The sequence below is a fragment of the Amphiprion ocellaris genome, chromosome 22 (assembly GCF_022539595.1).
Source record: "Amphiprion ocellaris isolate individual 3 ecotype Okinawa chromosome 22, ASM2253959v1, whole genome shotgun sequence".
NCBI lineage: Eukaryota > Metazoa > Chordata > Actinopteri > Pomacentridae > Amphiprion > Amphiprion ocellaris.
The window spans coordinates 28,044,882-28,112,229 of record NC_072787.1 but is presented as its reverse complement, the minus strand read 5'-3'; the positions used below and the strand labels follow the sequence as shown (position 1 = coordinate 28,112,229).

At 39.3% G+C, this 67,348-nt stretch overlaps 3 protein-coding genes and 2 long non-coding RNA genes across 7 annotated transcripts in view; 3 read left to right on the top strand and 2 right to left on the bottom strand.

Annotated features, from left to right (window-relative positions):
• Positions 1–1,262, bottom strand: part of cavin4b (caveolae associated protein 4b) — a 10,862-nt gene extending 9,600 nt beyond the window's left edge. The window contains exon 1 of the mRNA XM_023290300.3: positions 900–1,262. Coding sequence (XP_023146068.2) covers positions 900–1,262 — 363 coding nt within the window. The remainder of the gene's footprint in view (positions 1–899) is intronic.
• Positions 1,263–8,878: 7,616 nt separating this feature from the next.
• LOC129347946 (uncharacterized) lies at positions 8,879–14,908 on the top strand. The gene is made up of 3 exons (XR_008600298.1): positions 8,879–9,661; positions 11,182–11,243; positions 12,564–14,908. It is a non-coding gene; the product is annotated as an uncharacterized LOC129347946 (long non-coding RNA).
• On the bottom strand, positions 13,468–28,951 carry LOC111586948 (tomoregulin-1). The gene is made up of 10 exons (XM_055006893.1): positions 28,388–28,951; positions 23,846–23,955; positions 23,545–23,674; positions 22,352–22,378; positions 22,184–22,274; positions 20,564–20,712; positions 18,325–18,372; positions 18,122–18,242; positions 17,452–17,613; positions 13,468–16,408 (listed from the first exon to the last, which is right to left on the bottom strand). Exons 1-10 carry the CDS (start codon positions 28,497–28,499, stop codon positions 16,324–16,326), a joined length of 1,035 nt encoding a protein of 344 aa, XP_054862868.1. The 5' UTR covers positions 28,500–28,951; the 3' UTR covers positions 13,468–16,323.
• LOC118469420 (uncharacterized) lies at positions 18,143–40,640 on the top strand. Of its 2 annotated transcripts, none has more exons than XR_008600296.1 (6): positions 18,143–18,293; positions 18,431–27,276; positions 27,396–27,518; positions 35,123–35,372; positions 37,962–38,110; positions 39,000–40,640. It is a non-coding gene; the product is annotated as an uncharacterized LOC118469420 (long non-coding RNA). The 2 variants fall into 2 exon arrangements; XR_008600297.1 differs by having other exon boundaries at positions 18,145–18,293; positions 18,431–26,427.
• Positions 40,641–48,444: 7,804 nt separating this feature from the next.
• The window catches only part of LOC111586710 (melanoma receptor tyrosine-protein kinase), a 70,422-nt gene continuing 51,518 nt past the window's right edge, over positions 48,445–67,348 (top strand). Inside the window, exons 1-2 of one of the 2 annotated variants that reach the window (XM_055006890.1) lie at positions 48,445–48,709; positions 66,840–66,991. In XM_055006890.1, the coding sequence (XP_054862865.1) occupies positions 48,625–48,709; positions 66,840–66,991 (237 nt within the window). In that variant the 5' untranslated portion in view covers positions 48,445–48,624. The remainder of the gene's footprint in view (positions 48,710–66,839; positions 66,992–67,348) is intronic. The other variant, XM_055006891.1, reaches the window with a different exon arrangement.

Here is a 67,348-nt window from a genome sequence, read left to right as displayed (position 1 = left end):
TTCAGTGGAACAGATCCAGAGCAGAACTTCAGGTTTAACTTGGGTTTGTTCTCAGAAACACTCAGAGACTCAGCAGCCTCCCATCAGAACAACACGTAGCAGAACATCAGCTGTATCTGATAAAATACATCAGTGCAACACGCAGCAGAACATCAGCTGGATCTGATAAAATACATCAGAACAACACACAGCAGAACATCAGCTGGATCTGATAAAATACATCAGAACAACACGCAGCAGAACATCAGCTGGATCTGATAAAATGCATCAGAACAACACGCAGCAGAACATCAGCTGGATCTGATAAAATATATCAGAACAAACTGAGACCATGTTGTTAAAACTAGTCACTCAGAAAACAATAAAACACGTTCAGTCCTTCGTTCTGTCATTTCAGAGCACGTTAACCACTGACAATATTAAATAAAAATGGAAGTAAAGGGACTCGATCTTCGGAGTTTGGGACAGAGAAGTCAAGTCAAGTCTCCACGAGTTCTGACTTTGATTTCCGGTTCTGCCAGTAGCTTCCAAATGGCACTGAAGGGAAAAAGCTTTTTTTGGTTTAAACCTTAAAATTGGTTTTAATGCAGTGTTTTTTTTTCTCTACTTTTCGTTTTCCAAATTCAATTTTTAAATGAAAAAGCAAAAAAACAAAAGATTATTTGTTTTTTATCAATTTATTTTGAAACGGAGAAACCAAAGAATGAACCATACACGGATTTTAGACTAATCCGTGTAAATAATCCGTGCATGCTTCACTCTTTGGTTTTTCCATTTTTTTCTGCAGACGGTTAAACTCTGATTCATTGAACGTCTCCAACATGAAACATCTAAGACCCATCAAACAGCTGATGGTTGACATCACAACGTTCCACCAGCTCCGTAGCAGAACATCTCACCTGATAGATGACCACCCTGAACTTGTTCTTGGCCAGGAGGTCACCCTGCGTGGCCTCTACTTTCTTCACCCGGACATTCTGGTTCTCCACCCGCACCCTGACGTCCTTGATGTGGCGGCTGACCTTGCGGGTCTTCTCCAGCAGCCGGTCCACGGTGGAGCTGGTGTTGGCGTGGTCGCTGGTCAGCTTCACCACGTCGGCCTGGATGGTCTTCACCGTGCTCTCCAGCTCCAGCTGTCGCTCCTCCATGCGCTGCTGCGTGGCCTGGACGCCGTCCATGAGGCCCGCCACGCGCTCCAGCAGCGCCATGATGCCGCCCGCATCGTCGCCGCTGCCCGGCGCCATGCCCGGCTTATCAGCCATCCTCGGATCCAAGAACCAAAGCTGCTGCAGTCGACTGCAAAAAACGGCGGAATCCGGAAGCTCAGACACAGGAGGACGACCAGACGAAGGCTTTGGAAGCCTCCTCTGGAAGGAGAAGCAGGATCAGCCCCGAACGCTGGAGGTCGACCCTGAAAGCGAGCAGATCAGCTGCTAAACTCCACCCTGCTGGGAGGAGGAGGAGGAGGAGGCTAAAAAGAGACCCAGTAAAACCTTCAACATGTCTAATCAACATCTGAGCACTTAAAGAAACACACCCAGGAGGAGACCTCAGTCCAGAGAGTCACACTGGAGACGGCAGTGGTCCATAAAGCTCCATCGATGAGGGGATTTAAATGGAACTGATCCAGCAGGAATGCAGCGAGGTGGACCAACAGCTTCTCTGGGTTCTAATAATACCGCCGGCGTAAAGTGACTCCCTGAGCTTCTTTGGGAGATGAGGGTATAAAAAGCAGTGGAAACCCCCTCCATCACCTTCCCACTGCCTCCGTCCTAATCCCTGCTCCACGTTTAGACTCTGCTGGCCTCCACATCAACGCCAGCTTCCCAAAAAGCTTCCTTAATCCTCACACTCTGCTGCAACCCCCGGTTCCAAATTTAGGCCAACAGGAGTGAGCCTGAGGTGGACACGGCTCGCTGTGATTGGTGGAAAACCTCAGGATCAATTCATTCAAAACCCTGATGTGTGATCAGAGGTAGCAGAAGATTTCCTTTATGAAGACGATTCAGGTTCCAAAGTAGAAACTCAAAGAACCAAACAAGTAATCAGGAGGTCTAGAAGGAGTCATAGTACCACCTTCAGTCTGAGCTGTTGCATTGAGAACGTTCTACAACGTGTTCCTCAGCAATGTCCCCAAAATTAGAATTAGAATGGTTTTATTGTCATCATACATGGCATGACGAAAATATAAATAGCTTCCGCTGGACGGTGCACAACAACAAGCAATAAGAGATAAAATGTCAACATTAAATAATAGAATCAAATGTACATTTATAACAAAACAATATTAAAAATGCCAACACGTGCAAAGGAGGCCAGATCTACACAATCTGGGAGGTAGATGAAATGGAATAAGGACCAGTAGCCTAGGATAAATATGAGGGGGCCGAAGCACCTGCCCCTTTGCTCCTTGATGCCCAAAGTGCCCTGTTGTCAAAGTTGTGTTTTAAATTCTATTTAATTTTGTTTTTATTTGTAAGTGTGTGTGTGTGTTTGTGTGTGTGTGTGTGTGTGTGTGTGTGTGTGTGTGTGTGTGTGTGTGTGTGTGTGTGTGTGTGTAAAAGTCTCTGAGGACCAAAATAATAAATAAAACAAAACTAAAAATAATTCAGATCTACCGTCGGTCGGTCATGTGATCTACGTAGACGTCCCCCACTGCTCTGAGGGGTCCAGATGTTCCCTGTAGCTCTGCGCTAGCGCCGCTAGTCTAGAAACCGGAGACCCGAGGGAGGACATCAACAACTGATGGTCCTGATGGAGAGGAGGTTCTGCAGCGGAATTCGTTTATGTACGGTGTATTTTTGCAAGATGACTGATGAAGTGAGCATCCTGTGTGTGTGTGTCTGACTCTGCACACACACCTGTCATCAGTTCTAGCCGCTAGTTAACCACACAGCTGCTGAGAGGATAAAGTCTGCCAGGCTTCTTTTTGTTTCTGTACGTTTCTGTTGTCATGGGCAAAGTGCATCAGAGAGATGTATTATTTTACTGTCAGTGAGTTGCAGTGTGTTTCCTGTTTCTAGAGGCAATGAGACAGAGGTTATGTTATTTCACTGAAACTACGTACATGCATTTTCACATAATTTTGGACTATTGCAGTATAAATACAATAATAATTAGAAGAATTTGAATTGTGATTTTCTCAACCTCTCATTTAAAGATATCAGTACTTGTTTATAACATTTGTATATATAGACAAATTAAATATAATATGCCTAAATATAAAATATAAAACTTTTAGAACCTTGCTGTCTTGTGCAAAGTGGATAGTCAAACTGAATAAAAGTACAAATACATTTAAATACATGATTCCTATATCATTTAATTGTTTTTAAACTTATTATTAGCACTACGAATAATAAAGGGCAGATTATGAATCAGCACCATGGAGCAAATCCGTGGCTCTACAGTACATGTCTGGAAAAGGTATGAAATTTAAAAGCAAGGACTCCAGGAAGAGTAGCCACAGTTGAACAGTCCAGTGTCTAATGGTGATGTAAATTCAGCTTCAAAATAATAATTTTTCTCACATACACTACATCACAGGTCAGAGTTTGAACCAATGACCTTCTGATCAGCAGTCCTGAGACTTAGCCACTGCTGCACCTTGTATTATGAGGTATGTTTCTGTATGATGTTTCAAATTCTTGCTCCATGTGCCCCCTTTTAACTTTGAGCACCTGCCCCTCCAAAGGTCTCTGCACGGCCCTGTGAGGGACCATGAATAGAAACTGTTCCTGAGCCTGTTTGTCCTTTATTTTGAGGATCTCAGTCTCTCCCTGATGGCAGCAGACTGAACAGCTTCTGGCCAGGGTGTGTTCTGTCTGCCCAGATCTTTTTCCTTCTGCTGATGCAGCAGGAGGTCGTGATGTTCTCCAGAGGACAGCCGATGATTCTCTCTGCTGTCCTGATAACCTTCTGCAGAACCAGACAGTCACACAGTAGGTCAGCACAGACTCTATGGTGGCCTGATAGAAGGACACCTGCAGTCTCTCCTCCAGGTGGTTCCTCCTCAGCACTTGGAGGAAGTGGAGTCTCTGCTGTGTCTTTTTAACCAGTGCTGCTGTGTTGACTGTCCAGGTGAGGTCCTCAGATAAATGAGTCCCCAGGAACTTGAAGGAGGCCACTCTTTCCACACAAACCCCGTTGATGGATAGTGGAACATGGACACCCTTATGCCTACTGAAATCAATGACCATCTCTTTGGTCTTCTTGGTGTTCAGCTCCAGGTTGTTCCTGAAACACCACCCTGCCAGCTCCTGTATTTCCTCCCTGTATGCCGTTTCATCACCTCCCGAGATGAGGCCAACCACAGTGGTGTCATCGGCAAACTTAATGATGGTGTTGGAGGGTGGATGGGTGAACAGTCGTACGTGTACAGGGCTACAGGAGGGGGCTCAGCACACAGCCCTGGGGGGAACCAGTGCTGAGTGTCAGGGTGGATGAATAGAGCTGACCCCACCTTCATAACCTGTGGTCGGTTGGTCGAGAAGCTCTTGATCCAGGAGCACATCAGGGGGTCCAAGACCAGGTCCACCAGCTTCTCTACCAGGATGTCAGGGCTGATGGTGTTGGATGCTGAGCTGTAGTCGACGAACAGCATCCTGACGTAGGTTCCTGGGAGCTCTAGGTGGGTCAGGGCTGTGTGAAGAGCTGTGCTGATGGTGTCCTCCATGGACCGGTTTGCCCTGTAGGCAAACTGGTGTAGGTCGAAGTTCCAGGGAAGACGGGCTTGAAGGTGCTGGAGAACAAGCCTTTCAAAGCGCTTCATCACCACAGACGTCAGTGCCGCTGGTCTGTAGTCATTAAGGTCTCTGATGGCTGGGGTCTTGGGCACTGGAACCATAGTAGCTGCCTATAGACAGGGTGGTAAAATAAATAATCAAAGGGATGGTTATTTCTTTTCTGGTTTCCATCATTCTAACTGAGTCCTCCTAACAGAAGACAGTTCTGGATTCTCTCTCCTTCATTCTGGTTCCTCAGAGCTGCAGGACTTTAAAACGAACCACAGTGAAGAAAAATGAGGACAAATTCTTTAGCCCACTTAGAAAAGATTCAAGTACTTTTAGCCAAGTTTGGCATATTGGATGTATTTTGCATGAATTTTGAAAAGATTCAAGTCATTCTGGACACATTTTGAGGCAATTTTTAATAATTTTGGAGAACTTTCATGTATTTCTGGACGAGTTCTAAATCATTTTGGACAAACTGAGTCACTTTTGATGTATTTTATGTGGTTCTAGATGAGTTTGAGTCATTTTAAATGATCCAAGTGATTTTGGAGACATTTTAAGTCTTGAGTTTTGTAGAAGAAATAATCAAAGAAATGTCTCTTTTTCTGTCATTCTAACATCTCTGAGTTCTCTCCTTCCTCATTCTGGTTCCTCAGAGCTGCAGGACTTTAAAACAACCAGAAGCTGCTGCTGGAGAAGAAAGAATCCTCTGAGACACCAGGTCCGTTTCACGAAGCAGGTTCAACAAACTCTGAGTTTAACCCTGAACTCTGAGTTGATCTACTCTGAGATAGAAAACTCTGAGTTTTTGGTTTCACAACGGCTGATTTGAGTTGGTTTAATCAACTCGGAGTAGTTTCACCCGGAGTTAAGCGCGTGCACCACAACTCTGAAAAGCCAGCATCAATTGAGCGCTGATTCGACAAGTCACCATGGCAACGGGGAAGCGGAGGACTACACCGTTTGAAATGGAAATCTTAATGCGCTTATATAGCGAGTTTGAACACATTTTTAGAAAGAAGTGCAACACCTGCAGCTGTAAAAGAGAGGGAGACGGTGTGGGAGAACATTGCTGCCCTGTCAATGCGTAAGTTTAAATCACAATAATATTACAGGGGAAAACTGTTTGAATAGTAGCCTATTAAGTTATTTCATTTAGGTGCAATCCTGCAGGGGAGAAGCTTAAGATGAAATATAAGAACATTGTTCAAACAGGTAAGAAGTCAGCATAATCTCATGGAGCTACCTCATTTTGATCATGTTTTACATTGTAAAGTAGCCTAAATATTAAGTGGCTGTTTGACTGTGCAGTGGTTTTATCCCACACATAGTCTAAATGTCTGTATCCATATCATGTTCTGTTAAATAATTAAGCCTATTTAAACTGACAGACTTCTACTCAGCCAACTATATATATATATATATATATATATATATATATATATATATATATATATATATATATATATATATATATATATATATATATATATGTATATATATATATTTTTTTGTTTTGTTTTTAAAGCATGTTCATACAAATATTTATTTCTCTTTTGTTTCGTTGTTCTTCTTTTGGCCCAACAGATTGTGATGGTACTATCTGCCTGGTGGAGCCCCTTCACACCACAACAGACCTTGTAACTGTAAGTAGGCAATACTCCAAAGATTTAGCCAAATGGTAGTTTAAGTCCACTGAAACATATCAGTCATCTAGGATGAAGAGGATGAAACTGTGTCTGCTGCCTTTACAGAGAGGGATCCAGAAAGGCATACAGAGGTATGTTACTGATAGTTCTCTTCCCATTCACATTTCTGAACATTCTGGTGGAATATAGAGTGTGACATTTAGCCTACACTGAAGTATTGCACATTCTCCTCCTTTTTAACAGAGCATGGCTGGACAGCAGCAGGATGCTTCCTCAACTTCCACTGCACAGATTGACACAGTGAGATGGATGTTCAGTAAACACCAGAGGTTCAGTCCATGGAATTCATGTGCAACTGTATAATTTAATGTCCTTTATGTATTCCCAGTTATCAGTAAAACAAATATACAAAATCCACTTGCTGAGAAAAATACAAAAAACAGATAAAGAAATGCAGTACTTGGACCACCAGATTAGGAGGGCAGATCTGGAAATTGAAATACTGGAGCACAAGTTAGAGGTGGATGCAGGTCACAGGTGAATTATGTGAACTACTGGAACATGAACTAAACTAGCTCTTTTATTTGTAGGAAATAAAGAAGACCAAATGAAATGTATGTCATGTGTTTATTTGACTGCTGTGGTGGTGATGATGGAGACTTAATCTCTGCAGTGATTATTGCATATGGTGTCTCTGACTGCTCTGCTGTCCTGGATACCTGGCAGGTGGATGAGGTCATCATCTGGGTCTTCAGTTTTTAGGGCAGAGTGTTGCTCTCCTCTAATAGTGGTAATATTATGAAGAACAACACATGCCACAATAATATCACAGGCCTCTCAGGAGTCACCCTGAGGTGATGTAGACACTGGAAACAGGCTTTCAGCAGGTCTGTGGTCATCTCCACCCAGGCTCTCATCCTGCAGTGAACCTGGTTGAAGTTCTGTTGGGGGCCTGGTTCAGGGTCAGGGTATGAGGTCATCAGCCTGGGTTGGCATGGTAACCCCTGTCACCCAGCAGAAGGCCATCAAACTCTCCTGTAATGTATAGTGGATACATTAGAGTATATTTAAGGAGGGAGACAAGTGAATTATATTGTGAAAATCTTTAGGATGTTTACCACGTTGCAGTCTGTTGCTCACATTAAACTCATGATAAATCCTCCAGTCATGAACAGATCCAGACCACTTGGCCTCCACATTGGAAATGATGTGTGCAGCATCACATATGATCTTGACAGTGCAGAGAATGACTGATGTTGAACTATGATGCAGTCTTTAACATTGTGAAACCGTAGTCAATCTACCTCTAACCTACCTGCACATTTATACTGTGAATGGACTTCCTGTTCACATAATCAGCTTCATTATATTTGGGAGCTGTGATGGGGATGTGTGTGCCATCAATGCAGCCAATCACACTGGGAAATCCTAAAAGAAATTAAATTTACTAATCACAGTCTGAGATTGCAGCACAATGTCATTAACTGGATATGATTTAAAATGAATTCAACAGATCTCTACATCATTCACCTGCAATCCTGTGGAACTCCTCCTTGATGGCTCTGACAGGTTTATGTCCAGGGAAAACCACAAAGATGGTAAAAGTCGTTTCAGATCCAGACACACTTTTCTGACCGTCCTGCATACAGTTGTCTTACTGAAGTGTTCTGCATCTCTGACATTATATAAAAAACTTCCATTTGCAAAGAACCGCAGCACAACACACAATATCTGATGGGATGTGAGAGCATGACTGAGGTTGGTCATGTTGTAAATGTAAGGATGGATGAGGTTGGATGTAGATTATGGACTGTGATGTGAAACTGTACCGCTCAAAAAGATAACTGTCCAGAAATGTGAGAACATCTATGCACGGTCTGATAACAATCTCCTGACGAATATTTAATTCTCTGTGCAGTAATTCTGCTCCTTCATCTACTGGATCGTTAATTAAAGGAGTTTGGTAAAGTTGGCAAGATATTCACAGATTCGGACTTCCGGCATCAATAACTCATGAGATATACGTTGTAAAAACATAAACAATGCCTCTTTCAAATCGCTGTAAGCTAGACAATGTGCTACGAGGCCAGTTTTATCAAAAGTCGCTGTCTTTCAAGTTGCAGAAATAACATTGATGTCTATGAGCAGCCGGCTGTGCAACGAGTGAACAGGGACCGTCTGCAAATAGCAAAACCGCTGCAACAGCGAAGAGAGACAAATATTCAATTACTTAACTTTTATACACTGTAGTGTCACCAAATTTACTGCAGCCATCAATTGTCTCCTGCTGGTCATACTACAACTCTTGGTTTGATACTAAATAAAAAAATCTGAATTTTAAGGAATTTTTTATAATTTTATTATTATTTTATTAGTAATAAAATTCAATAACTTGACTCTTATACATTGTAGTGTTACCAAAATCACTGGAGCCATCAGTTGACTTCTGCTGGTCATACTACAACACTTGGTTTGATATTAAATAAAAAAATCTGAATTTTAAGGATTTTTTTTCTTATTTTCTTATTATTTTATTAGTAATAAAATTCAATAACTTCCCTCTTATGTACTGCAAAAAGATTACACTCTGTCTAACTCAGTTGGCTCCTGTTGATCATACTACAACTCTTGGTTTGATATTTAACTATTTTTCATGATTTTAAGGACTTTTTTATTAGTAATGAAACTGTTGTTATATATAGCAGATATTTTTTGTTGTAACAGTTAAAAGTGGTCATCCATTTTTTTTTTTTTTTTTTTTGGTAGATTGTGTAACATTAATAACCAAAAGTAACTGAATTTTAATGATTTGGGTTGTTTATTGCCATGTGAAGATGTGCACACTATTTAGTGTGCATGCTTGTGTGTGAAGTTTAAGGATTATGAGTAAATTAGCTTTGATGGCTCTTCTCTTGATGTATGTGGGGCTATATTTTTAGATCCACAGTGCACCTGTTTGTCCAAATACATGATACTGAATAGTAATGGAACTTGGACTCCTCATCAAAGAGAGGATCAGATAACATCAATATACCAAACTAAACTGTTTAGACTGTCTCCTCAAGTACTGACGATTGGGAAGAAAGACAGTCAGACGCTTTCTTACGAGGCTGCAGCCTTAACTGATTCATTTAAACCCTAATGTTAAACAGCTAATAATATTTTCCAAGTTAAGGACTGCACGGACAATACTTGGAAGAAAAAACCTGAAGGTATGATCAGTAGGACCCTTTTGATGGTTGGATGGCGTTTATTTTTTCTGCAGTGTTTAAGAGTAAAGTAAGTGAATTTTATTTACTACAAAAATTCCTTAAAATTTTGTATTTAATATCAAACCTAGGGTTGTAGTATGACAGTCAGGAGACAATTGATGGCTCCAGTGAATTTGGTAACACTACAATGTATAAGAGTGAAGTTATTGAATTTTATTACCAATAACAATTCCTTAAAATTCAGATTTTCTATTTAATATCAATCCAAGGGTTGTACTGTGACAGTCAGGAGACAACTGATGGCAGCAGCGAGTTTGGTGACACTACAGTACATAAGAGTGAAGTTAATGAATTTTATTACAAATAAAAATTATTTAAAATTCAAATTTTGTACTTAATATCAAACCAAGTGTTGTAGTATGACCAGCAGAAGCCAATTGAAGGCTCCAGTGATTTTGGTGACACTAAAGTAAACAAGAGTGAAGTTATTGAATTTATTACTAATAAAACAATACTAAAATAATGAAAATTTCTTAAAATTCAGATTTTGTATTTAGTGTCAAACCAAGAGTTGTAGTATGAGCAGCAGGAGACAATTGAAGGCTCAAATGATTTTGGTGACGCTACAGTAAACAAGAGGGAAGTTATTGTATTTTATTACTAATAAAATGATAAAAAATTCCTTAAAATTCAGATTTTTTTATTTAGTATCAAACCAAGAGTTGTAGTATGACCAGCAGGAGACAATTGATGGCTGCAGTAAATTTGGTGACACTACAGTGTATAAAAGTTAAGTAATTGAATATTTGTGTCTCTTCGCTGTTGCAGCGGTTTTGCTATTTGCAGACGGTCCCTGTTCACTCGTTGCACAGCCGGCTGCTCATAGACATCAGTGCTATTTCTGCAACTTGAAAGACAGCGACTTTTGATAAAACTGGCCTCGTAGCACATTGTCTAGCTTACAGCGATTTGAAAGAGGCATTGTTTATGTTTTTACAACGTATATCTCATGAGTTATTGATGCCGGAAGTCCGAATCTGTGAATATCTTGCCAACTTTACCAAACTCCGGGCAGCAATGTTCTCCCACACCGTCTCCCTCTCTTTTGCAGCTGCAGGTGTTGCACTTCTTTCTAAAAACGTGTTTAAACTTGCTATATAAGCGCATTAAGATTTCCATTTCAAACGGTGTAGTCCTCCGCTTCCCCGTTGCCATGGTGACTCGTGGAATCGGCGCTCAATTGATATTGGCTTTTCAAAGTTGTGGTGCACGCGCTTAACTCCGGGTGAAACTACTCAGTTGATTAAACCAACTCAAATCAGCCGTTGTGAAACCGAAAACTCAGAGTTTTCTATCTCAGAGTAGATCAACTCAGAGTTCAGGGTTAAACTCAGAGTTTGTTGAACCTGCTTCGTGAAACGGACCCCTGGTCGCGACCAGGTTAGATTCATGGAGTCTGTTACTATGGTAACTGACCGAGAGCTTCAGTTACCCCTCTTTGTGAAACGGAAAACTCTGAGTTTCCCTCATTTCAGGGTTAACAAACTCAGAGCTTTCACTAAACCTGCTTTGGACTGTCTGCTTTAGCTCTGTGTTTCAGGTGTTGCAGCGCCGCCCGGTGGCCGTTTGAGGAACTGCATGGATGTGTGGTAGGTTCTGTTGTTTTAGTCTTTTTCAAATTAGTAGTTTCCAGCAGCTGTGACACAGTTCATCACTCCATCTAGAATGAAATATCCTTCCTAATCTGTCCAGATTCATGTAAAATGTGAGATTCTAGTTCCTGAGTGAGTTCAACCCTAATTATTCCTGCAGAATCAAGTCTTGATACCAGAAATTATCCACAGTTAATCCCATTTAAAGCTGTGGAGACAACATAACTTAAAACATGTCCAGAATTATTCAGAATTCTCCAAAATGACAGAAAAAGACTTGAACATGTCTAAAATGACTCAAAAGCTGCCAAATATGACCTTAAAAACGTTCAAAATGACAGATAGACCAAATGGACTCAACAAATGTTTGAATGAATCCAGAATGATTTAAAAATGCCCAAAAAGACACTGAATTTGTCCAAAATAACCTAAAAAATGTCCAGAATTATTGAAAGTTGTCCAATGTCGCACAGATTTAGTCTAAAATGACAGATAAAGATGTGAACATGTCCAAAATTAGTAAAAAGCTGCCAAATATGACCTTAAAAATGTTCAAAATGGCTCAGAAGAGGCTGAGAAAATAACCAAAAATGACAGATATTGACTAAACTGACTCCAAAAATGTTTGAATTATTTAAAAATGTCCACAAAAGACACAGAATTTGTCCAAAATAACTTTAAAAATGTCCAGAACTGTTCAGAATTGTCCAAAATGATGGAAATTTGGTCTAAATTGACCACAGAAAGGACTTGAGGACTTGAACATGTCCAAAATGAGTCAAAAGCTGCCAAATATGACCTTAAAACTGTTCAAAACGGCTCAGAAAAGGCTGAAAAATGACCAAAAATGACAGATATTGACTAAACTGACTTATAATGTCTAGAGTGATTTTAAAAATGTCCAAAAAGACACTGAATTTGTCCAAAATAACTTAAAACGTGTCCAGAATTATTGAATATTGTCCAAAATTGCTCAGATTTGGTCTGAAACAACAGAAAAAGACTTGAACATGTCTAAAATGCCATCAAATATGACCTAAAAATGTTCAATATGACTCAGAAATAATTACCAAAAATGACAGATGCTGACTAAACTGACTCCTAAAATGTTTTCATGAATCCAGAGTGATTAGAAAATGTACAAAAAGACACTGAATTTGTCCAAAATAACTTCAAACTGTCATGGTCCCTGCTCCTGTCCTGCTCTTCTCTGTCCTTCTTCCTGTCTGTCATCTGTCTCTCCCTCACTCGTCCCATGTCTTCTCTCTCTCCTTGTCTTGTCTCTCTGCCTCCCTCTGTCTTTCTGCCTGATTACAGCTATGTGAGTCACCTGCACTGATCAGCTCATTTAGCTCACCTGTCTTCCATCACACCTCCACTATATAAACCCAGCTCAGTGCCTGCTGGACCAGAGACTCATGTTCTGCATCATCTCTGCGCTTCATGGTCACAACTCTGCCCCTGTACTCCCAGCGGTTCCTGTTTAGTTCCCCACCTGGACTTAGCTTCCCTGTTTGGATTCCCACCTGTTCCTGTTCTGTCTCCAACCTGCTGAAACTCTGTTTTGTGTTCCACCATTTCCCGGATTCCCTGAGCCTGCTCACCAGCCCCTTCAGTTAGTTCCTTCTTGTTGTAAGTACCCAGTTTTGTTGGATTAGTTTAGTTTATTCATTTGTGGTTTACTCTGATTTTCCCCTCAGTTGTTAGTCTAGAATTTTGTTGTTTTTGGTAGTCTTGCCTGTTTTCCCAATTAGGTTTTGTTTGTCAGCTTTCAGCCCTTCATCCCTGCCTATCCCTAGTTCCTCACTAGTTTGCATCCCTAGGTTTCTGTTCATTCTAAATAAAGTTCCTTTTTCTGCTACAACCAGCTTGTCTGCTTTTGTGCCTGCATCTGGGTTCTCCAACTCCCCCGCGTAACAGTAACGTGTCCAGAATTATTGAATATTGTCCAAAATCGCTCAGATTTGGTCTAAAATTACAGAAAAGACTTGAGAACATCTAAAATGACTCAAAAGCTGCTGAATATGACCTAAAAATGTTCAAATGAGTATGAGGAAATTACCAAAAGTGACAGATATTGACTAAACAGACTCAAAGAATGACTCGAGTGATTTAAAACATCCAAACTATCTTTGAAATGGTCTCAACAGGCTAAAGGAGGACAGATGGATGGGCGTCTTTTGTAAATGGAGTTGGAGACAGAACAAAGCGACACCAGAACTCGGGTTCCAATAGGATCTTTAATTCTAGCTACAGTTGCACATCACGTCACGGCTTCATGCAGACCTCTACTCTTCTAGCAGACCGTTGTACCGTCGCTACTCACAAACACATTTAAATTACCGGCAGCTGCTCAGAGCACAAACAAACAGAACAAACCCGATGACGTCTGTACAGTAGAAAAAACAGGGTTTTGGTTGGTCAGGAACCCCGTGAGATGCAGCGACGCCAGAACACCTGGAGGGGGTGCTGTGGTCCCTGGTGCAGCAGAGCGCCCCCTAGGAGCTGGCAGTTTGGTCCCTAAAACACCATCCAGCCACTCAGCTCAGACAGGAAGTCTTTTAATTTGGTGGTTCAGCTTCCTGTGAGCAGATTGAGAGTTTCTTCTCCAAAGAGAAGCAGGAACGTGGACTTAACAGGACGTTCCACTAATTAATCCCTTTAAGAGTCTGGATTCACCGATTGCTTCAGGAAACATCTTGATTTGTCCAATGATCTCCAGATGACCGTCAGAGGAGCACAGGAACCAGAGAATTTAGAAAAATGACTCAAACCAGTCAGTTAATACTAACTCACCTGCTTTTATTTTGAAGGGTAGTTTAGTTCAGTGTGGAGATGAGTTTGGACCAATCAGATCCTCAGCAACTGGACTTCAGAAGCTCTGGTTGGAGGTCATTAAGGAGAACAGAAGTCTTTGTCATGGTGCCCCTTTACCAGCTAAACTCCCACAATGTTCTCTGCTTTAACCTCCTCTGGTCTCTACAGGATTAAACAGGAAGAGGCTCCACCTGCTGGAACAACCAGGAACTACAGCTGATCTACATTTACTAACATCAGGACCTTCTCCTTCCTGGTATTTTGAAGTTTTGTGTCTTGTTTTTGTCATTTCATGTCTCCTTCCTGGTGTTTTTTGTCTTGTTTTCATGTCTTATTTACATTGTTGTGTCTTATTTACGTTGTTTTATTTGTGTTGTTTTGTCTTATTTATGTTGTCGAGTCTTCTTTGCATTGCTGTGTCTTATTTACATTGTTGTTGTGTTTTTGTGTTGTCTTTGTGTTCTTATTTACGTTGTGTCTTATTTGTGTTGCGTCTTGTGTTGTCCTTTTTTGCGCTGTTGTCTTATTTGCATTGTTGTCTTTGTGTTGCTGTTGTGTCTTATTTGTGTTGTTGTCTTCTTTATGTTGTTGTGTCTTCTTTGTGTTGTTGTCTTTATGTTGTCTTATTTACATTGTCTTTATGTTGTCTTCTTTGTTGTCTTATTTATGTTGTTGTGTCCTCTTTGTGGTGTTGTGTCTTATTTACGTTGTTGTTGTCTTCTTTGTGTTGTTGTTGTTGTCTTTATGTTGTCTTATTTACGTTGTTGTTGTCTTATTTACGTCGTTGTTGTGTCTTCTTCGTGTTGTGTCTTCTTTACGTTGTCGTTTCCACCTTCAGTCAGTACTACCTAACTTAGCTGATGGTTCGTTAGTTGGTTTGAGTGGTTTTTCTTAACTACTGGACAGCCGGTGGTCAGACGGACGGATCGGTTTGAAGTTTATCAGACAGAACAACCAAAGCTGGAGTTTCAGTCAAACATCAACAGAATGTCCTCAGCTGCCTTCTGCTCTGAGTTCCTTCATCAGAAAATCTGGATGTTTCAATTTAGTTTTAAAATCACCGGTTGACTCACTTCCAGCAGGTCTGATCTCTGATCCTGAGTCTGAAGAACATCTGATGAACCGTCAAAGATAAAAACGTGAAAGGTCCTTATCATCACTGATCCAGGATCTGTCATGTTGGACAGCAGATCAATGACATCAGATTCTGGAGGAGATGAAATAAGAACACTGGAAAGTTCCATCTTTGAGTTCATTGACAAACTGATCATCAGAAGTCGACTGGTGAAGAAGAAATGAGAAGGAAGTTACTGCCGACTGAGAAGGTTTGACGAGTCCTAGAAGCTGAAGTACCGCTGGACGGTCCGATCCCAGGACGGTTCTGGAGTTTAAATAGTTCTCAGGCAGAACTGAGATTCTACGACTCAAACATTAAACCGAAACGTATCAAACTGTTCAGAACCACTAAAAAATCATCCAAAAATCATCCAAAAATCATCCAAAAATGTCTTATTTACGTTGTTGTCTTATTTACGTTGTTGTGTCTTAAAAATTGTCCAAAAATCGTCTGAAATTATGTTGAAGAGGTTTAAAATGTCTGTTCATATTTCATCTCCTCCAGACTCTCAGGTCATTGATTTGCTGTCCAACATCACATATCCTTGGTCAGTGATGATGAGGAACGTCCAGGTTTTTATCTCTAAAGGTTCCTCAGATGTTGTTGTTCCGTCTCGGCTTTAGAGATCAAACCTGCTGATCTGACTGATGTCTGGACGTGTTTAATGTGTAAAGATAAATCTATCTGTAGAAAAGTCCAGATTTAATGCCAGGAAAGTTTCATTCTGATGAAGAAACGTGTAGAGAGCAGAACAGGAAGTAGAAAAAAAGTTCCGCTGAGGTCGGATAACTTGAGGCTCTGCTGAGAGCTGAGGTTTAACTGACGCAGCAGAAGAAATCTCCTGGACATCTCACAGCCATTACATTGGAGATGGATGGTTTGCGTCCCACAGGGTGAGAACAGAAAGACGCTGTGTCTCCGGTGGACAGTTGGACAAATGTTTGCATTGGGAGGATCCACAGTGGTTCAGAGTCTGACAACACAAACCAGACAGAACAAATCTGAAAAATAAGGCCCCTTCAAAAATTCACAAATCATTTCTAAGAAAAAAAGGGCGACAACAAAAGAGGCACCAAAAAGTGGAGATATAAAATATGCAGTCTGTCTGTGGTAGGAAAAGAGGACCGGCTGGATCTATAAAAACTACATCATCCTGGAGGACGTCCCGGACGGGAAGTGTCCCAGATGCTGCTTCTGACGGCGTCCTCGCGTCGTCTTGTTGCACCTCCTGAGGACAAACGAGGAGAAATCTGACTGAAAGTACCGCACTAATTTAACATTCAACTTTCTCAGATCAACGCTGTCACTGCCTGAGGTGCTTTTATTTTGAAGGGTAGTTTAGCTCAGTGTGGAGACGAGTTCAGACCAATCAGAGATTGGACCTCAGGAGCTCTGGTTGGAGGTCACTAAGTAGAACATTAGTCTTTGTCATGGTGCCCCTTCCTGATAAACTCCCACAATGCTCTCTGCTTCATGTTGTGGTTCATTTTTGTCATTTTGCATTGCGTTTTTGTTGTTTTGCGGTGCGTTTTTGTCATTTTCTGTCTTGTTTTTGTCATTTTGTATGTTGTGTGTGTCATTTTGTGTCTCGCTTTTGTCGTTGGTGTCTTGTTTTTGTCGTTTTGCCTCGTTTTTGTCATTTGTGTCTCATTTTTGTCATTTTGTCTCGTTTTTGTCGTTTTTCTCATTTTTGTCAATTTGTTTTGTTTGTGTCATTTTGTGTTTCATTATTGTCGTTTTGTGCCTTGTTTTTGTAATTTTGTGTCCCTTTTTGTCGTTTTGTGTCTCGTTTTTGTCGTTTTGTGTCTCGTTTGTGTCACTTTGTGTCGTTTTTGTCACTTTGTCATTCTTGTCATTTTGTGTCTCATTTTTGTTGTTTTGTGTCTCGTTTTTGTTGTTTTGTGTCTCGTTTTTGTCATTATGTCTCGTTTTTGTCGTTTTCTCATTTTTGTCAAGTTGTGTCTTGTTTTTGTCATTTTGTTTCATTATTGTCGTTTTGTGCCTCGTTTTTGTCATTTTGTGTTGATGTCGTTTTGTGTGTCTCGTTTTTGTCATTTTGTGTCGTTTTTGTCGTTTCGTGTCTCGTTTTTTTCATTTTGTGCCTCGTTTTTGTCGTTTTGTGTCTCCTTTTTTGTCGATTTGTCTCTTTTTTGTCGTTTTGACGCAGTAACACGCACACACTGACTGGTGACTCAAGCTGTGTGAAATGTGCGTCCTCGGGTCCAGGTGTGTGTGTGATTTCACAGACGCATGCGGTGTGGGCGGGGCTACCTGGTGAAGCACATGACCACAGCCACGATGACGGCGATCTGCACGGCGCCGATGATGGCGGCGATGAGGACATAGTGCAACTTCTGACCACTGGGGACCACGTAGAGCACGTTGAAGTCCAGCAGCTGGTCGCACTGGGGCCCGCCATACGCAGACTCACAACTGGCACACAACAGTAGAGATTCAATGGCAGTAAGATACAGACACACAACAGTAGAGATATAATGGCAATAAGACACAAATATAGACACAAAACACACAATATAGATATGACAATAAGTAAAAATATAGAGGCACAACAGGCAGACACACAGTATAGACACACAACACACACACACAATATAGACACACAACACAGACACACAGTATAGACACACAACACACAGACACACAATATAGACACACAACACACAAACACACTATATAGACACACAACAGAAAAACAACACACTGATGCACAACAGAGAGACACAACATAGAGACACAACACAGACACACAACATAGACACACGTCATTTATCATGTGTGGTTGTTCTGCGATGTTTGATGATGCTAATGACTAATTAACAGTTTCAGTTGTTTAATTTTCATTTAAATATTTCTGTATGTATATATATATATATATATATATATATATAAAAAAAAAAATTTTTTTTTTTCAGGTGCACACCTGCAGGTGGGCAGGTTGTGTCTCATCTCACAGTGCCCGTGTTCACAGAAGTGGGCGTAGTCTTCTGGACAGGGGGCGGGGCTGTCCACAACCCCCTCCCCCTTGCCGGGCTTGGACACAGCTGGAAAGACAGAGGAAGGAGACGGTGCGTTATGATTGGCTGTTGGAGAAGGTAAGCAGGAACCTGCGGGCAGAGATCTCACCATAGATGTCCGGTTTGCTTTTCATGCCGTCGTCCTTCCTGCTCTTATCTGAAACCACAGAAGAAGAAAAGCTTTTTTCAGTCTTTCTTTCCTTTTGTTCTGTCAGGTGAAAGCAGAACCTTCAAAGACCGTCGCCTCCTGCAGCGTTACAGCTCCAGGTAGAAATAATCGGAGCACTAATCATAATATACAAGGCAGACAAAGTGTTCTATAAAGTCATGTTTAATAATTAAAGATATAAAATGTAAATGAAGTGATGATATGAAGTCATCAGTCAGTTAATGGATAATCTGAGGTCAGTGATTGGAGGATAAAGACTCCTGGATCTGGAAGGTCCAGTCTCTGGTGGATCAGAACTCCTGGATAGAACTACACCATGAAGACTGAAGAACCAAGAAACTCTGAGGAAAGGTTGTTGAAAAGTATCAGTCAGGACGATACAAGAACATTTAAAGTTCCTGAAGATCTCCTGGAGTCCAGTTAAATCCATCGTTAAGAAATAGAAGGAAGATGGAACATGAATAAATCTGACTAGAGCAGGACGTCCTCAAGAACTGAGAGACTAGAGAGGGAGGCCACCAAGACTCCTATGACTCCTCTGAAGGAGAAAGAGACTAGAGAGGGAGGCCACCAAGACTCCTATGACTCCTCTGAAGGAGAAAGAGACTAGAGAGGGAGGCCACCAAGACTCCTATGACTCCTCTGAAGGAGAAAGAGACTAGAGAGGGAGGCCACCAAGACTCCTATGACTCCTCTGAAGGAGAAAGAGACTAGAGAGGGAGGCCACCAAGACTCCTATGACTCCTCTGAAGGAGAAAGAGACTAGAGAGGGAGGCCACCAAGACTCCTATGACTCCTCTGAAGGAGAAAGAGACTAGAGAGGGAGGCCACCAAGACTCCTATGACTCCTCTGAAGGAGTTAGTAGAAGACCAAAAAAGACAGAAGAAGACAGAAGAAGAGGGAAGAAGCTAAAGACAGAAGAAGACTGAAGATGGAAAAAGACTGAAGAAGATGGAAAAAAACTAAAGCCGGAAGAAGACTGACGACAAAAGAAGACTGAAGACGACAGATGACGACAGAAGAAGGCAGAAGAAGATTGAAGAAAACAGAAGAAGACTAAAGCAGATGGAAGAAGACAGAAGAAGATGGAAGACAGAAGAAGACCGAGGTCCAGCAGGGATGTGAAGCTTCCAGAGGCTTCGTGACACAAACATCTCCATCGTTCCCACTAAGAGTTTCCTTTGGATGAAAATGTGAATAAAAACCAGTGGAATGAGAACTAAGCGATGGAGGAGGATAATAAAAAATGGAGAGCAGGAGGTCGCCATGTTAACGTGTGTGTGTGTGTGTGTGTGTGTGTGTGTGTGTGTGTGTGTGTGTGTGTGTGTGTGTGTGTGTGTGTGTGTGTGTGTGTGTGTGTGTGTTTGTGTTTGTGTTTGTGTTTGTGTTTGTGTTTGTGTTTGTGTGTGCGTGTGCGTGTGCGTGTGTGTCGGTCCTCACAGCAGCAGGAAGTCCAGTGTGTGTTCAGATTGAGGTCAGGTCATCATTCAATATAGATGAGCTGAAACCTTGTTGTTTTTCTACCTTCAGCCATCGTTCCTCTGCTTCCTTTTCAAGTTCTTTTGTTTCAATCATCTTTCTTTTGCCTCCTTCGTCTTTCTGCCTCCTCTCTTTCCCTTCTGTCCTCCTCCATCATTGTTTTTTTCCTCTTCCTTTCCTTCCCCTCTTTCCTCTACGAATGAGTTCTCCAGGTGTTCTGGTGGATTGGTTGGTCGATATGCTCTCGTCAGTAAAAAATCCACAAAAAGATGCAAAATCACCACAAAAAGATGTGAAATCACCCCAGAAAAGTGTAAAATCACAACGAAAAGGAGCAAAATCCCCTAAAAATAGAAGCGAGATCATCTTCATTTTCACTGATAAACTGATTTTACCATGATGGGTGCAAAACTGCGACTAGAAGATCTTAAATTAGGACAAACATAACAGAAAGCCACCAAAAAATGTTTTGAAAACAAGCAAAATTGCCCAAAAAAGGTCTTGAAATGTCAGTTCTAAGTTCTGTGGAGCACCATTTAAGGAACCATTTCTGGACGTTCTCTGATGCACCATTGGGGGTTCTTGAAAGAACCGTCTGAAGACCTGGTTCTTCAGTGAAATCCTGCTAAAAGGTTCTGTGTGGAGCTAAAAGCGGTTCACCGTTAGCGCTTTTACATTGGGAATGTTTTGCGTTGTTACCTTGGCAACGGCCCACGTGCTTGATGTCGATCTTGAGCTGCTTGAGGCAGGATGCCTCACGGACATGGCACGGCGTGTCGTAGGTGACACCGTCGCTGCCGCACACCGGGTTGTCGTTGTGGCCATTACACACGATGTTACACATGCAGCTGGATACACAAAAAACACACAATTAACATCACAAACACAGAATAAGTGTGTGTCTTTTTACAGGAATAAACAATATGGAGGTTCTCCAACAGTTCCAGTTAATAATAGAGGAACATTAAGACGAACCAGCAGGTAAAAATGCTTCTCAGTACTGGACAGATGTAATGACGCATATTAGACCGATAACATGCATAGAATTAGATTTTAACTTTGATGTCACTCATGTTCTTCACTGACAAAACGTGATATCTACTATAAATACTACTAGCAGAGGTTAAAAAAGCAATAACTAAACAATAGCCGAGTAAAGATTTCCCAGAAGATGGAAGAAGACGGATGAAGACCAGAGAAGACTGAAGAAGATGAAACAAGACTGAACAAGCTGGAAGAAGACTGAAGAAGACAGATGATGACCAGAGAAGATGGAAGAAGGCTGAAGAAGACCAAAGAAAACTGAAGAAGACCAAAGAAGACGGATGATGACCAGAGAAGACGGAAGAAGATTAAAGAAGATGGAAGAAGACTGAAGAAGACTGAAGAAGACGGATGATGACCAGAGGAGACGGAAGAACAGCAGAGAAGATGAAAGAAGATTAAAGAAGACTGAAGAAGACCAGAGAAGATCGAAGAAGACCAAATAAGACGGAAGAAGATTAAAGAAGACTAAAGAAGACCAAAGACGGATGATGACCAGAGAAGACTGAAGAAGACCAAAGAAGATGGAAGAAGACCAAAGACGGAAGAAGATGAAAAAAGACGGAAGAAGATGGAAGACGGATGACGATCGAAGAAGACGGAAGAACATTAAAGAAGACAGAAGATGATGGAAGAAGACCAAAGAACACCAAAGAAGATGGATGAAGACAGAAGAAGACTGAGACCCAGCAGGGATGTGAAGCTTCCAGAGGCTTCGTAACACAAACATCTCCATCGTTCCCACTGAGAGTTTCCTTTGGATGAAAATGTGAATAAAAACCAATGGAATGAGTTTTTCAACTTTCCGACGGCCCTGGATCCTGTCATGTGTGATGCGTTCTGTAGGTTTCATCTGAATCTGTCCAGTTTACATACATTTCGAGTCATTTTGACAAATTTTTGAACAAAGTTTGAGTTATTTAGACATTCTAGAGTCCTTTGGGCACATTTTAAATCAGATGGACACATTACCAAGTCATTTTGGACAAATCTTAAGTCACTTTTGACAAATTGTGAGTAATTTTAACAATTTCAAGTTGTATTGAACAAATGTGAAGTCATTTTGGACAACAGCAGTCTGGTGTCTCTGGGATTGTTTCACCTTCGGTCCAGATTTTCAACCTGGCCTCAGGACACTGGTGGTCTAGGATCTAGAACAGTACGTTGTGTGTATCTTGTGTTTTATGCTGTTAGAGTCATAGCTGATTTCCTGTCTTTCTTTACATGTCGTGGAAACAAACCGAGGAACAAACGCTGGCTAAACCCAGAACTCACAGAACGTCCTCAGAGTCTTCATCACACTCGGCTCCAAACTTGCAGTTTCCACATTTCGAGGTCTTTTTTCCACGACCGGAGCCTTCGCCATCTGAAACAAGGCATGGGGTCAGTGCAGCTCCTCCTCACTGATCCACACATCACTGAGCGAGCAGAAGAAGCTCTTACCTCCATCTCCAGATCCTGAGCTGCCGTCTGAAGGACAAACACAAGTTCTCATTAGAAACACATCTGCTGCACAAAATGAACCTCAGTCCACAAAAGCTTCAGGTTACTAACTACAGGTTAAATTCAGGCTCCACAGCAGGAACTCAGTGGAACTAAAGTGAGGTTATTGGTTCCTCCTTCAGTCCTCCTCAGCATGGAGGAAACCAGAGTCCACTCATTTCTTCTCTGTGTTCTTCAGCTGCTCTTTGCTGGAGGGGTTCTGTTGCTCTACCTTTCTCTGGAGAACACCTCAAAGGTTCTGCTGGCTTCAGGACTCACACTGTCCAGGTCCTGGTTCCACTTGGTTCTAGTGGAGAAGCTCTGATTTGATGTTGTTCTCTGGATGTTCTCCTGCTGGAACGTTCCTCTTCTTCATCTGGTCAGCCAGGATTCTGGTTCCTCCTCAGACCTTCATGCTGCTTCTAGAAATGTCTTCAACACCTTCTGACCTCATGCAGCCCCAGATCATCACACTCCCACCTCCGTGCTTCACTGTCAGGACTCTGCATCCACTGTGGTAGTCCTGGTCAGGTTCTCACCAAACATCTGGACTCCATCTGAGCCCAACTCATTGATCTTCGTCTGACCAAAGAATGTTCTCCAGCATCCATCAGGCTTCTTCTCATGTTCTTCAGCAAACTTTCATCTGGAAGTTTAGTTCTGAGCAGCAACCAGGTTTAGTTCTGGTCCTCCGTCCATAGAGGTTGATGTTCTGAAGGTTCCTTCACACTGTCTGAGCTTCACACTAACTCTGGTTTCCATGGAGAACCCCTGAGCCAAGTCTGAAGCAGCTGCCGTCTGTTTTTACAGCTGGATGGAGGAAGTAGTTCACCGTCTGTGGAGTCATTTTTGGAGCTCTGATTAGTGGAACTATGACTCCTTCTAGACCTCCTGATTAGTGGAATTATGACTCCTTCTAGACCTCCTGATTAGTGGAACTATGACTCCTTCTAGACCTCCTGATTAGTGGAACTGTGACTCCTTCTAGACCTCCTGATTAGTGGAACGATGACTCCTTCTAGACCTCCTGATTAGTGGAACTATGACTCCTTCTAGACCTTCTGATTAGTGGAACTATGACTCCTTCTAGACCTCCTGATTAGTGGAACTATGACACAGAGGTGTGTGAGTACATATACAGGTGTGAGCGTTACCATGGTAACAGGGTCCCTCGGATACGATGGTGATGGCTCTCTGCTTCTTGCAGGCCGCCCTCCTCAGGAAACACTCGTTCTGATACGTATCTCCGTTGGAGCCGCACACAGGAACGTACTTCTTATGGCACTGAAACACCAGATTATTATGGAATATTATTATTAATAATAACAGTAATAATAATATATCATTTACCTGTGTGTGTGTGTGTGTGTGTGTGTGTGTGTGTGTGTGTGTGTGTGTGTGTGTGTGTGTGTGTGTGTGTGTGTGTGTGTGTGTGTGTGTGTGTGTGTTACTTACGTGGAACTGACACACACACTTGATGTCGCCTCCGTTCTCTCTACAGTTTCCTCCAAATCGACACGTTCCAGCGTCACAGACTCTCAGGTCGCTTTTCTTCTCCGACAGATCTGGAACCAGCAGAACACCGGAGTCAGAACTGGGTCCAATCAGAACCAGGTCCAATCAGAACCGGGTCCACTCAGAACCAGGTCAGCTCAGAGCCGGGTCCAATCAGAACCGGGTCAGCTAAGAACCAGGTCCAATCAGAACCGGGTCCTCTCAGAACCGGGTCAGCTCAGAGCCGGTTCCAATCAGAACCGGGTCCAATCAGAACCAGGTCAGCTCAGAGCTGGGTCCAATCAGAACCGGGTCAGCTCAGAGCTGGGTCCAATCAGAACCGGGTCAGCTAAGAACCAAGTCCAATCAGAACCAGGTCCAATCAGAACCGGGTCAGCTAAGAACCAAGTCCAATCAGAACCAGGTCCAATCAGAACCGGGTCAGCTTAGAGCCGGGTCCAATCAGAACCAGGTCCAATCAGAACTGTGTCAGCTCATAGCCGGGTCCAATCAGAACCAGGTCCAATCAAAACCAAGTCCACTCAGAACCGGGTCAGCTCAGAGCCGGGTCTAGACATAACATTACACAAGCGAGACATTAAATAACAAAAAAAACCCACACAAATGGGACACGAGAAAACTAGACAGAAAATTACAAAAACGAGACACAACTAAAGAAAGCAGACTAAACTGGCCCAAAGAAAACGAGCAACACACAAACCAACACAAACAAGTCCGATAACTACAAAAATAAGACACAAAAACACACAAATGAGGCGCAAAATGAGAAAACGAGACATAAAACTACACAAACGACATACAAAATGACACAAACGAGACGAAACGAACAAAACTGTCCCAAAGAAACACAAAATGACACAAGTTAAACATAACAAAACACAAAACAACAAAAACTACACACAAAAGAGACACAAAACAACACAAGATGCAAAGCAACACAAATGAGACACAAAATGAGAAAAACAAGCCACAAAATTACAAACGCAGAACCGGGTCAACTCAGAATCGAGTCCCGAATTTTGTCTCCTTTGTATCATTTTTGTAATTTTTCAGTCTCATTTTCTTATTTCGTGTTTCATTTGTGTTGGTTTGCATCTGTTTTTTGTCATTTATTGTCTTGTTTGTGTAGTTTTGTGTTTTGTTTTGTTAATTTCAGCCTTGTTTGTGTCATTTTATGTCTCTCAAATTTTCTGTGTTTCTCATTTTGTGTCTCTTGTGCTGGTTTGTGTGTTGCTCGTTTCCCTTGGGGCAGTTTAATCGCCTTTCTTCAGTTGTGTCTCATTTGTGTGTTTTTGTGTTTCATTTTGTTCATTTCGGCCTTGTTTGTGTCATTTTGTGTCTCATTGTAATTTTCTATCTTGTGTCTCATTTGTGTGTTTTTGTCTTATTTTTTTTAGTTATCGATCTCATTTGTGTTATTTCGTATCTCATTTTCTCATTTTGTTTCTCATTTATGTTGTTTTGCACCTTTTTGTGTTGTTTTGTGTCTTGTGTGTGTAGTTTTTGTTGTTTTATGTTTTTTTAATGTTTACTCTGTATCATTTTGTGTTTCTTTGGGACAGTTTTGTTCGTTTCGCATCGTTTGTGTCATTTCCTGTCTCGTTTTTGTAATTTTCCCTCTCTCGTTTTCTCATTTTGTGTCTTGTTTGTGTCTTTTTGTGCTTCATTTTGTTCATTTCGGCCTTGTTGGTGTCCTTTTTCTTTGTCATTGTTGTAATTTTCTGTCTCGTTTTCTCATTTTGCATCTCATTTGTGTTGTTTCGTTTGTTGCTTGTATTGTGTTGTTTCCTTTGGGACAGTCTCATCTCCTTTGTGCGGTTTTGTGTAGTTCTGAGTGAGATGTTGTGTTTGGTGTGTTGTTGTGTCTCCTCCTAAACATAGAAAGGAATAAACCGAGCAGCTGGAGTGACATTTCCTCATCCTGAAGCTTCAGGAGGAACCAAACGGATCCTGATGAGATTCTTTCTGCTCCACAAAGCATCTGACGCCATGACGACAGGAACCCACTCACTAGTTCCACTTCACCATCGTCTTCATCATTATCATCATCATCATTATTATTATTATTGTTGTTGTTGTTATTATTATTATTATTATTATTATTATTATTATTATTATTATTAAGCAGTTGGTTCTCTGCGGTCTTTAACTTACAGAATATCATCTCATGTGGAGCTCAGAAACTAGTCCTCTGATTGGTCGTTGTTTCATCCCCTCTCTCTCTCTCTCTCTCTCTCTCTCTCTCTCTCTCTCTCTCTCTCTCTCTCTCTCTCGCTCTCTCTCTCTCTCTATGTCGGTCTACCTCGCTCACCCTCTCATGCTCTGATGACCTCATCGTCTCGCTACTCATTTCCCATCATCGTCCACGCATCGCCGAGACGATGAGGAGCCATGCCACCCGTCAGTGTTTGAGATCATCAACCCGAGACGACACGTCTTCCAGCCCGTTGTGCCCCGCGGGCAGAAGTAATTACCCCCTGAGCCACCAGACCACCAACTGGACGCCTCTGGAGACCTGAAAGGTCAGTTCCTGATCTAACGGAAGAAGAAGGCTGAAGATGACTGAAGACTGAAGAAGACCAAAGAAGACAAAAGAAGACGGAGGAAGACAGAACTTTGGAGGAATAAACCTCCTAAATTAAAATTATTTTCGACAGAATTAAGTGTTTTATGTAAAATAAACCTTAGGAACTACAAGCATTTGGGCAGAAAGTGTAGATTAATCCCAGTATTTCAGCTTCTTTAATTTGAAGATTTCCTGCTTCCTTCCTCTCTGACAGTAAACTGAACATCTCTGATCCATGTTTTACTATTTTCTGACATTTCAGAAGCAAACAGCTGAAGTACTGATCCGGATAATAAACTAGTCTGAGTTCTAGAAGGAACCCTCATCATTAAATCCAGCAGCTTTAGGAATAGATTCTCCTCTGGACTGATGATCTGAGCTGAAATTCTAGAGAAATTCAGAATAGATCCACCTTTCTGTTCCTTTTAGGGCTAAAACTACCAGTTAGTGATTCATTAGCAGATTATTTTTATTGTTTTATCTTTGGTTGTTCAGCCAGAAACTCAGTGAACCTTCTGGACTTCATCTACAACTAGACTAAAAATCTGTCCATCGCTGTGGGGGATTTCTGAAAGCAAAACTGGAAAAAATCATTCTAAAATCATTTTAGTTTAGGTTTATTCCATCTGAAATACTATTTTTCATCCAGATACTTGGAGTTTTAAATGTTTATTACATATTAAGTACTACGTTTTGTCAAGATGCTCGTAGTTTTTAGGTTTTATTCCACCTAAAATACTACTTTCTGTCTAAAATAATTTCAGTTTTTACGGTTTATTCCTCCAAAATAATACTTTCTGTCCAGGTACTTGTAGTTTTAAAGGTTAATTACACATGAAATACTACATTTCATCCTTGTACTTGTAGTTTTAAATGTTTACGATCGCTCCACCACTGAGAACCTCCTGACCTACTGCTGTACAGGTGGTTCACCTGCTGCCCTGCAGAGGACGGGAAGGACCTGCAACAGGTGGTGAGAGCATCAGAGCAGGTGACTGGGACCACACTACCTCCCCTCAGAGACATTTACACCAGCAGAGTTCAGAGGTAAGCTAGGAGAATCACCAGAGACCCCCCAGGACACTCTCTGTTCCCCCCTCAGGTAGACGCTACAGGACACTTAGAGTCAAAACCAACAGACTCAAAAGCAGCTTTTATCCCCAAGCTGTCAAATATCTGTTCCCTCCCTGCTGAATGACAACATCACACACCTACAAGAGCAATATTTATATCAGTGCAATCCATATTTCATGTGCAATAATCATGTGTAGAGCAGGTCTCTGTATTTTGCTCTGATGTTGTTTATATTTTAGGGTGTGTTATATAGTCTGTTTTCAATGCTGCTATTCAGAGAGTACCAAACCGATTCTCATTGTTTTCTGTAACAGTGACGATAAAGACCTATTCTATTCTATTCTACTTACTACACATGAAGTACTACGTTTTCTCCTTGTACTTTTAAAGGTTAATTACACATGAAATACTATGTTTCGTCCTTGTACTCATAGTTTTAAATGTTAACTACACATGAAATACTACTTTCTGTCCAGCTACTTGTAGTTTTAAATGTTAATCCTCCCTACTTTCTGGCATTTTATGATTTAAATCTGAATCTTGGCTACTATCGGACCAGCTGACGTCACACTGCTGCAGGTCAAACGTTTGTTGCGTCACTCAGGTGTTTTTGTTGCCTCCTGTTGCCATGACGATCACGCCGACGCTCCGTCACCATCAGAAAAATCACCGCTTTTCTGCTTTTGGCTGCTGCGGTCGTCAAGGCAACGCGGACACAAAGACGTGTCCATGGCAGCCGGTCACGTGACGAGCAGCTCAACATCCAATCACAGGAGGCGGCGGACGGCCCTGACCCCTGCCCTCCCACCCTCCCCTCTCCCAGGTGCGGTCAGGTGGCTCACCTGGACAGTCGGCCGTCTTCCTGGGGCCGCAGTCCGCCCCGCTGCGGGGAAACGAGCCCCGGACGGCGGGCAGCAGCAGCAGCAGGCAGCAGAACCGGAGGACCGGAGCCATGGCGGAGGGATGAGGAGGAGAGGTGGGGGAGGAGCGGACAAAAGGAGCCTCACGGATCCGCTTCAGGACTCTCTCTGCACCGCGACCTCAACGCAGAACCAGATCGGCTGGAAACCCGGAACCCCCGTAACCGTAGCCCCGGTATCGGCTGGAACAACGAGCCCCGGAGAACAAAGCAGGCCCGGAGTCCAGCGACCCCCACACCGCCCCCCGCAGCAGCTCACAGCCCGGACTCTACCTCCATCCCCCAGCCCGCCGCCTCGCTCTCAAACCGCCGGGGAGAGCCGCGCAGATCCAGCTTGGAGCTCCGACCGGGCTTTCTGCGGCATCCACGCCGAAACGGAGCGAGAGAGCGCCGCGGAAGGTGCGCGGATGCGGTCGGTGGTTTCGGTCGAAGGCACCGGGACAGTTTCTGTCCTGCGCGTTCACGAGGAATCACATCAACAAAGGCCCGGAGCACGTGACTCGCCGCAGACCCCGCCCACGGGGAGGAGGGGAGGGGCGGGGGGTGTTTCCCAGCATTCTCTGCAGCTCTGAACCGGAAACACCGAGGACCGACACCTGCACACCTGCACGCATGCGCAGTTCAGCTTCATCATCTGCGGGACAAGAAGCCGTTTATCAGGAGAACATCAGAGTACTCGGAGTACTGCAGTACTCAGCTCAACTTCAGCTGTATTGTCATTCAGCAATGTACGCAGTACACAGTTAAACGAAATGACGTTTCTCACGTCCATTCACAGTGCAGAAATGAGGCTAATGCTATAAAAAGTTAAGAATAAATATAAGGTAAAAATAAATATAAGATAATTTAAAAAGACTAAACTAGATTAAAAAAACAAAAAACAAAACAAAAGCACAAGCATACATCAGACACAATCATACTCACTACTGGGGTGATAAAGAGTGAGATTAATGTGATGCAGGTTTGGGTACGGAGGTGGTGGGTGCAGGTTTGGGTACGGAGGTGGTGGGTGCAGGTTTGGGTACGGAGGTGATGGGTGCAGGTTTGGGTACGGAGGTGATGGGTGCAGGTTTGGGTACGGAGGTGATGGGTGCAGGTTTGGGTACGGAGGTGATGGGTGCAGGTTTGGGTACGGAGGTGGTGGGTGCAGGTTTGGGTACGGAGGTGATGGGTGCAGGTTTGGGTACGGAGGTGATGGGTGCAGGTTTGGGTACGGAGGTGATGGGTGCAGGTTTGGGTACGGAGGTGATGGGTGCAGGTTTGGGTACGGAGGTGATGGGTGCAGGTCTGCATGTGTTGTAGCTGCAGGGTGTTCAACAGTCTGACTGTCTGTGGGAAGAAGCTGCTGCAGAACCTTGATGTGTGGGTTCTGATGCTGCACAGTCTCTTTCCTGATGGAAGGGCAACAAACAGTCCATGTGAGGGGTGGGAGGGGTCCTTCATGATGGAGGTGGCCCTGTGTATGCACCTTATGGACACATACTCGTAGTTTTTAGGGTTTATTCCACATGAAATACTTCATTCTGTCTAAAATACTTGTAGTTTTTAAGATTTTTTCCTCCAGAATACTACTTTATTTCTAAATACTCATAATTTTTAGGATCTATTCCACCTAAAATACTACTTTCTGTCCAAGTACTTTTACCTTTTAAGGTTTAATCCACCCAAAATACTTCATTCTCTCTAAAATACTCGTAGTTTTTAGGGTCTATTCCACATAAAATACTACTTTTTGTCTAAATATTTGTAGTTTAAGGGGTTTATTCATCCAAAATGCTACTCTTTCCATATAATTTAAGTTTTTAAAGTTTATTCCTCCCACATACTACTTTCTGTCTTAAAATATTTTTAGTTTTTAGAGTTTATTTCACCCAGAATACCACTTCCTGTCCAGATACTTCTAGTTTTTAGGGTTTACTCCACATGAAATACTTCATTCTCTCTAAAGTAATTGTAATGTAAGAAGTTTGTTCCTCCAAAATACAACTTTATGTCCAAATACTTGTAGTTTTTTAGGTTTCTTCCTCCAAAATACTACTTTCTGTATAAAAATAATTTTAGTATTTAGAGTTTATTCCATTAAATCACTGCTTTGTGTCCAGATATTTGCAGTATTTAAGGTTTATTCCATTAAATTGCTACTTTGTGTCCAGATATTTGCAGTATTTAAGGTTTATTCCATTAAATTGCTACTTTGTGTCCAGATATTTGCAGTATTTAAGGTTTATTCCACCAGGAATACTCCTCCAGATGTCTGACATGGACACTATTTACAGTTTATTGTGTTTTACAGTCAGGTACAGTAGAATTTGTTTATTTATTGTTTTACTCTAATGTGTTTTTTTTTCAGTTCAAAGTCTCAGTAGTTCTCTGCTGCAGCCAGCAGGAGGCGCCATCTACTGCTTCATAGACCACAGACCATAATAACCACCTGTCTGATGGACTTTATTTATATTTAACATGACAGAAACTGAAAACACTCATTACTCAGTATTAATAGTATTTATTAATGCATCATTATTATATATTAGTAGTGCTAATTAATGCATCATTAATCAAAAAATCACAAAAATGTGTATATATCTATATATATATATATATATACACACACATATATGTATATATATAAATATGTGTGTGTGTCCTTGTTGTCCTTATCGTCCTTCTATTGTGACTTATTGTCTTTTTATTGTGACTAATTGTCCTTTTATTGTGACTTATTATCCTTTTATTGTGACTTATTGTCCTTTTATTGTGACTTATTGTCTTTTTATTGTGACTTATTGTCTTTTTATTGTGACTTATTATCCTTTTATTGTGACTTATTATCCTTTTATTGTGACTTATTGTCCTTCTATTGTGACTTATTGTCCTTCTATTGTGACTTATTGACCTTCCATTGTGACTTATTGTCCTTTTATTGTGACTTATTGTCCTTCTGTTGTGACTTATTGTCTTTTTATTGTGACTTATTGTCCTTTTATTGTGACTTATTGTCTTTTTATTGTGACTTATTGTCCTTTTATTGTGACTTATTGTCCTTCCATTGTGACTTATTCTCCTTTTATTGTGACTTATTGTCTTTTTATTGTGACTTATTGTCCTTCTATTGTGACTTATTGTCTTTTTATTGTGACTTATTGTCCTTTTATTGTGACTTATTGTCTTTTTATTGTGACTTATTGTCCTTTTATTGTGACTTATTGTCCTTCCATTGTGACTTATTCTCCTTTTATTGTGACTTATTGTCTTTTTATTGTGACTTATTGTCCTTCTATTGTGACTTATTGTCTTTTTATTGTGACTTATTATCCTTTTATTGTGACTTATTGTCCTTCCATTGTGACTTATTGTCCTTTTATTGTGACTTATTGTCTTTTTATTGTGACTTATTGTCCTTCTATTGTGACTTATTGTCCTTTTATTGTGACTTATTGTCTTTTTATTGTGACTTATTGTCCTTCTATTGTGACTTATTGTCCTTCTATTGTGACTTATTGTCCTTCTATTGTGACTTATTGTCCATCTATTGTGACTTATTGTCCTGTTATTGTGACTTTTTGTCTTTTTATTGAGACTTATTGTCCTTCTATTGTGACTTATTGTCCTTCTATTGTGACTTATTGTCCTTTTATTGTGACTTATTGTCTTTTTATTGTGACTTATTATCCTTTTATTGTGACTTATTGTCCTTCTATTGTGACTTATTGTCCTTTTATTGTGACTTATTATCCTTTTATTGTGACTTATTGTCCTTCTATTGTGACTTATTGTCCTTCTATTGTGACTTATTGTCCTTCTATTGTGACTTATTGTCCTTCTATTGTGACTTATTGTCCTTCTATTGTGACTTATTGTCCATCTATTGTGACTTATTGTCCTGTTATTGTGACTTTTTGTCTTTTCATTGAGACTTATTGTCCTTCTATTGTGACTTATTGTCCTTCTATTGTGACTTATTATCCTTTTATTGTGACTTATTGTCCTTTTATTGTGACTTATTGTCCTTCTATTGTGACTTATTGTCCTTTTATTGTGACTTATTGTCTTTTTATTGTGACTTATTGTCCTTCTATTGTGACTTATTGTCCTTCTATTGTGACTTATTGTCCTTCTACTGTGACTTATTGTCCTTCTATTGTGACTTATTGTCCTTCTATTGTGACTTATTGTCCTTCCATTGTGACTTATTGTCCATCTATTGTGACTTATTGTCCTTTTATTGTGACTTTTTGTCTTTTTATTGAGACTTATTGTCCTTCTATTGTGACTTATTGTCCTTCTATTGTGACTTATTATCCTTTTATTGTGACTTATTGTCCTTTTATTGTGACTTATTGTCCTTCTATTGTGACTTATTGTCCTTTTATTGTGACTTATTGTCTTTTTATTGTGACTTATTGTCCTTCTATTGTGACTTATTGTCCTTCTATTGTGACTTATTGTCCTTCTACTGTGACTTATTGTCCTTCTCTTGTGACTTATTGTCCTTCTATTGTGACTTATTGTCCTTCTATTGTGACTTATTGTCCTTTTATTGTGACTTATTGTCTTTTTATTGTGACTTATTGTCCTTTTATTGTGACTTATTGTCCTTCTATTGTGACTTATTGTCCTTCTATTGTGACTTATTGTCTATCTATTGTGACTTATTGTCCTGTTATTGTGACTTTTTGTCTTTTTATTGAGACTTATTGTCCTTCTATTGTGACTTATTGTCCTTCTATTGTGACTTATTGTCCTTTTATTGTGACTTATTGTCTTTTTATTGTGACTTATTATCCTTTTATTGTGACTTATTGTCCTTCTATTGTGACTTATTGTCCTTTTATTGTGACTTATTATCCTTTTATTGTGACTTATTGTCCTTCTATTGTGACTTATTGTCCTTCTATTGTGACTTATTGACCTTCCATTGTGACTTATTGTCCTTCTATTGTGACTTATTGTCCTTCTATTGTGACTTATTGTCCTTCTATTGTGACTTATTGTCCATCTATTGTGACTTATTGTCCTGTTATTGTCACTTTTTGTCTTTTCATTGAGACTTATTGTCCTTCTATTGTGACTTATTGTCCTTCTATTGTGACTTATTATCCTTTTATTGTGACTTATTGTCCTTTTATTGTGACTTATTGTCCTTCTATTGTGACTTATTGTCCTTTTATTGTGACTTATTGTCTTTTTATTGTGACTTATTGTCCTTCTATTGTGACTTATTGTCCTTCTATTGTGACTTATTGTCCTTCTACTGTGACTTATTGTCCTTCTATTGTGACTTATTGTCCTTCTATTGTGACTTATTGTCCTTCTATTGTGACTTATTGTCCATCTATTGTGACTTATTGTCCTGTTATTGTGACTTTTTGTCTTTTTATTGAGACTTATTGTCCTTCTATTGTGACTTATTGTCCTTCTATTGTGACTTATTGTCCTTTTATTGTGATTTATTGTCTTTTTATTGTGACTTATTATCCATTTATTGTGACTTATTGTCCTTTTATTGTGACTTATTGTCCTTTTATTGTGACTTATTGTCCTTCTATTTTGACTTATTGTCCTTTTATTGTGACTTATTGTCTTTTTATTGTGACCTATTGTTTTATGTATCACTGTCATGTTTTTTTTCTTTTTACCTGTCTGGGGACTGTGGATGTAAATGATCCTTGTTGCTATAATCCGCCATATTTTCACCCATTGCTGTATAAACAGGCGTTCATTAATGTACACTGTCCCTACCAAATAAATCAATAAAGTAATACATTTCACTGAATGTTTCCAGGTTTTATTGTGTTTTCAGTGTTTCCTCTGCAGACCTCTGAGAGGATTTTCCTGCTCTGACTGCTGCAGTAATAAATACTGTTAATATATAATAATGATTGATTAATAAATATCATTAATATATAATGATGATGCATCAATAAATAATATTAATAAATAATAATGATGCATCAGAAAACACTGTTAAAGCTGAATGAGTGTTTTCATGTGAAGCTCTTTGTTTAAAAGGCGCCGCATTAATAAATTTATGATCAGGATTTTTTTGTGTTTCTGGACGTCAGCAAGTTCAGTTTTCATTTTTCAGTCCCACTAAGCTAAAAGCTCCACGTCTGACGTTAATAAAAGCAGAAGTTCAGACAAACAAACCTGGGAGTGTCCCTCTGCTCACGTTGTGTGACTTCATCAGGGTGTTTTGTGTCTTTCTGTAGTCATTTTGTGTCGTTTTGAGTTAATTTCCCTCGTTTTCTGATCATTTTGTGTCTTCTTATGTTATTTTGTGTGTTTTTGTAGTCATGTTGTGCCGTTTTGTGGTTATTTTGGGCCTTTTTTGGAACATTTTCTGTTTGTGGTCATTTTGTGTCTTTTTGTTGTAATTGGGTGAATGAGTTAATTTTCCTCCTTTTCTGGTCATTGTGTGTCTTTTTGTGGTCCTATTGTCTCTCTTTGTGGTCTTATTGTGTCTCTGTGGTCTTATTGTGTCTCTTTGTGGTCTTATTGTGTCTCTTTGTGGTCTTATTGTCTCTCTTTGTGGTGTTTTTGTGTCTCTTTGTGGTGCTTTTGTGTCTCTTTGTGATCTTATTGTGTCTCTTTGTGATCTTATTGTGTCTCTTTGTGGTCTTATTGTGTTTCTCTGTGGTTTTATTGTGTCTTTGTGCAGTGGCGGATCTTCCGTGGGGACAGTGCCCCTCCTGTGATCTGATTGGCCACCCCGTGTGCCCCCCCAAAACTTTTCGTTGAAAATTTACTGAAACGCCAACGCTCCTGAACGCAACTTCCTTGTCCGACTGCAAGTGAATGCACCAATGACGTCAGTTTGATCTTGTGATTGTATTCCGTTTGGATTTGAAGAAGCTTTCAAGACGTTTCCTGATGCAGGAGGAGCAGACGAACAGTTTTGGACCTTTGCGGTAAGAAGACTGTGGCCGTTTCTCAGTACTTAACTGTCCGTAACTGTCCGTTCTGACGTACTCCTGAAACGTCATCATATGGAGACTGCATCGGACCAGACTAGCGTGCTAGTAGCTATGCTAGCTGCAGGCAGCTCCCAGTGAACAGGAGGATTTTATTAGAGGAAGTCAGACACAGAGAAACATTAGAGCTCACACTGAAACGGAGCTACAGCTCTGTGTCTTGTAGAAGATTTATTTTCAAAGCTACATGTGTGATGGTAATAATCCGTGCCAGAGCAGACCTCATTAGCACTTCCGCTAGGTCGGCTAACCTTTCCGGTCACTCCAGGGACGCTGTTGTCGGTAATGTAGCCAGAATATGGATTCATTTTTCCTTTGGGCTTGACAAAGACGAGAACAAAAATATTCAGAGCAAGTGGAGCAGCAAGCTAACGCTGATTACAGTTTGTTTACATTTTCAAAATCACATTTTTGAAATCACGTAATTTTTCCGTAAAACAAATCACGGCTTTTATTTTGAAAGAGATACATGGAAACGTTGTTTATCCGTAATTCCGCTAACTTGACTGAACGTGGGCTGCAGTTCCTGTTATTTAAACATCAATATGATGCATAAATGCAGATGGACTTCATATATTTCACTATGCAGACATTTTTATTGCTTTCCAGTACATTTTATAGACAAATATATTTGATAGAAATATTAGAAATGGATTTCTGTTCCTCATAATAATTTAGTAAATGCAATTAAATGTTCATCAGTGATTCATCTGTAGTGTGAAACTTTTACTTACCACCTATATTTTTTTAAATGTAGGTCATTTTAAAGTAAGACATTAAAGGATGGTTTTCTTTGGTAAATGAATTTAAGGTTTAATTGACTGAAATCTTTCAGTCCATGTTGTGTTTCTTTCAATGTGAAGTATCTCGATTTAATTAATCAGTCAGTTCCATTTTATATTATTAAGATTTCTTATTCAGTTTAACACTAGATGACGTATCAGTTCATTGACTATTTCAGAGCCAGTTTTTTTCTTTTCAATTATCTGTATTTAAAGTGATATTATTAAAATATAATTGCAATGAAACAGCAGCAACATAAGAAACGACCAAATATACAAAGGAAGTGCAGCTATTTTAATATAAAAAATGATCAGTTAGAACATGGTGAAAGTGCAGCTAAAGTTAAGTTAGGAAACTACGGCTAAGCAACGTTTCCTTTTACTTCCAGAAAAATAAAAGCCTCATATTGGCTATTTGTTAAATAAATCACTAAAAGCAACACTTCCACCAAGTTTGTTTTAGTTTGTTGGTATTTATCGGTGGAGCAGCAGCACATTTTCCACAGACAGTTTTACTGTCCGTTGTCGTGTTTTAATGAGTTTTCAGTTCAGTAATTCAGTCCTTCGGCTCATTCGACCAACAGTCACTGAAGGACTCTGACAGCTGGTTGGTACTAAATGATAATTTACTGATCGGTGCCAGTTTTAATGAACTTTATGTTCAACTTCAGAGTCAGATATAATGTGAGCAGTGAACCCCAGGAGTTGGTGGAGTTTATTTGTGTGTGTTGACCAGAGAAGAGAGTTAGCATCCAGTGAATATTAGCTTTAATGTGAATTAACGATGCTAACCGAGCTAGCTGAGCAGTCCTGATTAGCAGCTAAATGTAGCATCAAGCTAACGATGTTTGTGTTGTTTCCTGTCAGCAGCTGAAGTGTGTTGTGTTCCTGTAATGTGGTTCATTAAGTTCATAGAACTGTGGCTGGTTCACGTTAATGTAACGTTCAGGAAACTTAAATGTGATGAAAACAGTAACGTTAATGTTCTAGTTGTCAGTAATCAGCTTTAATTTGACACTAAAACAGACTCTGATAGTTTTAAATGACATCAGTTTCATGAATTTGTTGAAAATTGTCTCATTTTTTGTTGTGATGTTGCTGCTGATTCATTAAAACCAGATGATCCATGTTGAAGACACGTTTAGTTCTAGTATCAGAAGTACAAGAAGGAAACTGGAAGTTTAGTTCTGCTACGTCAAAGATTTCAGGAATAAAATAACTAAATGAGTCTTTATGCCTCAAACTTTATTTTACAATAATGAAATAATCACAGATAATAAAAATATAAATAGCAGAGAAAACCTGAGAGAATAATTTTCTGAAAATTCTGTGAAGGAAAAGCAGCTTTTTATCCTGAAAGATCAGAATCAGCTCCAACATCTGCATCTGACAGCATCAAGTCAACCAGAAAGAAAAGAAAAAAGAAAATGACTTCTTTCTGATCACATCTGTTCCGCTGCTCACAGGCTGCTGCTGCTCACATTCTTCACATTTATAGTCCACTTTTAAAAGTTCAGCAGACAGGTGCTCTGCTTTGGAGTGTGATGATGTCGTTGGTGATGTGGAGAGTGAAGTTTCCGTTTCACCCACAGTGTGCTTAAGGACAGCTGGGTTGGACTTGATGTTTGAAATACTGACCGACAGCTCAGATTTAACTGTCTGTAGTTCTGTTTTGATGGATGTTAAACTTTCATTCAAAGCCGCCAGGAGCTGGGTCTTTAAAATAACCACCGTCTCGTTACAGAGTGAAAGTAGCAGTTCCTCCTGAAGGTCAGAGATTGCAGCATCTGAGGGCCTCTTCAAAAGAAGATGTAGTTGATGAAGACGTTCTGGAGCAGGACCAGAAAGACCACGACCAAGCAGCCTTGAGATCTTAGACAGCGTCTCCCTCAGGTGAGTGTCAACAGTGTTCATGGTCAGGTCTGTGGTAATCCTGTCAAAAAACAAAACTGAAAAAAATCTAGATTATAAATCAACATGTAACCAAAGCACTCTGTGTATAACGCCATAGTATAGGATGTAGTTCAGAAAATGTCAAAGTATAACATAGTATGGCCTGTAGTTCATAGTATAGCATGTCGGCAAAAAAACCCCCATAGATTATTATGTGGTTCAAAAAGCACAAAATGATGGGATGTTGCCTAAAATTGTCATGTATGATATGTGGTTCCAAAAATGTCATAGTGCAGTATATTGTCAAAATAGTATGTAATTCAAGAAAACATCAGAGTATAATATGTCGTCTAAAAAATGCCATAGAATAATCATTTCATTGCACAAGTAAAAGTATAGTAATTTTTAAAACTGTTCAAATTCTTATATGTTGCTAAAAAAACAAAAAAAACATCATAGTAATATGTCAATTAAAAATGCCTATAGTTTAGCATGTCGCTCTAAAAACCTCATAGTTTAGCCTTCAGTCCACAAAACGTTGTTGTGTCCCGGCTGTCTGAAGTAGGTGAGGAGCAACACAAAAACAGTCCAAATGCTGGTTTCCAGAGGATTAGATGAGTATTTATTTGAAAGAGTAAGTTTACAACAACACAACCTGTGAGGGGGTTAAAAGCAAATGGGTGTTAGTAAAATAAAAATAAATAAACAGAACTAAAAGTGAACTTCATGTTGACATTGATGGGCATTCCAACCAGGAACAAAGTAAAAGATAATCAGTACGAAAAAAACTCTTCCTGTTTACCTCTTAAAACCCAAAAACACACTGCAGTAGCACCCTAAACTAAAACTAACAATGGGTTCCCTGTTTTCCTTTGTGAACAATTCAAAGGTCCCTCTCTATCTCCCTACACATCCACCAACCACTGGAACACATCTCCAAAGTTCTGCTGGACCAGCTCAGCTTCCCCTCAGAAGAAGTGCTGCCACCTGCCAGATGAAGGAGCCTTTTGAGAGGCAGCTGGCATCATGATTGGACTGTACTTTGGTCTGTTCCAATCCAGCTTCAGCTCCAGAGACGGCAGGCGGGACGAGTCAACGGAGGCCTGGTGGACGAAGGCATGCAGCTGAGTACAATCCAGAAAACAACAGAGGAGGAGTGCAGCAGCCCAGAGCCAGAACAACCAGAGTAGCATCGTATGTCTCTTAGAAAACATCATAGTAGAGCCTTTGGTATGAAAAAACACCATCATATACATCGTATATTGTACAAATAACAAGTTAAAGGAAAGAGACATACATTGTAGAATTGTAGTAATTGTGGGCTGACTGATTTACTGATTAGCAGTATTTTATTTTTTACTGATTTACAGTAATAAATACATTTAAAAATGGTGCTACTTTGGCTCTGAACCTTTATCTACCTGTGGTCGCTCTGTCTTCTAGAGTGATTTGATTGGTTATACGTCACGAATAAAACTCCTTTAACTTAACATCTGTAAACAAAACAAAAACCTATCAACAAAGTTTTCTGTTAGTTTGTGTTCTTCAAAGTTTAACTCCAAGATTTTAAATACTTTCATTTACTGCAAATGAATATCTACTCCAAATGTCTCACTAATAATCATTACCAGCCTTAAAAACCCACAAAACACCCCTCTATACTGGACCACACTTAGTACAGTCCGGTTCCCCCTTCTATAAATCTGCTTGGAGTCTTCCACTTCCTGTTTGTCAAAGTGGCCTTCTACCTGGAAAGGTTTTGTTGGAGCTCATGCAACAAACATTTTAGGTAACTGCACTTTAATATGGATGGATGACACTGAATTAGAGTCTGTTTTAATGAGACTGAGTTAAGATGTGTAGCTCTGTCATTAAATAGGAAATTATTTCTCAGAATTCACAGAGAAAAGTCTGAAATGTTTGCTAGGTTAGCGTCCCACATGTTCTTTGGCTCAGCTAAAGCTAACTCTCTCCAACTTCTGGATCTCTTGAGTTGCTTGTTGTTAAAATATCTTGCTAGAGGTGCTGAAGCTCAGAAAGTCTGAGATGTTTGTTCAGAATAAGCTCATTCTCAAGTCTTATCTAAACTGTCCTCTTTTGTTTGAACTTTCCCTAAACTTAGGAGTTAATGACAGAGCAGCACATCCAGACTCAGTCTCATTTATGTAGAGATTAAACTTCAGTGTCATTCATTGATGTTAAAGTGCAGTTTTTCAAATGTTTGTTGCACATGCTCCTGACCAAACCAGTCCAGGTGGAAGACGATGTGAAGAGAAAGCTCCAGAGGATGAATATCACACATTTACGTTGGAAATAAATGTACTTTAATTAGACATTGTCATGCAAAAGTTGGATTTCCCTTTAATGATGTTCAAATCTTTGTTGAGTGTTTTGTTGATGTTGTTTCTAAATGTTTTCTGACACTCGGCCCCAAAGATTAAAACCTTTTACGGCTCACAAGCTGCAACAATTCACACATTATCAACTATCTTTCTGACTAAACTAAGATAAAAAGTGAAAAACTGCCTGATTTCTGCATCATGAATGTAAATCTTTTTGGTTTTTATGACAGTAAACTGAATATATTTGGGTTTGACATTTTATAAACCAAAACAAGAAATGAATTAGTGGAGAAAACAATCAACAGATTAATGGACAAAGAAAATGTGTTTTCCAACATATATGGCTGAATTACTCCAACATTACAAGATACATACAATTTTAATTCAATTTTATTTATATAACACCAATTACAGGTCAAATTGTCTCAAGACGCTTTATTTTTGTATTTTTTTGTCATATTTAAAATATGACAAAGTAAGAAATTGAAACCTCTTGACTAATCCAATTTATTATTTGGTTTTTAAGAGACTAATGGACAATTAAAATAATTTTCTCCACTAAAACTAATAAACATGAGGTCAAATAGAAGGAAGAGTTTTAAATACTGCAGTCCCACGACAACAAGAATAAAGTTTGTCAACAAAAACTAAATCTGCTGGTGGATTCCATTAAAGTCCTAATAAATGATAATAAAGTGTGATACTAAAGGTTTGTGGTGCTAAAAATGTCCAAGTAAAGATATGAAGTTGAACATGTGGATGGAGGTTGATAAAAGTTGACCTTCTTTCATTTCTCTGGAGCGACTCCATGGATTTTATGGATGGTGGTATAAGACCTGCTCTTCTAGTGGTCTTCCTTCAAGTCGCTGTAAAAAGTCAGTCCATCCTGACCGACTTCAACACCTCTTCATGACAACTTGTTCTGCCTCTGACCTGGTGGAAACTCCAGAAACTGGGGAAAACCTGTGGAGACTGGAAGAACTCGTGGAGACTGGAAGAACTCGTGGAGACTCGAAGAACTCATGGAGACTCGAAGAACTCGACGGGCGGGGGAAGGTGTGGTGGGTGGTGGGGGGAGGTGGGGGAGTAGAGGGGGGAGGCCGCCACCCACCTCCCCGCCTACTCTCCGCCCTGACTCCACCCAGACTCCGCCTTGGCCCTGCCCATGTGGTCACTTCAGGAACTACGATGTCAAAGGGACGACGAATTTATGTCTTTGTATCTGATCTGTAGCTCAGTGAGTTAAGGATTTGCCTATGGAGCTGCAGGTCGCTGGTTCAAGACCAGGCACTTCTTAAATTTTCTCAAAATCCTGACAAAGACAAAGAAAGAAAACTGCCCGTGGCGGGTCTCGAACCTGCGACCCTCCACTCTGTAGTCCTCTTCTTATCCCCCTGAGCTACTCGCTCAGATACTAATTCTTCTGTTTTTTGCGCATTTATCATCTATTTTTTGTCGTTTTCGAGTTTTTTTTTAACTCAAGTCTCGACTCGACCGTTTTTCTCAGGAGGCTGGACTTCAGCCTTTGTGCTGGAGGGTGGAACCCTCAGTTCCAATACTTTCCAAAGCCTCCACACCTCCCGAGTCCTCAGGACCTGAGCTTTCACACAGTCTGAGGGCTGAAATTTTCTAAGTCCCACAGTAGTTCTCTGTTAGATTGAACCTTCAGACAGTCCAAGGACTGATATCTTCTAAGTTCCTGAGTAGTTCTCTGTTAGTTTGAGCCTTCAGACAGTCTGAGGACTGAAATCTTAAAAGTTTCTCAGTACTTCTCTGTTAGATTGAACCTTCAGACAGTCTGAGGACTGATATCTTCTAAGTTCCTGAGTAGTTCTCTGTTAGTTTGAGCCTTCAGACAGTCTAACGGCTGAAGTTTTAAAAGTTTCTCAGTACTTCTCTGTTAGTTTGAACTTTCTGGTTAACAGAAGCCTTAAAACTTGTGACCATGAGTCTTGATTTCACATTTAGATCATCCATCTGAGGTCTTCTCAGACCTTCACCTGTGGGTTTTTTAGAAATCCTTAACAAACTTTGATTCTCTTCACTGAACAGTAAAGTTTGTGTAGATCAGAAGGTAACATTAGTTTGATCGATGCCTTCAGCTACTAGTAGACTTTATCTGGAAAGCAGTTTTCTGAAATGAGTTCTTAGTAAATATGTCCACAATCAAACCAAGAACATAGAAAGAGGAAATGTTTGAAGAAACAACTTGATGTTTTCATTTCAGACTAGAAAACGCTTTAAGACCTTGATCTGTTTTTCCTCTTTTTGATCCTTTTATTGTCTCTTCTGTTTAATTTGATCTTCTAAAGTTTAACTGGTGTCTTTTCAAATGTTTTGTCTTTAGTTTGATTCTTCTTAAATGTTTATTTTGCTCTTTTCTCACCTTTTATTCTTTTCTAATGTCTGATTTGATTTCAAAATGTTTTGTCTTTTTAATATTTAATTGTTGTTTTTTGAAATGTTTTATCGGCTTGTTTGAAAAATTTCCTTTTCTTTTCCAGTGTTTAATTTTTGGATTAAATCTTTGAGGTTTTTCTTTTTAAATGTTTTATCACCTTTTAATGTTTAATTTTCTTTTTAAATGCTTCATTGTATTTTCTGTTTAATTCCCATTTAAAGTTTTATTGCTTTAAGATTTAATTTTCTAATTAAACATTTAATTTTTAATTACATGTTTTGTCTTTTTAAAGGTTTAATAATCTAATTAAATGTTTTGTATTTTTTTAAATGTTTAATATTCTTCTTGTTTAATTGTACTTTTTAAATGTTTAATTATCTAAAATATTTCATCTTTAATGGTTAAGATTTTTGTTTAAAAATTTGTTTAATTTCATAATTACATGTTTTATATCTTCTGTTTTATTATCTAAATAAATGTCTGCTTAATATAATTTAATTGTATTTAATATTTAATTTACTTTTTAAAAGTTTTATGGTATTAAATGCTTTTTTCCTTTGATTTAATTGCTTTTTTTAAATGTAGTTTATTTCTTCAATCTTTTTTTCTGTCAACATTTTAACCTCAACCTTAAAAATGAAACAAACCCTTAAATCACAATGAAAATACTTCTGTTGTCACAATCATGAGTTAGTCAATTATTCACTTTATCAATTCAACTTTATTTGTTTAGCACCTTTCACACAAATGACAAAACTAAACAAGCAAAGAGAAAAAACTGCTAAAACTTTGATTAAATCTCAAAAACATTTTAAAAAAGAAGGATTTAACATGGTAATAAAATATGTTGTGTTCAGGGGATGGAGGGAGTTTATTGAAGTCTTCTTGGGCTCACATGGGAAATCATTTAAAATATAAACTTGATATTCAGTCTAAGGAACCTGGAAACTGCAGAGCGACAGAAGAAGCAACAATATCTCCTGTTTTCTCCTTTAATGAGTCGACTCTTCTTGTGCTTTCAGACCAAAGAACTACAGACTCTTCACAACCTGCTCAAACTCTTGGTACAGGACCTCACCACATGGGTCAAGAAGGTTTCTGTCTCATTTCTACTCTGAAGCTCACCTTCTCCTGCTCAAACTGCTGACAAATGTTTCTGCTGCTCTAAAGTCTGGTCTCCAGAACTTCCTAAAAACTCTCAAAGTCTGTTCTGCTGCAGGTTGCTTTGTAGAACTGTTCCAGAAAACCTCACTAAACCACATGGAGGGGCCTCAAGATAGTCGTCCAAATGAAACCATACAAAAACCAAACTAGCACAACCCAAACGCTAAAGTCTCCTGCAACCTACCAGAGAACTTCTGAGAACAGAGAATCAGGACAGGAACTCTTACCTTCTGGACAACCAACGCTGGTTCTCAAACAAGAATACAGAATGTGTCTGACCAAAAACCTCTGAGGACTCACTACAGCCAAGATAAAGGCACAACTCAGCTGTACCAAATCCACTAATCACTGCACACATTAGCACCATGTGCTAACTGTGGCTAAAGAACCACATTTACCAAGACAACTATCCAGTACAAAGCCCTAAAACACACCAAGAAACACATTAAAGATGATTTTACTGCTGGAAGCTGCAAGCCAACGCCTAAAGAACAAACTACAGCAACAGAACCAAACCCAGTTCACTGGTGAAGAGAAACAGAGGAAATGTTTGTCTGCAGCCACATGAAGCAGGAAGACACTGAGCTGCTCAGGTGTTCCTGATAACACCAAGCAGCCACCTGGACAGCCAATAGGAACACAGCTTCCTGGAAGTCCAGAGGGCGGGGTTAGTGAAGGAAATTTAATTTAAAGTTGAAGCAGAAAGTTAACAAAGAAAGTTGAAAGCCACCTTCTGATACCTGAAATCTCTGAGTTTTCACACAAAGAACACCTGAACATGTCAAACTGGTTCCATAGTAGAACCATCATTGTAAAAACATCATAGTATGGTGTGTTGCTCAAAAAACATTAGGACCCGGCTGTCTTGGGTCGCTGAGGAGCAACACAAAAACAGGACAAATGCTGGTTTCCAGGGGGTTAGGAGGATATTTATTTGAAACAGGAAGTTTACAACAACACAACATGTGAGCAGAAAAATCACAAAGTCTGTCTTTAGTTCAGCTGAAAATATTAGTTTTTGTCTTTTTTATTGACCAAACTTTTCAGGAAGTAGATGAAGAATAATTAAAGCTCTCATGTAGAAGTCCAACTTATTTTGGATCCTTGTGGAGAGTTTAATCTTAGAGTTTGTAAAGCTGTTGAGTTTTTAGAGTCACATGGATTGTTTTGACATTTAATAAATAAATAAAAATAAAATGAAATAAAATTACAGTTGTGGATTTCTGTCATTTAGTCTGGACTAAACAAATAACAGCAGCATAAATGTAGACCTGAGAAGTTGGTTTGGAAGAATATACCATCCTAAACATCCTTAAATGTAGACTAAAAGACGGTTTGGAAGAAAATTCCACCTAAAATCCTCCAATGCAGACCTAAAAGGTGAGTTTAATGGTATATTCCACCTAAAATTCACTACTGTAGACCTTGGAGGTTGGTCTGATGGTATATTCCACCCAACATCCTGGAACATTTACCTAAAAGGTTGGTTTAATGGTATATTCCCAGAAGAACCCTTGAACATTGGGCTTATTGGTATATTTCACCCAAAATACTTGTACATTTACCAAGAAGTCAGTGTAAAGGAAATGTAGACCTAAAAGGATTGTTTAAAGGAATATTTAAACGATTATTTTCATTATTTAATAATCTGTTATCAGTCAGAACCCTGGCAAACTTATTTTCATCAGTTTGTTTTTTTTTTTTTAGTAGAAGTCACAAATAAAGGAGCTCTTGGTTTTTCCCGGCGTTACTGAGTCCAAAGCTGCTGTTTCAACACAGAACGTTCACATGCATCCACAAACCTCTCAGCACTCAAACACCCACAGACAGGAGGCCGGCTGGACTGAGGCTCGGCGGCGTCCTCAGACCCACGAGTCGGGGAGTCGCTGAACTTGTTGGTCCGGTTTGAAGGCCTCCGTGTGGTCCAGTAGAAGTCCACGTAGTCGGTGTTGGCTTTGAACCGCAGCGACTGGCTGCCATCAGGTGGACCGGCTCGTCCTCGTAGGACTCCTCCTGTAGCCTTGAGGGAACCACAGGAACATTCAGTAGCTGTTGGAGTTCTTCCTGTCAGGCTCGTGGTAGAACGGCTCTGAAGAATCTTGTACTTGTCTTATCTGGAACAATCTAACAGCCTAAACTGTTAACAGCAGTGTAAAGCAGCAAACACACAGGCATAGATTAGGACTCAAACTAGATTTATTTTAGAAAACAAATCAGCTTAGAGGCATTTGTTCACACGTGGCTGAATAGGAGGCCGTCCAATCAGATTGGAGGTCTTCACTCTGTAGGTTGCTTGTTGGGTGAGACTCTTTCTCAGTCGCTGCAGACATCCCTATTATGAGTTGTGGTCTTATTGTGTCTCCGTGGTCTTATTGTGTCTCTTTGCGGTGTTTTTGTGTTTTTGTGGTCTTATTGTGTCTGTTTGTGGTGTTTTTGTGTTTCTCTGTGGTGTTTTTGGGTGTCTTTGTGGTCTTGTTGTGTTTATTTTGTGTGTTTCCTCCAGTAGGTAGACCTGTGGTGTAATCTGAGGAGGTAACAGGAGAATAAATGTGTGTAAACATTCGATTCTGTCTGAGCTTCTCTGAGCCTCTGAAGGTCCAAGTATCGATCATCACTGATCCTTGTTAGCCTCGTTAGTCTCGTTAGCCTCGTTAGTCCAACCTGCTGCTGCATTCCCACACTCTTCATCCTCCTCTTCCTCCTTTCTTCAAAACCTCAACCTGTAAACCTGAAACACCATCACACAATCCTTGTCTGTCTCTGTCCACATTTTATGTCTTTTTGTGTTCATCTTTCTCTTTCTGTGTCATTTTGTGTCTTTTTTGTCATCAATTTGTTTTTTTGAGGTAATTTCTTGTGTTTTTATGATCCTTTTGTGATCACAACTGTAAACATCTGCTAGCATGTGTTAGCACCCGTCAGCTGCTGTTAGCATGTGTTAGCACGTGTTAGCACCTGTCAGCTGCTGTTAGCATGTGTTAGCACCTGTCAGCTGCTGTTAGCATGTGTTAGCACCTGTCAGCTGCTGTTAGCATGTGTTTGCATGTGTTAGCACCTGTCAGCTGCTGTTAGCATGTGTTAGCATGTGTTAGTACCTGTCAGCTGCTGTTAGCATGTGTTTGCATGTGTTAGCACCTGTCAGCTGCTGTTAGCATGTCTTAGCATCTGTTAGCACCTGTCAGCTGCTGTTAGCATGTGTTAGCATGTGTTAGTACCTGTCAGCTGCTGTTAGCATGTGTTTGCATGTGTTAGCACCTGTCAGCTGCTGTTAGCATGTGTTTGCATGTGTTAGCACCTGTCAGCTGCTGTTAGCATGTGTTAGCACATGTTAGCTGCTGTCAGCATGTGTCAGCATGTGTTAGGGACAGAGGAGTGATTAAATCCATTAAGGGTTTTGTTGCGTCAGCAGCAGGTTTCAGGTAAACAGCAGAAAAACACTAGATGTGAATAATGAATGCAGGAAAAGCTCAGCCAGCAGAAAGAGTTTCCTCCTGCTGAATGGATTCAGAGAAAATCACTCAAATGTTCCAAAGAAACACTGAAAACCAGGTCATAAACACTGAAAAACCTGTCAAAAAGCAACAAAAGACGTCGAGTGAAGTTACTGAAACACAGAAAACGTGGAAAAAAAAACCAAAAAACCCCGAACAATCAATGAACTCTGGCGACATTTTTTTGTAATTGTGTTACTTTTAGAGATAATTTGCCTCCTTTTCTGGTCATTTTGTGTCTTTTTGTGGTCATTTTGTGTGTTTTTGTATCTTTCTGGGGACATTTTGTGTTTTTTTAATAGTAATTGTGTGACTTTGAGTTAATTTTCCTCCTTTTCTGATCTTTGTCTTTTTTTGTGTATTGAAAATGAGAACTAGTTCTCAACTAACTTCCCTGGTAAAATAAAGGTTAAATAAAGAAAATTAAAAATTAAATTGTGTCATTTTGTGTCATTTTGTGTCATTTTGTGATACTTTTGTGTCTTTCTGGCGACATTTCCTGTCATTTTGTTGTAATTGTGTGACTTTATGAGATAGTTTTCCTCTTTCTGGTCGTCGTGTGTCTTTTGTGGTCTAATTGCGTAGCATTGTGGTCATTTTTGTGTCATTTTGTTTTCATTTTGTGTCTTTTTGTTTTCATTTTGTGCAGCTTTGTGCTTATGTCGCATCTCTTCATGGTCCATCAGAGCTCGTGTTTGTTCTGGGTTCCTGGCTGGACGGAACTTCAGGCTGGTGTCGGGTTGAGCAACATTTCTGGTGTTCTCTAGAATAGATGACAAAGCAGAGAAGAAACATGACGAACCTTTAGAGAACCATCCCAGGAACAGAGCTCTGAGGAACCGGAGAACCTCTGGGGAACCTGCAGGGAACCTCTGGGGAACTTCTGGGGAGCCTGTCGGGAACCTCTGGGGAACCTATGGAACCTGGTTCCTGTCTACTTAAACTCCCTCCTCATGTCTGCTGTTTGGCTGCTCTGAGGGCGGAAGGAGGCGGAGCGGACCGACAGACTGATCCGTCACTCCGTTCGCAGCTCCGCCACTCACCGACACCCGGACCGGCTCCCGGACCGACACTCACACCGACACCCGGACCGACACTCGGACCGACACTCGGACCATGAAGCCCGGAGGAGGAGGAGGCTCCGCGGCGCTGCTGCTGCTGCTGCTTGGCTGCTGCTGCTGCTCCAGCCCCGGGAGGAGAGGTAGGATCGCCGGCCTCAGGGCTCCGGAGCGGCTCGGTCCGGTTCCGCTGCTTCACCAACTCAGAAACCTGAACCGGGTCGGAACCGGACCGAGCTCACCTGAGAGCAGCTGATGTTGAGCAGATTTAAAGTCCTGGATGTTGGTCGGTCCAGAGGAAAGAGTTTCAGCAGCTAGTGAGAACGTAAAAGGAACCTTTAAAACACATTTCAGATTCCACGTTTTATCAGAGATGAAACATTAGAATTAAATGAAATGAAATCCAGATTTCCAGCTTAAGGAGGAACAAAACCCAGCAGGAGGTTTTAGTTCAGATTTAAACTTTTCCACAGATTAAATCTAGAAACGTTCTGACTTTAAAGATCTTCTCTGAAATGATCAGAAAACGTTTTTTTTTTTTTTTTTAAATTGAGCAGCTGTTTGAGAATATTCTAATAATCTACAGATATGGATTATTATGGTCTGCAGAATTTACAGTCAAATATCTTTCACTCTATAACAGATTCAATCATTTTAAATCTTTTACCTTTTTACTCACAGGGTAATAGATTTTTTTTATTTTCAGGAATTCTATTATTATTCTGTTGTTATTTTTTATTTTACTGCAGATGATTTTTCTTTTTTCTTCTAGTTTAGAGGATTTTTTTCAAATGTTTTGAGTGTTTCTGATCAACGTTTTGTTCCTTTAAACTCATTTATTCAACTTTTATCAGTAAAATCATTTCTGACAGTTGAACGTCTTCTCTCATTTAGCAGATTTAAAATCTTCTTTTCAAAAGCATCTGCCTTACAACTATTTGCATATTTAATTAGCTAGCAGTTCAATTGCATATTTAACCATAAGTGTTTCAGGTTTTCAGCTTCTTCTTCTGTCTGGTTTGTTTCTCACGTTGTTGGTTTGTGTCTCTGTGGTTGTTCCATGCCAGTCTTTGGGCTTTTTAAAAATCTTTTTGTGGGTGTTTGCATTGACTTTTGGACATCTGGTGTCACATTTTGGTTGTTTTCCAATTTTTTGTGGCCGTTTGCCTTTAATTGTGGTGGTTTTGTGTCACATTTAGCTCATTTTACATCTTTTTGTGGTTGTTTTGATGAGATAGATCGATAGATAGACTATAGATAGATAGATAGATAGATAGACAGACTATGGATGGATGGATGGATAGATGGATGGATGGATGGATGGATAGACTATGGATGGATGGATGGATGGATGGATAGATGGATGGATAGATGGATGGATGGATAGATGGATAGACTATGGATGGATGGATAGATGGATGGATGGATAGACTATGGATGATGGATAGATGGATGGATGGATAGACTATGGATGGATGGATGGATAGATGGATGGATGGATGGATGGATAGACTATGGATGGATGGATGGATGGATGGATGGATAGATGGATGGATAGATGGATGGATGGATGGATGGATAGACTATGGATGATGGATAGATGGTTGGATGGATAGACTATGGATGGATGGATGGATGGATGATAGATGGATGGATGGATAGACTATGGATGCATGGATGGATAGATGGATGGATGGATGGATGATAGACTATGGATGGATGGATAGATGGATGGATAGATGGATGGATAGACTATGGATAGATGGATGGATAGATGGATGGATGGATGGATGATAGACTATGGATGGATGGATAGATGGATGGATAGACTATGGATGGATGGATGGATGGATGGACGATAGATGGATGGATGGATAGACTATGGATGGATGGATGGATAGAGAATGGATGGATGGATAGATGGATGGATAGATGGATAGATGGATGGATGGATGGATAGATGGATGGATGGATGGATGGATGGATGGATGGATGGATGGATGGATAGATGGATAGATAGATGGATGGATGGATAGATAGATAGATAGATAGATAGATAGATAGATAGATAGATAGATAGATAGATAGATAGATAGATAGATAGATAGATAGATAGATAGATAGATAGATAGATAGATAGGTTGTGTTCTGTGTTTGATGGAAGTTGAAGCAGCTGGAGATGTTCTAGGTGAGGTTGCATTCGATGAATGGTTAAAATGTCTTTGCTGATGTTAAAAGAACTGAAGTTTCCTGAGCAGGTGGAGACGCTGCTGTCCCTTTCTGTAGACAGATATCTGTTGTCCAACGGACAGGCAGGTGTCAGTCTCTGTCCCAGGATATTTCAAGCTTCCCACCTGCTCCACAGACAGACCGTGGATGTTCAGGTCTGGGCTTTTCCCTGAGGACCCCCAGCAGCTGACACACAACTCTGTCCATGCGTTTACAGAGGACGGATGTCAGGACTGCTGGTCTGTAGTCTATGGTTTGATGTTGTTGGGGATCGGAATGATGGTTGATTCCTTCACTGGTTTGGAACGATGCCTGAGTCCAAGAGGTTCTGGAATGACCTGGTAAACCCAATGGAACAGTCCTTCAGCACCCTGAGGCTCTGTTGGGATTTAGTCTGCATAGGAAGGAGGTTACCAGGTGTTCAATGAGGTTCCAGGTGATTGGTGACATCCTATTGGTTGTGCCACATTTTGTGCATTTTGCATCATTTTGTGGTTGTTTTACGTCTCATTTTGGTGCTTTAGTCTTTTTTTGGGACTGTTATCTTGCTTTGGGCTGCCTTGTTCCGGTCTTCAGACATCAGTCTGATAAACTGTGTTGTTCGGTGTGATAAGGGCAGAAAGAGTCCCACAGGGAGAAGTAACCTCAGAGAGCAGACGGAGGAGGATTTCACTGTCTGGGTGGAACAGCTGATCAACACTTTCTTCTGTCTGAATCCACCCGAAGCTGTCCTTCACAAGTCCTGTTATCAAAATGTCTAAAACTGGTCCAAAATCACACAAAAAAATGTCCGTCAGAGCTTTTAACATGTCAAATGTAACAAAAAATGTCTCGGAATTTCTTCAAAATGACATTAAAACATTTCCAAAACGTTTTCAAAAATGGTACGAAATGACAAAAACAACATCAAAATTACTTAGAACTTCTCCAAAATGACCCAAAAATGGTCACCAACATGACAATTATGACAAAAACCCATCCAGAATGATATTAAAACATGTCCAAAATAACAGAAACATCAAAATGACTTAAAACCGACTCAAAACGTCAAAAAGGTTGAAAAATGATCCAAAATAACAACAACTTTGTGGTTGTTTTGTGTCTCTTAGTGGTGGTTTTGCATGTCTGCTCTGTTGTCGATACACTTCTGACCTTAGTGTGTATTGCCTGTGTGTGTATTGCCTGTGTGTGTATTGCCTGTGTGTGTATTGCCTGTGTGCGTATTGCCTGTGTGTGTGTTACCTGTGTGTGTAGCAGGTTGTGTTTTCAGTCCAGAGCTGCAGCAAAAAGGTTGCTGTGACTCCAGAGATGTGAGATTCAAGGCTGTGTGTGTGTGTGTGTGTGTGTGTGTGTGTGTGTGTGTGTGTGTGTGTGTGTGTGTGTGTGTGTGTGTGTGTGTGTGTGTGTGCGCGCGTGTGTGCGCGTGTGTGCGCGTGTGTGTGTGTGTGTGTGTGTGTGTGTGTGTGTGTGTGTGTGTGTGTGTAGGTGTGTGTGCGTGTGTGCGTGTGTCTTTGGAAGCACTAAAGTCTTGGGGTAACCATGGCAACGCTGTTAGCATACTGAGCCGACCCACATTGTCTGACTGCGATGACGATAACAGTCCGGCTGCTTCACAACAAAAACACACAACTGGAGACAGACCCACAATCTGCTGCCGGTTCACACTGAGCATGTGCAGAAAATCCACTGTGTTTGGTTATTAATCATAGGATGACATCATACTGGTGTGTCTTTGTGGTTGTTTTGTGTCTCTTTGTGGCCATTTTATGTGTTTTGGGGTTGTTTTGTGTCTCTTTGTGGTTGTTTTGTGTCTCTTTGTGGTTGTTTTGTGTCTCTTTGTGGTGGTCTTGTGTCTCTTTGTGGTGGTTTTGTGTGTCTGTAGTTGTTTTGTGTCTCTTTGTAGTTGTTTTGTATGTCTTTGTGTTTGTTTTGTGTCTCTTTGTGGTGGTTTTGTGTGTCTTTGTGGTTGTTTTGTGTCTCTTTGTGGTTGTTTTGTGTCTCTTTGTGGTTGTTTTGTGTCTTTGTGGTTGTTTTGTGTCTCTTTGTGGTGGTATTGTGTCTCTTTGTGGTTGTCTTGTGTTTCTCTGTGGTTGTTTTGTATGTCTTTGTGGTTGTTTTGTGCCTCTTTGTGGTTGTTTTGTGTTTCTCTGTGGTTGTTTTGTGTCTCTTTGTAGTTGTTTTGTGTGTCTTTGTGTTTGTTTTGTGTCTCTTTGTGGTGGTTTTGTGTGTCTTTGTGGTTGTTTTGTGTCTCTTTGTGGTTGTTTTGTGTCTCTTTGTGGTTGTTTTGTGTCTTTGTGGTTGTTTTGTGTCTCTTTGTGGTGGTTTTGTGTCTCTTTGTGGTTGTCTTGTGTGTCTCTGTGGTTGTTTTGTATGTCTTTGTGGTTGTTTTGTGCCTCTTTGTGGTGGTTTTGTGTGTCTTTGTGGTTGTTTTGTGTCTCTTTGTGGTTGTTTTGTGTCTCTTTGTGGTTGTTTTGTGTCTTTGTGGTTGTTTTGTGTCTCTTTGTGGTGGTTTTGTGTCTCTTTGTGGTTGTCTTGTGTGTCTCTGTGGTTGTTTTGTATGTCTTTGTGGTTGTTTTGTGCCTCTTTGTGGTTGTTTTGTGTTTCTCTGTGGTTGTTTTGTGTCTCTGTGGTTGTTTTGTGTCTCTTTGTGGTTGTTTTGTGTTTCTCTGTGGTTGTTTTGTGTCTCTTTGTGGTTGTTTTGTGTTTCTCTGTGGTTGTTTTGTGTCTCTTTGTGGTTGTTTTGTGTTTCTCTGTGGTTGTTTTGTGTATCTTTATGGTTGCTTTGTGTGTCTCTGTGGTTATTTTGTGTCTCTTTGTGGTTGTTTTGTATGTCTTTGTGTTTGTTTTGTGTCTCTTTGTGGTTTTTTTGTGTGTCTTTGTGGTTGTTTTGTGTCTCTTTGTGGTTGTTTTGTGTCTTTGTGGTTGTTTTGTGTCTCTGTGGTTGTTTTGTGTCTCTTTGTGGTTTTTTGTGTTTCTCTGTGGTTGTTTTGTGTCTCTTTGTGGTTGTTTTGTGTCTCTTTGTGGTTGTTTTGTGTTTCTCTGTGGCTGTTTTGTGTATCTTTATGGTTGCTTTGTGTGTCTCTGTGGTTATTTTGTGTCTCTTTGTGGTTGTTTTGTGTCTCTTTGTGGTGGTTACCGGGTGTTGTCGGTCAGACTCACCTGTCGAGGTCCAGCTGTGGTTCTGGTCCAGTTCTTGTGGTTCCTCAGTGAGACCTTTAGCAGCTGGAATGTGAGGAATGTCAGAACGAGTTGTCAGGATTAAACCTGCCGCTGTGCAGCATGTAAACCCTTTGTCTTCTGATACTCTAGTAGTCACATTTCTACTCTCTCTAGTCACATTTCTACTCATTCCAGTCACATTTCTACTCTCTCTAGTCATATTTCTACTCATTCTAGTCACATTTCTACTCATTCTAGTCACATTTCTACTCATTCTAGTCACATTTCTACTCATTCCAGTCACATTTCTACTCTCTCTAGTCATATTTCTACTCATTCTAGTCACATTTCTACTCATTCTAGTCACATTTCTACTCTCTCTAGTCATATTTCTACTCATTCTAGTCATATTTCTACTCATTCTAGTCACATTTCTACTCTCTCTAGTCATATTTCTACTCATTCTAGTCACATTTCTACTCATTCTAGTCACATTTCTACTCTCTCTAGTCATATTTCTACTCATTCTAGTCATATTTCTACTCTCTCTAGTCATATTTCTACTCATTCTAGTCACATTTCTACTCATTCTAGTCATATTTCTACTCATTCTAGTCACATTTCTACTCATTCTAGTCACATTTCTACTCATTCTAGTCACATTTCTACTCATTCTAGTCACATTTCTACTCATTCTAGTCACATTTCTACTCATTCTAGTCATATTTCTACTCATTCTAGTCACATTTCCACTCTCTCTAGTCATATTTCTACTCATTCTAGTCACATTTCTACTCATTCTAGTCACATTTCTACTCTCTCTAGTCATATTTCTACTCATTCTAGTCATATTTCTACTCTCTCTAGTCATATTTCTACTCATTCTAGTCACATTTCTACTCATTCTAGTCATATTTCTACTCATTCTAGTCACATTTCTACTCATTCTAGTCACATTTCTACTCATTCTAGTCACATTTCTACTCATTCTAGTCACATTTCTACTCATTCTAGTCACATTTCTACTCATTCTAGTCACATTTCTACTCATTCTGGTCATATTTCTACTCATTCTAGTCACATTTCTACTCTCTCTAGTCATATTTCTACTCATTCTAGTCACATTTCTACTCATTCTAGTCACATTTCTACTCTCTCTAGTCATATTTCTACTCATTCTAGTCACATTTCTACTCATTCTAGTCACATTTCTACTCATTCTAGTCACATTTCTACTCATTCTAGTCACATTTCTACTCATTCTAGTCACATTTCTACTCATTCTAGTCACATTTCTACTCATTCTAGTCACATTTCTACTCATTCTAGTCACATTTCTACTCTCTCTAGTCACATTTCTACTCATTCTAGTCACATTTCTACTCATTCTAGTCACATTTCTACTCTCTCTAGTCACATTTCTACTCATTCTAGTCACATTTCTACTCATTCTAGTCACATTTCTACTCATTCTAGTCACATTTCTACTCATTCTAGTCACATTTCTACTCATTCTAGTCACATTTCTACTCTCTCTAGTCATATTTCTACTCATTCTAGTCACATTTCTACTCATTCTAGTCATATTTCTACTCATTCTAGTCATATTTCTACTCATTCTAGTCATATTTCTACTCATTCTAGTCACATTTCTACTCATTCTAGTCACATTTCTACTCATTCTAGTCACATTTCTACTCATTCTAGTCACATTTCTACTCATTCTAGTCACATTTCTACTCATTCTAGTCATATTTCTACTCTCTCTAGTCATATTTCTACTCATTCTAGTCACATTTCTACTCTCTCTAGTCATATTTCTACTCATTCTAGTCACATTTCTACTCATTCCAGTCACATTTCTACTCTCTCTAGTCATATTTCTACTCATTCTAGTCACATTTCTACTCATTCTAGTCACATTTCTACTCTCTCTAGTCATATTTCTACTCATTCTAGTCACATTTCTACTCATTCTAGTCACATTTCTACTCATTCTAGTCATATTTCTACTCATTCTAGTCACATTTCTACTCTCTCTAGTCATATTTCTACTCATTCTAGTCACATTTCTACTCATTCTAGTCATATTTCTACTCTCTCTAGTCATATTTCTACTCATTCCAGTCACATTTCTACTCTCTCTAGTCATATTTCTACTCATTCTAGTCACATTTCTACTCATTCTAGTCACATTTCTACTCTCTCTAGTCATATTTCTACTCATTCTAGTCACGTTTCTACTCATTCTAGTCACATTTCTACTCATTCTAGTCATATTTCTACTCATTCTAGTCACATTTCTACTCATTCTAGTCACATTTCTACTCATTCTAGTCATATTTCTACTCATTCTAGTCACATTTCTACTCTCTCTAGTCATATTTCTACTCATTCTAGTCACATTTCTACTCATTCTAGTCATATTTCTACTCATTCTAGTCACATTTCTACTCATTCTAGTCACATTTCTACTCATTCTAGTCACATTTCTACTCATTCCAGTCACATTTCTACTCTCTCTAGTCATATTTCTACTCATTCTAGTCACATTTCTACTCATTCTAGTCATATTTCTACTCTCTCTAGTCATATTTCTACTCATTCTAGTCATATTTCTACTCATTCTAGTCATATTTCTACTCATTCTAGTCACATTTCTACTCTCTCTAGTCACATTTCTACTCATTCTAGTCACATTTCTTCTCATTCTAGTCACATTTCTACTCATTCTAGTCATATTTCTACTCTCTCTAGTCATATTTCTACTCATTCTAGTCACATTTCTACTCTCTCTAGTCATATTGCTACTCATTCTAGTCACATTTCTACTCATTCCAGTCACATTTCTACTCTCTCTAGTCATATTTCTACTCATTCTAGTCACATTTCTACTCATTCTAGTCACATTTCTACTCTCTCTAGTCATATTTCTACTCATTCTAGTCACATTTCTACTCATTCTAGTCACATTTCTACTCATTCTAGTCATATTTCTACTCATTCTAGTCACATTTCTACTCTCTCTAGTCATATTTCTACTCATTCTAGTCACATTTCTACTCATTCTAGTCATATTTCTACTCTCTCTAGTCATATTTCTACTCATTCCAGTCACATTTCTACTCTCTCTAGTCATATTTCTACTCATTCTAGTCACATTTCTACTCATTCTAGTCACATTTCTACTCTCTCTAGTCATATTTCTACTCATTCTAGTCACGTTTCTACTCATTCTAGTCACATTTCTACTCATTCTAGTCATATTTCTACTCATTCTAGTCACATTTCTACTCATTCTAGTCACATTTCTACTCATTCTAGTCATATTTCTACTCATTCTAGTCACATTTCTACTCTCTCTAGTCATATTTCTACTCATTCTAGTCACATTTCTACTCATTCTAGTCATATTTCTACTCATTCTAGTCACATTTCTACTCATTCTAGTCACATTTCTACTCATTCTAGTCACATTTCTACTCATTCCAGTCACATTTCTACTCTCTCTAGTCATATTTCTACTCATTCTAGTCACATTTCTACTCATTCTAGTCATATTTCTACTCTCTCTAGTCATATTTCTACTCATTCTAGTCATATTTCTACTCTTTCTAGTCATATTTCTACTCATTCTAGTCACATTTCTACTCTCTCTAGTCACATTTCTACTCATTCTAGTCACATTTCTTCTCATTCTAGTCACATTTCTACTCATTCTAGTCATATTTCTACTCTCTCTAGTCATATTTCTACTCATTCTAGTCATATTTCTACTCTCTCTAGTCATATTTCTACTCATTCTAGTCACATTTCTACTCATTCCAGTCACATTTCTACTCTCTCTAGTCATATTTCTACTCATTCTAGTCACATTTCTACTCATTCTAGTCACATTTCTACTCTCTCTAGTCATATTTCTACTCATTCTAGTCATATTTCTACTCATTCTAGTCACATTTCTACTCTCTCTAGTCATATTTCTACTCATTCTAGTCACATTTCTACTCATTCTAGTCACATTTCTACTCTCTCTAGTCATATTTCTACTCATTCTAGTCATATTTCTACTCTCTCTAGTCATATTTCTACTCATTCTAGTCACATTTCTACTCATTCTAGTCATATTTCTACTCATTCTAGTCACATTTCTACTCATTCTAGTCACATTTCTACTCATTCTAGTCACATTTCTACTCATTCTAGTCACATTTCTACTCATTCTAGTCATATTTCTACTCATTCTAGTCACATTTCTACTCTCTCTAGTCATATTTCTACTCATTCTAGTCACATTTCTACTCATTCTAGTCATATTTCTACTCATTCTAGTCACATTTCTACTCATTCTAGTCACATTTCTACTCATTCCAGTCACATTTCTACTCTCTCTAGTCATATTTCTACTCATTCTAGTCACATTTCTACTCATTCTAGTCATATTTCTACTCTCTCTAGTCATATTTCTACTCATTCTAGTCATATTTCTACTCATTCTAGTCATATTTCTACTCATTCTAGTCATATTTCTACTCATTCTAGTCACATTTCTACTCTCTCTAGTCATATTTCTACTCATTCTAGTCACATTTCTACTCATTCTAGTCACATTTCTACTCATTCTAGTCACATTTCTACTCTCTCTAGTCATATTTCTACTCTCTCTAGTCATATTTCCACTGATTCTAGTCACATTTCTACTCATTCTAGTCACATTTCTACTCTCTCTAGTCATATTTCTACTCATTCTTTTCACATTTCTACTCATTCTAGTCATATTTCTACTCATTCCAGTCACATTTCTACTCTCTCTAGTCATATTTCTACTCATTCTAGTCACATTTCTACTCATTCTAGTCATATTTCTACTCATTCCAGTCACATTTCTACTCTCTCTAGTCATATTTCTACTCATTCTAGTCACATTTCTACTCATTCTAGTCACATTTCTACTCTCTCTAGTCATATTTCTACTCATTCTAGTCACATTTCTACTCATTCTAGTCACATTTCTACTCTCTCTAGTCATATTTCTACTCTCTCTAGTCATATTTCCACTGATTCTAGTCACATTTCTACTCATTCTAGTCACATTTCTACTCTCTCTAGTCATATTTCTACTCATTCTTTTCACATTTCTACTCATTCTAGTCATATTTCTACTCATTCCAGTCACATTTCTACTCTCTCTAGTCATATTTCTACTCATTCTAGTCACATTTCTACTCATTCTAGTCATATTTCTACTCATTCCAGTCACATTTCTACTCTCTCTAGTCATATTTCTACTCATTCTAGTCACATTTCTACTCATTCTAGTCACATTTCTACTCTCTCTAGTCATATTTCTACTCATTCTAGTCACATTTCTACTCATTCTAGTCACATTTCTACTCTCTCTAGTCATATTTCTACTCATTCTAGTCATATTTCTACTCATTCTAGTCATATTTCTACTCATTCTAGTCACATTTCTACTCATTCTAGTCATATTTCTACTCATTCTAGTCATATTTCTACTCTCTCATCATATTTCTACTCATTCTAGTCACATTTCTACTCTCTCTAGTCACATTTCTACTCATTCTAGTCACATTTCTAATCACTCCAGTCACATTTCTACTCTCTCTAGTCATATTTCTACTCACTGTGGTTCATGATTCAAAGTCTTGCAGCAACACAACATGAAGGTGTCTGCAGCAAAACGTCACAACTGTCACAGTTGAAATGTAGTTCTGTGTGTCTTTGTGGTTGTTTTTTGTCTCTTGGTGTCTCTTTGTGGTTATGTGTCTCTGTAGTTGTTTTGTGTCTCTTTGTGGTTGTTTTGTGCCTCTCTGTGTCTCTTTTTGTGCCTCTTTGTGTCTCTTTTTGTAGTTGTTTTGTGTCTCTTTGTGGTTGTTTTGTGTCTCTTTGTGGTGATTTTGTGTCTGTGGTTGTTTTGTGTGTCTTTGTCATCATTTTGTGTCTCTTTGTGGTCGTTCTATGTCTATTTGTTGTCATTTTGTGTCAGTTTCTGTTGGTTTGTGGTTGTTTTGTGTTGGTTTGTGTTATTTTGTGTCTGCTTGCGGTCAGTCTGTGTGTGTTCAGATGTCAGACTGAGGTTGTGTGCAGCTGCAGAGGAACAGGGAGAACCAGTTCGTTCATTCTGGAATTTTCCTTCAACAGCAACAGAGTGAGAAAGAAACAGCGACAAGAGCAGTCTAGTCTGAACACAACACTGCTGCAGGCACACACACACACACACACAGACACACACACACACACACACACACACACAGCGTCCAGGTGTAGTGGTTCTTTGCGTTCTCTCTCCAGATGTGTGACAAACGTTGGGTTGTTGACCTGCTGTGAATCAGTTGTGTTACTGCGATGACACACACACACATCGTTTCCACGGAGACGCTGCTGACACAGTTCAGGTCAGCTCGTCTAATCACATTTAACCAGCTGAGTTCAACACCAAGAACCGTTCTCAGCTGGTCGACACATTCCTGCAGAGAGTGTCTGTCTGTGTGTGTCTGTCTGTGTGTGTGTGAGACAGACAAGGCCACTGTGTTCCTGTTGTGGCATTGTGCAGGACAACATTATGTCTGTATGTCTGAGTTTGCAGTCAAAAACAGAAAACAAAGCAGACACTTGACTGTTTGACCTGTCGTCCACAAGTCAATGAACGCATCACAGTTTAAATGTACTTTATTAGTTCATAAAGTCAGTGAATGCATCACAGTTTAAATACACTTTATTAGTTGATAAAGTCAGTGAACGCATCACAGTTTAAATCTACTTTATTAGTTATTAAAGTCAGTGAACACATCACAGTTTAAATGCACTTTATTAGTTGATAAAGTCAGTGAACGCCTCACAGTTTAAATGCACTTTAATAGTTATTAAAGTCAGTGAACGCATCGCAGTTTAAAAGCACTTTATTAGTTATTAAAGTCAATGAACGCATCACAGTTTAAATGCACTTTATTAGTTCATAAAGTCAATGAACGCATCACAGTTTAAATGGACTTTATTAGTTATTTAAGTCAGTGAACTCATCACAGTTTATATGTACTTTATTAGTTATTAAAGTCAGTGAACGCATCACAGTTTAAATGCACTTTATTAGTTCATAAAGTCAATGAACGCATCACAGTTTAAATGGACTTTATTAGTTATTTAAGTCAGTGAACTCATCACAATTTATATGTACTTTATTAGTTATTAAAGTCAGTGAACGCATCACAGTTTAAATGCACTTTATTAGTTCATAAAGTCAATGAACGCATCACAGTTTAAATGGACTTTATTAGTTATTTAAGTCAGTGAACTCATCACAGTTTATATGTACTTTATTAGTTATTAGTCAGTGAACGCATCACAGTTTGTATGTACTTTATTAGTAATTAAAGTCTGTGAACGCATCACAGTTTAAATACACTTTATTAGTTGATAAAGTCAGTGAACGCATCACAGTTTAAATCTACTTTATTTGTTATTAAAGTCAGTGAACGCATCACAGTTTAAATGCACTTTATTAGTTGATAAAGTCAGTGAACGCCTCACAGTTTAAATGCACTTCATTAGCTAGTAAAGTCAGTGAACGCATCGCAGTTTAAAAGCACTTTATTAGTTATTAAAGTCAGTGAACGCATCACAGTTTAAATGCACTTTATTAGTTCATAAAGTCAGTGAACGCATCACAGTTTAAATGCACTTCATTAGCTAGTAAAGTCTGTGAACGCCTCACAGTTTAAATGTACTTTAATAGTTATTAACGTCTGTGAACGCATCACAGTTTAAATATACTTTATTAGTTATTAAAGTCAGTGAATGAATCACAGTTTAAATGCACTTTATTAGTTCATAAAGTCAGTGAACGCATCACAGTTTCAATGTACTTTATTAGTAAAGTCTGTGAACACCTCACAGTTTAAATGCACTTTAATAGTTATTAAAGTCAGTGAACGCATCACAGTTTAAAAGCACTTTATTAGTTATTAAAGTCAGTGAACGCATCACAGTTTAAATGCACTTTATTAGCTGATAAAGTCAGTGAACGCATCACAGTTTAAATGCACTTTAAAAATTGTTAACGTCTGTGAACGCATCACAGTTTAAATGCACTTTATTAGTTCATAAAGTCAGTGAATGCATCACATCCTGACCTCTTGTCTGTGTTTTTGTTGTTTCTTTCTGATCGTTTTTCCTGCTGCTGTTTAAAGATCAATAAAAACGTTTTACTGCAGATTAAAATCCAATCCGTCGAATGTTTTCAGAGCTCAGCAGAGCGGAACAATCCGGAGCTCACATTGATTTTGTCGTGTGAAAATCAGAATTTCATGCGCGTCGGAGCTGCAGGCAAGGTGACAGCAGGTCAAACATCCAGTCCATCGATCTCCACTTCTACATGAGCTTTTACTGAGAAAGGATTTTCATTTTCACAACCTAAAGGCTTCTGAGAAGAAGCAAAACAAACAACATGAAGGTTAACCAAATGTTCACGTGAACAGAGACTCTGCTAGGTCACAGCAACGTCCACAGAAAGATCAAAAATCACTACAGAAACACAAAACATACCAGAAAATAACACAAAATATCAGAAAATTCTACAAAATATCACAAAAATACCACAAAATCACCACAGAAACACAAAAACACCACAAAATACTACAAAATATCACAAGATATCACAAAAATGACACAAAATATCACAAAAATACCAGAAAATGCCAGAATATACCACAAAATATCCCAACATAATAATTTTAGAAAAATATCTGACTATAATATTCATGTCTGGAAATGCTCCCAAATTCCAATAAACTGTGCAATAAAACAATAAAATTACAACAAACAAAAAAAACCAAATGAATGTAACGTCCCACAAATATTTAAATAATGTCCCAAAGGTTTTATCAAAATAAAAACATAAATATGATAAAGTTTGTGTGAATTTAGAAAAAAAGCAAAGATTTTCATGAGGAAAAAAAAAGACAGAAGTTATAAATAAAATGTTTCAAAAACGGCAGAAAAATGAGAAGAAAGGGGAGCTCAGGGTGGAGGGAGGGTCGATGAGCTGGAAACATGACATCACTCCACCTGAATACACACAGGGCTGGGTGAAGCTCGCATTTCAACGACCCCCTTTGTGTCACTCCCTGGCTCCTAACGACCATCGTTGAGGAGCCAGGTGGGCCTTGGCAACGGTCGTCAGAATGTGAATAATACTGACCACACCTCACAGGGGTTATAAGCTGAGGCAACATCAACCACCACCAGAACTGAAGAAGCCTCTTGGATGAGAGGTGAAACGTCTTCAAGGAATCTTCTTAAAGTCCAGTTGGATTGATTTAAACAACTTTGGAATAAGATTTTTTCTCGTTTTTTGAAAATATTTACAAGAATTTTCTTGCCAAATTTGAGGGATTTTCTAAATAAAACTTTCAAGGGAAATTTTTCAGGAATTATTGGAATTTTCTTCCTGAAGGTTTTGCAAATTTTCAGAAATTTGGGAAATTTTTTGCTGAGTTTTTGGATTTTTTTCAGACAAGGAAACAATTTTTTTTTTGGTGCCTGTAAATGAAGACAACAGGAGGGTTAATGGAATGGATCAGCACCAGCAGCAGCAGCCAATCAGTGGTCAGGGAGGCAGTTCTATGATGAATGATGAAGGAAACGAATCGACCCAGACTTTGGTCTGGAAGGAAGGAATCTGTTGATGAAGTTCATCAGGTGGAATGTGTCAGCAGCTGGAGGTTCTGCAGGTTCTGCAGGTTCTGCAGGTTCTGCAGGTTCTGACTGTCCCAGAGGATGAGCATCAGAGACACAGAAAAACAAAAAAACAACAGAAATGCAACAAACTAGGAACAAAGTGACACATAACAACAACAAAAACACAAAACGACAAAAACCACACAACATGACACACTCAAAACACAAAACTACAAAAGCTAGACAAAAAAGTGACCAAACAATTAAGACACAAAACAAAATAGCAAAACTGAGAGACAAAACATCACACAGGACAGAAACTGTCAAACATGAGACAAAAAAACACAAAAAGGCAACAAAACATAAACAAGGAACAAAATTAAACACAAACAAAACAACACGATGAAGACACAAGGTGACAAAAAAGACAAAAAAACATCAAAAACTAGACAAAAAACCCCCAAAATGAGCTACAAAATAAGAGAAACAACACAAACAAGACACTAAATGACAAAAATGAGGCCAAAAACATCGAAAATGAGACAAAAAACAACAAAAATGAGACAAAAAGTGACAAAAACAACACAAACAATAAGCAAAACAACACAAATGAGACAAAAAACAACAAATACTAAACACAGTGAGAAAAGCAACACAAACAAGACACAAAATGACAAAAACTAGACACAAAACAAAAACGAGACAAAGTGACAAAAAAACTACAAAAACTATACAAGAACAACAAAAACAAGATACAAAGTGACTACAACAACACAAACAATGAACAAAACAACACACAAGACACTAAATAACGCAAACGAGACACAAAATGTGAGAAAGAACCAAATTAACTGGAGTGAAACATCAACAAACACAACTTTTCCTCCTTTTTGTGTGTTTGGACATGACAGAAGTGGGAAACTAGAACGCAAATGACAGAAAACAACACAAAATGACAAAAGTAAGACAAAAACTAGGCGGGTGAACTGATAATAACAGATATTCTTTCTCTTGATTCATTAAATTGGAAAACAGCTAAGTGTGACTTATTGTCTTCTTCAGTGAAACATCACATCCTTTGCCATTTGTTGCCATGGCTCACTAGCACTAGTGAGGATTAAGTGGTGTATAGATAATGGATGGATGGATGGGTTGTTCTGAGTCGTTTTAGGGAATATTTGGGTTGTTTTGAGTCGTTTTAAGGAATATTTGGGTTGTTTTGAATCATTTTAGAGACTATTTGCTGCTCTGTGTTTGACTATAACATCTGTATGTTGAGCTGTGATGAGTCAAACCTTCTGTTTCCTCTGATCCGACCGGTTCTTGTCCAAACAGCTCTTTATGTGATCGTCTCTCATACTGAAGCCTCATTAGACTCCATTATGATTAGTCATTGTTGCGGTGAAAAAACACACAGAAATACTGTAGAACATTCAAACTCAGATTGAGTCAGTGTGGAAGAGTTGTGTGACTCCTATTAGTGTTGTTTCAGTCCAGAATAAAGACTTTATGACTGGAATTCTGATCATAAGTGTTCATTAACAGATAAATCCATGAACTTTACTGCAGTTTTTTAACATTTTTATGTAAAGTTACGCATAAAAACTCAAAGTTCCCTCGATGTCTAACAGGAACAGTTTACTGTTGTCTTTTTAAACCTAATTCTGAGTTGAATAATGTTGATTTTACAGGTTTTAAAAGCGAATTCATCTATTTTAAGCTACATGTAAACACTCATATTTGACCTGATATAATTCTAGTAATCAGTGACCACAAGGGGGCAGCATTACAGCAGCTTTAAATGTTCGAATAAAACCCGACTTATCTCTCTGAAAACATTATTCAAGTATATTTATTATGGACAGGTTCTTTGTTTTTGCATGACAACATATTCATTATTAAGCTTTAAAACACATGAAGTCAGATGTATGGAAGAAACCGAGTTCAGTTTGTTTTTATCAGATGTTTTGTTTTGTTTTTTTTACTGTCGGCTGTTGTTTGACCAAACAGGAGCAATCTGTTTAAATAATAAACCAAGCAGAGGGCTGAGAAGCTGTTTGAGCTTCATTCCTCTGGACGTCACCGACTCGTTCTGCTGCCCTGAACGCCTCAGCGAGGAAACATACGCTCATTCATCCATCCATCCATTATCTATACACCGCTTAATCCTCACTAGGGTCATGGGGGGGTGGAGTCTATCCCAGCTGACTCAGGTGAAGGCAGGGGACACCCTAGACAGGTCACCAGTCTGTCACAGGGCTACATACAGAGACAAACAATCACTCTCACATTCACACCTACGGGCAATTTAGAATGATCAATTAACCTCAGCATATTTTTGGACTGTGGGAGGAAGCCGGAGTACCCTGGAGAGAAACCCACGCATGCACAGGGAGAACATGCAAACTCCATGCAGAAAGATCCCGGGAAAGCCGGGACGTGAACCAGGGATCTTCTAGCTGCAAGGCGAAAGTGCTAACCACTACACCACTGTGCAGCCCCAGACATATGCTCAATTAGACAAAATAAATATAGTGGAAATAATCATTTAAAAATGCTAATAATTATTGTTGTTATTGTTATTATCATTGTTGTTGTTCCAGCTTCATGTGGGCTCAGACTTCCACTGCGCCTCATTTCAAAATGTTCAACTTTTACTGAGTCACATTTTCAGGCTAAGTGGAATTTCAAAATCATTATTAAGATCTGTCTAAAGGCAAGACCAAATAAAATGAGATGAGATGAGATAAGACAAGATGAGATGAGGTGAGGTGAGATGAGATGAGAGGAGATGAAATGTAGTAAGTTATAAGATGAGAAAAGATAAGATAAAATAAGATGAGATTAAATTCTGTTCTTCTCATAGGAAATCCTTTGACATAATAAATGTCTAAAAAGTAAAGAAACAAGACAATATAAGCAACAATATAAGTTTTATAAAATTATGAAATGAGGATAAAGTGAGATGAGACTAGAAGAAGCCGGTATGAAATGAAGCTGATAATGAAACTGAGATAACAGCTGATGTCACACATGATGAGGAAATATGAAATGAAATATTACAGAATGGAAATAATGAAATGAAATGTGACAAAATGTTGACGCTGTAGTGACTAGAAGGTTTAGAGCAGCGACCCCTGCTGGTCCTTTAGAGGAACTGCAGCTGACGATGTCTTGCTGTCTCAGTGTGTCAGGGGATGAGCAACCAGCTGAACCTGCTGGGGACCCGAGAGAACCACTACGACAGCATGGTGAGGATGTTCTCCAACTGCTCCGTGGTCCTGGAGAACCTGGAGGTGACCTACAGCCTGGAGCACCACGACCTGGGCTTCCTGCAGGCGAGTCCAGATGCCACCAGAGCAGATCAGGCTGCTGTTTCTGAACAAGTCTGAAGACACATTTAGAAATTCCTGGACTGTTTCTGAGCAGCTTCAGTCAAGTTTCAACTCATTTTGGACAAATGAAGTCATTTTTTTGTAATTTTAAACAAACTGAATCCTTTTGAACAGGTTAGAATCCATTTAGGGCAATTCTGATCAGATTTTTGAACAATTCTGGACCATTTCTAACTAACTTTGGAGAAATTGTAATTCATTCTGAATCATTTCTAAATTCCGTTGGTGATTCTGGACAATTTTCAAGTCATTTATGACCTTTTTTTTTTTTTAGTTATTTAGGACCTTTTTAGTAATTTT

Coding starts and splice junctions, on each gene's coding strand:
- LOC111586948 (XM_055006893.1), bottom strand. CDS start 28,499: ATGGCTCCGGTCCTCCGGTTCTGCTGCCTGCTGCTGCTGCTGCCCGCC. Junction 22,379..23,544: donor CGAGGGACCCTGTTACCATG/GTAACGCTCACA, acceptor TTTGTCCTTCAG/ACGGCAGCTCAGGATCTGGA. Junction 17,614..18,121: donor CACAACCTGCCCACCTGCAG/GTGTGCACCTGA, acceptor GTTGTGTGCCAG/TTGTGAGTCTGCGTATGGCG.